The sequence below is a fragment of the Schistocerca serialis genome, chromosome 2 (assembly GCF_023864345.2).
Source record: "Schistocerca serialis cubense isolate TAMUIC-IGC-003099 chromosome 2, iqSchSeri2.2, whole genome shotgun sequence".
Classification (NCBI taxonomy): Eukaryota; Metazoa; Arthropoda; class Insecta; order Orthoptera; family Acrididae; genus Schistocerca; species Schistocerca serialis.
Genome location: NC_064639.1, coordinates 1143725388 through 1143797476, shown reverse-complemented (window position 1 = coordinate 1143797476; position 72089 = coordinate 1143725388).

Genomic DNA, 72089 nt, shown 5'->3' with positions numbered 1-72089 from the left:
CTATTGGATGACAACTCGTGTACATTATTCCACGCTGCTTCATCTCTGCACCAGAGTTCATCAGTCTTAGCGGCTGGTGCACCTCTCTGCAACCTATGATCAGATGTTTGCAGTGGATGAGGGATCTGTAGACTGTGCTGACTAAGACAACTTTGAATACCCTCTGTACCGAGGTAAGTCGCTGACTGTACGGGCAGCTTGCATTCCTGCGTTATCTTGTTGAAAGTTAACGTCATGGAGACCTCGAAGGAAAGACGCGGCGAGCGGTCTTAACATGTATGAATGTAACTGATGCTGTCCAGATGACCAGCTTTGCTGAGATGATTGTGTTGTATACACAGTGGCACCCTATGCCAATCCAGTTGCTAGACACGTACGACGATGACGAATGCAATCACACACGTATATTTCTATTATAAAGATGAAGAAACAACCGCGACCCGTCTGGAAATAAAGGCGTCGAGTATTGCAGAAGGGCGCACCACTGTTAGCTCGCCCCTCTCTGAGACTGCGTCAATAATAGTTGTGAGTATTACGAAACTGATCCACAGTTTCTCAATCTGGATTGACGTCAGCTATCTGTGGTAAATGAATGTTTTTCCGAACCGGGACTCGAATCTGGATTTCCTGGTTGTCACGTGCAGTCGCCTTAACCACTTTGGCTATCCAGGCACGCCTCCAGAACTGACCCAAACTTCCGAGAGTCCTGAAAATCCGGATTCGATTGCGACTCCAGCACAAATTTTCACCTGCTAAAAAGAAGTGACGTCAATCTGGACTAGCAATATGGGCATCAATTTCGTAATATTTGCCACAGATGTAATCATCAGAAAAATGTCTGTTTCCTCAGACATGAACGCATGCATGCAATGTAATGTGAAGATACGGACATTGTAATACAGTGTGCCTTTTGCTATGGAGCGGCACGGACATCTTGTTTACGTCCCTGCCGCGGTAGCGCGTGCGTGGTGTTACTTCCTTCGACACACCACATCAGTTACACAACGAAAATCGACACTGAACTTGAGTTCTACGCACGAACTTGCACAACCTAAAGCATTGGAAATTGAACAATTTTTACTTGATAACGTTCGCATCAGTTATAACGAACTAGTAGGGAATCACTTCTCCATCGTGAGTATCGTGGTCTATGTGAAACAGATGGATGGCATGACTTGTGAAAATCCTCAGTAAGACAAGCGACCTTCAGTTCAGACATTCTGGTGGACATATTGGGCCGGGGAAAGTGGAATATATTGTTCTCGGTCAAAGGACAGTCCATGTTTTCGAGTTGGCATTTGAGATGCCAGCAAAAATGGTGATCGCAGCATTGTGAACCTATGGCACTGTGATAGCCATACAGCGGAAAAATGGGCACACTTTACCACGTACTCGGCTCTGAATTAAGTGCACCAGGTGCGCGTAGATTTTACTAAACAACCCCGTCCTGCTTGTACATAGGCGGATGCTGTGCCATCGAAATTTACAACAGTCAGCCACAGAGCTGTTGAGATTAAGACAAGAGGGACACCTCAGATCAAGCTGTATGCAACATCATATCATGCAACTGCTGCTATAGGAGGAGAAGATGTCACCTGATCTGAAGGTGTTCCTGTTGACATATGAGCAGCTCCTTCAATCTGTATTGTATTACCATCAACTGTCGACAGAAGCTTCGTCTCCATTTGACCCTTTTCAGCCTCCAGGGGGGCAGGAGGCACTATGGATGAATGTCCACACTGCTCGAGCATCCACCCAGCACAGAGCAATCTTGCAATGCGAGAGAGGAACGGCTCCGCCACAGACTTGGTGGTGACGGCCGATGCTTTTGTCCCTGATGTGTAGAACCTACTTCAAAATGGTTCAAATGGCTCTGAGCACTATGGGACTTAACATCTGAGGTCATCAGTCCCCTAGACTTAGAACTACTTAAACCTAACTAACCTAAGGACATCGCATACATCCATGCCCGAGGCAGGATTCGAACCTGCGACTGTAGCAGCAGCGCGGTTCCGGACTGGAGCGCCTAGAACCACTCGGCCACAACGGCCGGCAGAACCTACTTCCGTTGTCGGATACCGACGCTGATCTCCAAAAACAACGGGCTCTGAAGCGATGGAAGAAACACCAACTGGCTCTGTCTATCACGACAGATTTTCTGCACTTTCAAACTTGTACTCCGTATCCAGCGAGCCCAACCTTTTCTTCTTTTGTTTCCATAATGCCAAATTATCCGTACCAGACGCTAAAAGCTACCGTAATTTTTCTAGTACGCATCTAACTCCGAAGTTAAGCCAAAACATCTTCTCAACGATAACACATGATTAAATATGAACAAACCAAAATGCTGGTCGCTATTTTACTCAAAGATATTGTCTTCTTGTAGATAACATGGTATCACTTTAGCAAACGTTACGAACTATTTTTCCCAAAGCCTGAAGTGAAACAGCTGAAGGGATTGTCTGTTCCTCATGAATGCAACCACTAACTACGGACCAAACTGTTCCACTCAATCTGTCATACAAGATCATAGCTTGTCTTACCTTTGTGTCCTTTCTCTTGATAACTGCTGTGACCATTTGGATAAATTTATTGTAAGTAGTATCTATTCGTAAATGATTCACATGTCACGATCGATTGTTCTCGAGCCCACTTCAAGAGACTCAGTTGTATCTCTAGTTGGAAGCCATGTTTTCTCCCATTTCTAAAGGATGAATATAATTAAAGTTGTACTTTCAAAACGCTGTAGAAATAACACCACTGGTCAGAATGACGTAAAATTGCAACGTAATATTATCAAAGAAGGAGGGGGGAAACGTACGGCAGAAGAAAAAAACAGTGTGAAAATTGATCAATAGATGGCGCTGTATGTGTCAGAATACATAAATGAAAACACCTGTCATTCGCATTGTAGGGAAGCAGCCTACTCACGCCGTAATAAATTCACATCAGTCTTTCCATTGTGTGCCAGCCAGTCCGCTGTAACTAGCTCTGACGTCATAAATGTTGCGCAATACTTTAAAAATTAAGCAAATTACCTAAAATGTTCCTAGCATGTCAGGAGTAATACTAAATCAACATGTGTTGAATATGAGTTTGATAACTTTAACCATTTTCGAAAATTGGACGTTTTCTGTAAAAATCATTGGCGCAACAGAAAAGAGCTAGAGAATTCAAAATTTATAATTAGATTCCTTTTTCATAATTATTTAATAAAAACAGTACTTTGGATTTCACAAATTAAAATTTTTGTTGAAATTCATGATTTTCTGGTTTTTGTCTTAAAAATTAAGGAAGCAAGATAGATTAAGTAGGCTAATAAATAAGGCTAGGATGTTTATATTTAAGTAGAATGGAGATCCGCTATAACCATAAAGATGTGAGAAGTTTCATTTGAATGACTATAAAACTATAGCGATAGCGTATCTCCAAAGGGCCAGTTCAGAGCTCGTCTACTGCGTGCAGTGTAATTAAATTAATTCTCTCGCCCAAAATATTTAACTTAGCCGCGTCAGACTTTTATTATGATTACTTACCTGTGTGTTGAATGCACATTTAAATTGAGCGCTTCATTGGCCATTAGCAAAGGAAGCAATTATTTATTCGATAACTTAAAGTGGTGCATTACTAGCCCAGCGGCTAGTTGGGAGAGCCGATTTGATCAGGCGTTCCCTTAGGCGTCCGCACCGCGGCTTTGTATATAAGAACGCTGCGCGAGGAAGAAAGTAGTGATGGGCTAAACTGCGATTTTCCGATATCAGTGATTTCTGTGAATGCTACTTTTCAGTATCTGTTATTCTTAACTGTGATTTGTCGCAGTTAAGAGTCGCAGTTAAGGAACCTAGGTCGTGTATCCCTCCGCCACTGCTATTTCTACGATTTCTGCTACTTCCGTGATTTCTGCGACTTCTGTTACTTCTGTGATTTCTGCTACTTCTGCGATTTCTGCTACTTCTGCGATTTCTGCGACTTCTGCTACTTCTGCGATTTCTGTGACTCCTGCGATTTCTACGACTTACCACCGTATGAAAAAGTTACAGCTGTCCACACAGAAAATTGCATCTCAACAAACCTGTCATTGGTAAGTATGTTTTACGTTTGTTCTTCCGTTGGCTTTAATTTTGTAGTGAACAAACAACTGTGAAAATATTAATAGTGTAATTAATATGTAAGTAGCCATACAGTAGCGTAATAGTTCGTCTTTATAAAATGAATTCTAACATATTGTTATGTTCACAGGTACACGAACTACATTTTAGTCACTCAGTGAAGTGATAACTCAAAATATCATTGTCAACAGATCTGGAGAAATTGCCACTGCGTCTTTAGACCGTTTTCGTCAGACGAGAGGTTAGTTTCTAAGTGTTTCGATGGACTTAATTACTTTAGTTAGATCGTTCTTGCAAATGTGAAATATACCCCATTGAGTGGCTTTCATTAGAGCAAATTTTAGCAATCTACTCTGTCAATTATATTACTTGTAATTAGTGACAGCAAGAATTGTTTAATAATCCTTGTGATTTTGCAGACACAGTTCTGACTCTGATTACTGGTTGCTGTACATATCTATCCACATCAAGGCTGTTGAGAGAGACTCATGAAGATTCAAGACAGCTCTTAGAAGATTTTGCAGTTTAAAAGTGACATAATTGTCAAATAAGTGTGCAGATGAGTGATTAAACTGTGTTTTAATGAAGTTGTGCGATTTTAAAGGAATAATAAATGTTAAATACAGTGAGTGAATAATGAAAATCTCATTTTCCACATGTTTAAGCCGTCCTATACCCGTAATTTTCCGCCACTTATTTACTGGTAAACACTAGTTGGAGAGTGACATGCCGCCCCTCCCCGTCTCCACAATCTTGGTGTGACACTGACCTGTAACATATTCCAAAGTCTACAACATGCATTTTGAGGCTGTTGATATGAAAGTGTGAAGTTTAGATCTTCCATTTAAATCAGGAATAGCTTAAGTGCATTACTTGAAAGTAACACAGGAAAAGCTTACTTATGTAGGTGGTAGTAGTGTCGGCAAAAAGTTCTTGTGTGTGAAGTTGCCATGTAGAACACCATGTGTAAAACTTTTATCTCGAGTCTAGAACTGTGTCGGAACAAACGTAAGGCATTCATATGACCCAATAATACTGTTTTCATTTCACTACACTTATACAGATGTCTGAGTTCCTCTGTGTTAACATTGTAAAGTCCTGTAGGCATGTGGAGTATTAAGCAAAACTGTCATATTGGAAGCAGAATCAAACACATTTGTTACGTTACTTGATATTTTCAGGAGAAAAGGCAATGTTGCTTCTCATTAATATAATACTTTCAGAGTCACAGCTGTGTTTGAGCAACCATAACTGATGCTGAATGTGCATGTCGTCATATAATGTGAAGGGCTTATTTCAATAGTGGTACAAGTCCATTACCTCTACTTTTCTGTCTATAATGCTTCTGAAGTTGATGATCCAAACAAACATAAATAAAGGTTCTAGCAAGAAGCCATATGCTTGAATATTTCTGGTATCTCAACTGCAGATTTTTCAGCGCTCATTTAACTTTACGACTCTGTATCTCAAAATGAACAAAAATGGACTTGTACCACTAATGAAATAAGTCCTTCATATGCACACACAGCACACCGATCTCGTAAGGCACAAGGCTCTCATAACGAAGTACGTACGTCGGTCAACAGATAGCACTAGGAAAAGAATGTTAACTGCGCTTTTTAGTTGCTACTTGCGACTCTTAGTTGCGATTTGTCACAGAAATCGCAGTTTCTCGGTAGCGAATAGCGTAGTATGAACTTTGCTCAACAGATGGCACTGCTAACTGCGCTTTTTAGTTGCTACTTGCGACTCTTAGTTGCCACTTGTCACGGAAATCGCAGTTAGACTCGATATCGTATCGCAGAGATGGATGTAGTACGAACTTTGGCCAACAGATGGCACTGTTAACTGCGCTTTTTAGTTGCTACTTGCGACTCTTAGTTGCGACTTGTCACTGAAATCGCAGAAAGCAGTGCTAAATTCGACCAATAGATGGCTCACGTCTTTGAATGTGAAATACTACATGAGATTGCTAACTGTGACTGAAATCGCAGTTTGATTCTGTAAAGTTGTTACTGTGATATCTGCGACTTCTCAGTCACTGTGATTTCTAACAGATACGCGATTTCCTGCCCACCACTAGAAGAAAGGCCCCAGTTCTCTCCAGACGCTGAATAGCTCGCCAACTGTGTCGGGAGTCGCGTCGCGTCGGTATCATTGCTACAAACAGCCTCGGATGCCGTATTAAGTTACTCGACTTACGCGTAACCATGAAATCATTTTCGAGAGAAGTGTTAATTCTGGGTTGACTTAAATTATCGATCTTCAGTTTGCGTATGGTCGTATTTTCACGTGCCGCCGCGGGACAAACATTCTACCATTAGTTAGTGTGGCGTTTGATGAACCTAATCATCAAATTATGGCGAGCATTCATTTAAATATTTAATTTGGACAGTTATAGTGGCATCAGCGCATTAGACTCTGAACTGCTCTGTCAGTTAGATTGTGTGGATTCTTTTGTTTTCATCTGTGACTTTCAGAATACAGGACGTTTTTTCACGACTGTTTTTGATTAGAAATCCCAGACAATCTCCTAATTCCTCAGAGCTATAAGCTGTAACTATAAGTGTACTCTCAGATGAAGTGGGCACTAGGAATTCTAATTAAAGGCTTCACGTTTTGCTAATCACTTTCTGGTTGCCAATACTGTAGTTAGAGAGCCAGTGTTGAGAACGGCAAAAGACAGCATAAATAATAGGAACATTTATATAACAATTTCCGCCACCTGCCGCCCCATATATGGTGCATCGGCCGGGAAATGAAGTGTTTCAACATTCAAACACTTATACAACAGTAAATATTCCATCCGCCGCGCCACAGCATAACCCATTGAAGTTGGGTATAAACACGCCGGGAGCACGGCTTTTCCCTCTTTCGCGTCTGCGACTTCGCCATAACTGTCTCAATGCAGGATCGCGCTCTGCTTGTAAAGCTGTATTACAAAAATGATGACTGTGCAAATGTCGCTCTGCGGAAGTTCCGGATACTGAAGGGTTTGAAAAAAAGGCGTTGGTGTGATGACTGACGTGGGTCTGGAGAAAATGATTCGTCGCTCTGCGGAAGTTCCGGACACTGAAGGGTTTGAAAAAAAGGCGTTGGTGTGATGACTGACGTGGGTCTGGAGAAAATGATTCGTCGCTCTGCGGAAGTTCCGGACACTGAAGGGTTTGAAAAAAAGGCGTTGGTGTGATGACTGACGTGGCTCTGGAGAAAATGATTCGGAAATTCGAAAGACAGGTTCTTTTGCTGTTGCAACCTGACAGAGGGAGGAAACGAAATGATTCGACTTCAGTGGAAGCAATGGCCACAGAAATGCAGGAGGAGGCGAGTGGTGGTGTGTAAACGTGTAGTGCACGGAAAATTGCCCGAGAATTGGACATACCCGTGTGAAAGGTGCATAAAATCATTAGAAACATCCTTCTTTGCTATCCATTCAAAATTATCCATGTGCACAAGTTGCTTCTTGTTCACCTGCCAGCAAGAGACCTTTGCTTTAGAGTTTCTTGCTCCCATGGAAGTGGACAATGATTGGCCGTCGAAGATTTTGTGGTCAGACGAAGCCCACTTCCATCTGAAAGGATATGTCAATACACAGAATTGTCGAATATGGGCAACGGAAAATCCACACGCAAATCAACCAGTACCACTTCATTCTGAAAAGGTGACTGTGTGGTGCGGGTTTACGGCATCATTTATCATACGACCATATTTTTTCGAAGAGACAGGTGCTTCCGGTCCTGTTACCCGTACCGTCACCGGTAAGCACTGAGTGTCTTTTGCCGTCATTCCAGCTCTCCAACAGCGTGGATGTGTGGATGGGATTCCTTTTTATGCAAGATGGCGCACCTCCACACATTTCAAATCCTGTTAAGCAGCTGCTGAAGAGTCATTTCGGAAATGCCAGAATGTCGGACACCATTTCCCTGTAGCCTGGCCGTCCCGATCACCTGATTTTAATCCGTGTGACTTCTAGCAGTGGACCTATCTGAAAGATGTTGTGTTCAGTGTCCCGATTGCAAACTTGGCTGCATTGAAGGCACGCATTGCGCAACACATTCTGAACATGTCCCCGGAAACACTTCGATCAGTTGTAGAACATGCTGTTTCTCGATTTCAACTTGTTGCAGAAATCGGCGGACAGCATATTGAACATGTTTTGCGCCACTCACACGGAAAATAATAATCCGATTTGATTTTGATTGATGCTTTTTATGCAGTTTTTGGCTTCAGGACAATAAAAAACCGATGTGAGTGATGCTTTTTATGCGGTTTTTGGCCTAAGGACAATTAAAAACCGATTTCTCCCATCCGATGTGATATGACTTTGCCGTGGTGGATCGACTTACGTAACTAACAGTATCACACCCGCACGCCAATGCACACAGTGTAGTACAGTTTGTTTAACGTCAAACGTACAACTTAGGCATTGTTGTATGATTCTTTTGTCATTTGTAGTCGACCACTATTCAATTATGATGCTTACAGTGCCATCTATTGGTACATTTTGTAACTATTTATTTCTCTTCTGCCATACGTTTTCCTCCTCCTCCGATAATATCCCGTTGCAATTTTACATCATTCTGACCAGTGGTGTTATTTCTACAGCTGTTTGAAAGTTTAATTATAATCACCTTGTATTTCAATTCTGTCTTATTTATGTAAAAGCAGACAACAGCTGCAGCTAAATTAACGAATCTCCTGAAAATCCGGCAGGCGTGGAAAGCTCGTGCAATTACAAAAAGAGTTTAGAAACTGGTGTGATTTCTGATCATCGAAAATCATTCTGTCGCTGGGTGTGATTTTTATATTTCTTGCGAACAGAAGCCAGACTGTAGCCGTGTTTTTTAATTGTCTGTCTACTATTTTACCTGTCTGCTTCCTGTGTATTTTATAAGCATCGCCAACCCTTTGTTTTATGTTTTAACTTTCCACAATTTTCCGCTGTTTTACAATTTAAGTCGCCTGCTTTTATTGTTTCTTATCTTCTTCTTATGTTTTAAAAATTCTGTAGGCTGAAGAGCAGCGAACTACGCTGCTGCCAGCACGCCCCCTTCGGGGGGAATCGAAATTCAATAAAGGATAAACAATGATCATCGAAATAGTCTGCCAATTGCAGTTATGGATGCAGTAAAGGCGGTATTCAAAGACTTTGCAAACACTGATCTACTTCGAAAGTGTTTGATGGCAGGACTCGTTTGTATTCTGCGTGGCAGTACACAATACAAACGAGTCTATGAACAGTCTCATTTTGTCACTTACCTAAAAATTTGTTTGTGAGTATACACACATTTCCATTGGGACTTTGAATCAAGGCAACATTGGTGAATGCGAAGTACTGCAATTCCTGGGATTAGTTGTGGGTTGTGACACTCTTGGGGCGATGAGAAATTTGGATAGCGAGAGATTGGGAAACGCTGAAAACAAGCTAAAGATGTAGAATAGGGATGCAAGGCAAACTAAAAAAGTGCCAATAGGAAATCACAACTGGAAGATGAAGAGGACCCTGGTAATCCAAACTATGCAGCAGGCATGTTTGATGTCAGCAGCGAACTCCGTTTTCGGTAAATTTATTTTTTCAATATAAAGGTGCATTTTCTCAGTTGCTACTCGGTACAGACAGCCTAAATTTTCAGGATATATTTTGCATTATCTGAAGTGTTTTTTAATATGAATAGTGGGGAAATTCCTGGAAAAAGTAATATCAAGTGTGTGTTCCGCCCATCTTCCGGCTTCATTACTATGTATGAAAGACGGTCCTCTGCCAATGTGGCAAAGCGTAAACCGACTAGACAGCGCGTAGAATTGTGTCGCGATTATGAACGCATTACAGAACACCGCCAACTCACAGAGTTCGCCGTCGTAAAGCGCTGCTTAAAGTAAAATATGAATGAAACACCCAGCCTGTGAAAAATTAAAAGCACTCCGATAAACGTTTCCTGTTTGCTGCTGTCCCTCATGAAGCGGTAGAATCCCGACTACGGCAGTAAACAAAGGCAGCAAATTCCGTCTGGCGCAGTGGCTCCCAACCTTGGGGTAATTACCCACTAAGTGATAACATGAAATTTTCTGAGGGGTAAAAACATAACGGAGCAATTACGTTTCGGTCGCGAAGCTAAATAATCTTTAAAGACCATTACTATTAGCACTATTACGTGAGACTGTAGTACCGATTACATAAGTTACCAAAAATTACAATTTATTTTAAAAAACCAGAGTTAACATGGGGGACAGTATGAAGGAGGTTGTAGGTTGTCAAACGAATTAATGGACAAGACTCTCCTCACACAGACCACCCACTGAACACAGACTTTGCTCTTTGTACTGTACATCACATATACAGAAATGCCTTATTAACAAGCGTTTTCAGAGTTGTTGGTAGTTCTCGGAAAAGACCAGAAATTGCTACATTATGCACTACGCGACCATAAAAAAAAAAATTGAGAAAATCCGACACGATATTAGGTGTCCCTTGACTTTAGTCACTTCAGTATATGTAATGGCTAGTACACAGCAGCACCGCCTACACATTGTTATTATTATTATTATTGTTATTAGTGGCAGTGGTGAGACGAAAAGCGTCCACAGCTTGAAGACTTCCAATTTATGCCAATTCGGAAGCGAGGAGTCCTACAGTCAAATGATTTACAAACAACAAATGTAGTGCATAAATTTTAATTTGGTTGCTTTTAAATGTGTATGGGGGGGTGGGGGGGGGGGGTGAAGCAGCTGTCAGTAACGACAGGAGTGGTGTCTATCCTCAATGTGGATAGTTAGCTTCCTGTTCCGAAAAGTTGTTGGCAGCATTCACGATGCACTGAGAATTGCTTCATCGTCGTATACAAAAGGGTTGTTGGAAATAATCAGTTCCAGTTGTTTCATTGATCAGTAGTTCACGGTTAAAAAAAAAGCTACAAAAACAAAATATCTTTTATTTTCAGCATTTAAAAACGGAATTGGTCAAAGAAGTTTATTTAAGCGTTATGCTTATTGGGGGGGGGGGGGGGGGGGGAGGAGGTGGGACCTGGGAAGCACATACCTGATTGAACTCAAGGGTAATGGTTCTTATATTTTTCCCTGGGACATTTAAGTCTCTTCTTTATTTGCGATAATAACTGAAGCAGAAGAAATGGATTAAAATTTGTGCTGCAGCAGAGACTCGAAGCCGGGTCTTCTTGCTTGCTAAGCACAAATGCTAAACATTACACAACCACAGCTCGATGGTTAAGATTGCTGCACGAACTACTCAAATTGAGTGCCCTCCCCAACATAAATCGCAGATAAAGAAGAGACTTAGATGTCTCATGGAAAAATATAATTATAAGATCTATAAGATAATCTATGGTACAGGACTTTCCCATTACGTCCAACGCTGGGGTGCTATTCCAATGCCGGAGAGCCCTTGCAGTAGTGACAATGTAAGGGAAAATAAGCAGAGGATATGAATTGAAGTTTGTGTTGGAGAGGGCACTCACCTTATGTAGTTTGTGCCTCAACGTTAACAATCGTGTTGTGGTAGTGTAATGGTTAGCATTTCTTCGTAGCATGCAAGAATACTCGGGTTCGAGTCCTGGCCGTAGCATCAGCTTTAATCCATTTCTTCTGCTTCAATCATTATCAACGGTTATGGTATCAGAAAGATCGGGAACCACTGTTCTGGGAGCATGTGTGTGGCACCTAAGGGTGCAGCGTGAGATTGATGTTGAATCTGGACATACAAGCTAGCGAATAACAAAGATCAACGGGAAACAACAAATGGTACAATAATAGGAAGATTAACATGGTTTTCAGAATCCGTTAAGAAGCACTAAATTGCCAGAAGAAAGAACAGCAGGCTAGGAGATTAGTAGGGGGAAACAAAACTCAGAAATATTTAAGAACAATTTTGTTAGATCTATTAGGTAGGTAGATATGAGAAAGAAAGAGTTATAGGAGGGTATCAAGTTACCCATCATACTGTTGAACTAGAAATAAGTAGATAACATACAGAAGCCACATTACGTTTGAGAGGGAAATTTCCCAATATCACAAACGTAGTAACATGATCTATAAATGTATGGAATACAACCTTTACAGTAATTCGCGTGTTACTGGTACATAGTCTCTCCCTAATAAAGATGAGAAAACATAAATGGGCACCAAATGTTGTTCCATGTTTATTAACTGAATAGAAAAGTCATTTTAGCGACACAGACATGACAGCAGTTGTGTGAAGGAAATCAAACGACACAGATTGGTTTTGGATTAAACTTATCCATTACGAATATTTTAGAACCCGTAACTGTTAATTGAATGCAAATACAAGAAACTGCAACAAGTCATTTTTTTTAATAGCTATTTATTATTCCATGAACTGGTTTTCGAACATTTCCATGTCCGTCTTCAGATGGTTTTCTGGAAGTTACGTATGCATTTCTAGCATAATGTTGGGTGTTGGCTTGCGACATTGTGGACGGCTTTTTCCTGTTAGTGTCCACCTGCCTGCTTCCATTTTGATGGCCATTTGGTACACCACTTCACACACTTTTATACTACTCCGTCGTATCGACAAGCGCCGGCACGAAGACGAAGATCGCAAGAACAAAGAAGGCAGTGAGACGACGCCAGCCAATAGCCCGCTCACAAGGACCGCACCAAGACAGGAGGGCCCTCTAGCCGAAGAGAACATAAGCGACGCTCCTGCCAGACTCGCCCGGCCAGTATTAGCACAGTACTAGCAGAACACTACGATAGCAGTGACGTGCGACCCGTATCAGTTGTTTACAAGGACCTCGAACACAGCGAAAGACGTTGACTGTTTGCATGTCGCCCATCGCTAGCGACACCGTTGTAAATTCAATGTTAAGTACTGTCAATCTGCTTATTTGTAATAAGAACTATTAACGTGATTTTCTTGAATTGTTGTATAGCATTCCGAGAACGCGGCATCATTTACGTACCCTGTAAGAGACGAGTGGGCAGGACCCAACATATACAACCTGTATGTATTGATACTGTGATAGCCAAACTTTGCAAGCATCCAGCATGTGCTATACAGCTGTTGCTTGGTTTTGGAGCTTTTGCTCAAAGCTGAAAAGCAGGCAGCAAATAAGAAGAGTCAGGAGTATTTCCTAAGTTTTCTTGACTATATGACATATAGCATTTAAATGTCAGTTTGTAACAACAACGACTCTGTACTATTGCACATATAAGTAATTCTTTTCATCTGATTTTACGATAAACTTGTGTAATTGATGTTCTGATTTCATGTCTTTTTGTTTCATGCCATTATGTTAAGAAAACTGTAAATACGTTTCAATGTGAATATTAATGTTAATGTCAAGTAATATTGTAATAGAATTGAAATGTAACAAATGTTGAAACTGTAGTAATATGTTTAAAATTGTAACCGTGCGTCTGGTCCAAACGTAGGCAAGGTGTTAGGATATGTAGAATGCAAAACCTCCGGTGAATACCCGGTCTGTCAGGGAGCGGTAAAAGGTGGATGGCAGGCGAGCGCGGGAAAATGCGTGCGGGCACTGCACGGCACAACGGGCTCAGTAGTAGTTGGAGTTAGGCACTGGTTTGAGCAACACCTTCTGGAGCGAGGAGGCTCTCCTGGAAGACATAGCTTCACTGAGCCTCGGGTATGCCGTTCCAACGCCCACACTGCATGGCAAAATTCCATAGGCACTAAATAGAAAAGTATTGCGACGCTAAGGAGAATTAAAGTGCCGATACGTCAAGAGCCGTAGCTGTGGTTGTATGTGTGCTCTGCCTGCCAACCGCCGCATCGATACTAGCAGGTGAAACTTTTAGTACTGTATTCGTATGGATCAGAGAGTGAACTGTGTTTGTTTGGTGCAATAATAACCTAAATTTTACCAGAACTTTTCCATCATTTAATTATCCTCACAACTAACCTGGACAGGGTCCTTTCCAAACGTTATGCAGTCCGAGGGTCCCGAAATGAAAATTAAAATTTGTGTTAATAATAACTATTTGCAGAACTAGCTATATTAGAATGGTGTTTAAAGAAATGTTTTGTTAATGAACCAGTAAATGAATAGCGAAGGTCTAACGAAGTCGAAAGATAACTTTGGTATTGATATAGTAACGAAGTTTATTATTTCGAGACAGATTTAAAGGCATTTAAATGAGCAGTAAACAAGATGAAAAGAGTAGTAACTTACATACAGAAAATCTTGAATGAATAACAAATTCAGTAATCATTTTTTTTAATACAGCGATCATAACTGTTTCAGGGAACCCCCTTCATTCATTTGAATTCTGAAGTGTTCTAAATTGGTTTGACCAGCAAAAGTTAAAGTCAATATAAAAGTCAAAATTTATCAGTGTTTTATCTTTATCAAAATTGATTTCGTGTGTGGCATGAAAGTACAATTTCTAGGCTAACCTATGCCCGATTTTAATCAGATTAATAGACAGTAGAAAGTTTTGTAGTAAACATTATAGTGTAGTGTTATGTATTCATGATTTTCCATATCAGTACACAACGTGAAACTATCAGTTCAATAGATTTTCTGGTTCTAAAATTCTACTATATTATGCAGTGTTACAACTTGTTGTTTTGCATGAATATATACCAACTTGTACAAGGAAGAAACTCAGTTAATGCCTAATTAGGCTGGCGACCGTATTATTGTCACATTTGTAACATCTTCTGGCTTGCTTTTGATCCACCCTGACGTGTGATTGCATTTCGAACTTACTTGACCTATCATTGTTATTAAATAGTGGATGTAAGTCTGATTTGCCATCATTCAGGTACACGCGGTCGATATCTATGCGAAAATCTTTTCTTATAAGGTGAATCCCGCTCACTTACCATGGCACAGGCTTTAACGAGTACTGTGTCAGCGATTACAAGTTTACCAAGAGATTTTAAAGTACCAATATGATCCTCTAGAGCGACTTTACAACAAACAGTAACTATTAACATAAGTAGCTCTTCTCTTAAAGTGCGGAATTCTACGTCCAGCGCAATAAAAAAAAGAAGCTCTAAACTTTACTCAGTCTGCAGAAGTGATACACAGAAGTTTTAAAAATCTGCAAGAGTAACTGTAAAAACAAATGCTACCACTGAGAACAAGTACGTGGGTGAGGATTTAAAATAGGCAGTGAAATACGTTGATAGACCCGGCAACACCGATACGCCAGCACCCTCATTCACGTTATCCGGACTGCCTTCATCCGACCAGATTTCCGTCCCATTTCACAAAATAAAGAACCACGCCACGACCGCTGCTGCAAACCTTCAAAGAAGATTGAGGCAGAATTCACTCTGGAAATCTCGCTTTTTTACTGCCCTGCCGCTATTTGGTCGCAGAAACAGCTCCCGGGCTAAGCACGTTTAAAGCATTCCAGTCCATTTATGCAGAAATGCTCGCTAGCCTTTTATCCGATTAAGGTTTAGATCTAAACACGGATGCAATTTACTCTCGTCAGGCCTGCGAGACTTCGGTCTCCTAAAAAACGCTACCGAAATGAAACACCCACCACCCTTCATCGGTATTGCCCCGCAGAGCTGGCCGCGTTGATTCAGGAGATTAAGCATAAAACTGAAGTATGCTAGCAAACATCAAAATATATTTTTTTTAAATTTCATAGCACCCAGAGCGGGAAATTGTGGCGAACCCCCATAATTTTCAGATGAGAGGGGAAGCGGTTTAAAGAGGGAGAACTATAGAAGAAACCGAGGAAAATAAACAGAAAATTGCGCTGTACATATTCTAGGGAATAAAAACCAAGTCTATAGATTATAGGTTCATATGAAATAACACTAACCACTTTCTTAAACAGAGCTGTCTGCTTATTATAAGACTGCAGTTTTTGTACCTCATTTGCATCGTACGTATTTAATTAAACGAAAACTGCTCCATATCATCAGCTCTGGTCTTCCTAACAAATGTTCGTGATGCACCTTTTTGAAAATGAGCTTCCAGAATTATTGGAAAATGTTGCATTGCTTACAAGGATTGGTATGTTCTTTCACCATGACGTCGCCCTTGCACATTCTACTCGTCAGGTTACAATTCATCTAAAAATTGCCCAGAAGCTGGAGCGGAAAAAATTGGTTGCCAAAGTCTCAGGACGTAACCGTTCTAAATTTCCGTTCTAAATTTTTGCGTATGGAGATGGTGCAATGGTCAAAATCCCTAAAACACCACTACCGCCACCACTACCTAAAAGCGAAGTCTGTAAGCCAAAAGCAAACATGACAGACGAACTGAACAGATTATAAATGCGTTGCCTCCGTGAAAGAACAGAAGACCATTTCAGGAGAGCTACACGTGGCGTTGTCGAGAGAATCAGGAAGTGAGCTGAGGCCAGAGGTGGAATTTATAAAAATAAACTTTGAATTTTATAATTTGCCTTTGTTTAACACTATCTTTCAATATCTATTTGAATTAAATGCAGATAGCTGTATTTTCTTCTTCTTCACTTCAAGTAATAGCCACATTTTCCTTCGTCTTTCTATATCTCTTTTTCCTTTAGGTCTGTAGTCCCTTACGTGTCTATTCTTTCTCCCCCATTGTTTGTTTGCTGTTTTCCGTTTTGTTATTCCGCTTTTTGTTCTTTCATTCATGCAAAATACACTCCTGGAAATTGAAATAAGAACACCGTGAATTCATTGTTCCAGGAAGGGGAAACTTTATTGACACATTCCTGGGGTCAGATACATCACATGATCACACTGACAGAACCACAGGCACATAGACACAGGCAACAGAGCATGCACAATGTCGGCACTAGTACAGTGTATATCCACCTTTCGCAGCAATGCAGGCTGCTATTTTCCCATGGAGACGATCGTAGAGATGCTGGATGTAGTCCTGTGGAACGGCTTGCCATGCCATTTCCACCTGGCGCCTCAGTTGGACCAGCGTTCGTGCTGGACGTGCAGACCGCGTGAGACGACGCTTCATCCAGTCCCAAACATGCTCAATGGGGGACAGATCCGGAGATCTTGCTGGCCAGGGTAGTTGACTTACACCTTCTAGAGCACGTTGGGTGGCACGGGATACATGCGGACGTGCATTGTCCTGTTGGAACAGCAAGTTCCCTTGCCGGTCTAGGAATGGTAGAACGATGGGTTCGATGACGGCTTGGATGTACCGTGCACTATTCAGTGTCCCCTCGACGATCACCAGTGGTGTACGGCCAGTGTAGGAGATCGCTCCCCACACCATGATGCCGGGTGTTGGCCCTGTGTGCCTCGGTCGTATGCAGTCCTGATTGTGGCGCTCACCTGCACGGCGCCAAACACGCATACGACCATCATTGGCACCAAGGCAGAAGCGACTCTCATCGCTGAAGACGACACGTCTCCATTCGTCCCTCCATTCACGCCTGTCGCGACACCACTGGAGGCGGGCTGCACGATGTTGGGGCGTGAGCGGAAGACGGCCTAACGGTGTGCGGGACCGCAGCCCAGCTTCATGGAGACGGTTGCGAATGGTCCTCGCCGATACCCCAGGAGCAACAGTGTCCCTAATTTGCTGGGAAGTGGCGGTGCGGTCCCCTACGGCACTGCGTAGGATCCTACGGTCTTGGCGTGCATCCGTGCGTCGCTGCGGTCCGGTCCCAGGTCGACGGGCACGTGCACCTTCCGCCGACCACTGGCGACAACATCGATGTACTGTGGAGACCTCACGCCCCACGTGTTGAGCAATTCGGCGGTACGTCCACCCGGCCTCCCGCATGCCCACTATACGCCCTCGCTCAAAATCCGTCAACTGCACATACGGTTCACGTCCACGCTGTCGCGGCATGCTACCAGTGTTAAAGACTGCGATGGAGCTTCGTATGCCACGGCAAACTGGCTGACACTGACGGCGGCGGTGCACAAATGCTGCGCAGCTAGCGCCACTCGACGGCCAACACCGCGGTTCCTGGTGTGTCCGCTGTGCCGTGCGTGTGATCATTGCTTGTACAGCCCTCTCGCAGTGTCCGGAGCAAGTATGGTGGGTCTGACACACCGGTGTCAATGTGTTCTTTTTTCCATTTCCAGGAGTGTATATTTAATTCTTACCTTGTTTCAGAATTCTTTATTTAATCTCTCGGACTACATCCTTCTACGCCCCTTAACAATTTTATTTTAGCTAATTGTAAGCCGCGTGACCCCGCCATATCCGGTCCCTAGTCCGGTTAAGAAAGGAGAAGGAGAAAGGTTAACGTGCCGTCAAACAACATTGGGTCACCTGGACTGGGTAATACATCCACATTGAGGGCTCTTGCCTGGGTAGTGTGAACACTTCATCCACGAAAGCGGAGATGGAGACCACTGGAAGTACGGAGCTGGCGAATGAAGCAAGTCCAACGGCGAAACGGAGGGAGGCGGAACCTTCTTTTTTTGGTTTTCAGCCGTGGTGGAGGAGTATGATGTCATACCAGAGGGACTGGCTGTGAAAGCGCAATTCAATGGCATTTCGAGTGTTCAGTAGTTTGCTGCAGTCAGATGACAGTCCCGAGATGTAGGGTGGTGGTCACTTCCTTGTAAGCTGAGACACACCTTCACCAAAACCCAGCTTGTGGCACTTTCTCCTGCTGTCAAACCTCAACTCAAATCCAACACCAATGTGATAAGCATGGTGGAGGCAGACTTTCGGGTCAAACTGGTAGCCTATACTTCGGACCTGCACCTTGGCAGCAAATGTGTGATAGTTATCTCTCTGAGACCTCGACACCTATGATAAATTGGGTCCTGCGCTTGGGCAGGACTATTTAGGATGACCGCTGTCCGCCCTGAATGGGGGAAGGCTCTAGAATGGGCTAAACATCGGTAGTCAAAGTCTCTGCCGGCTGGGAGTCCACGCACATTGGTTCACCCCCCCCCCCCCCCCCCCCCCTGCGGTTGAGAAACGAATTTTTGCGAAGACTCTAATGACAGGAACTTGAAATGTTCGAACCATATTTGATTTTGAAGACAGCAACAAGCCTATAGTAAGTACAGCGTTCGAATGAACATTGATATTGCTGCCGTAAGTGAAACCAGATTGTCCAGCGAAGGTAAAATTACAGAGTTCATTTCAGGTTATACAATTGCCTGAAAGGGAAAACGTAAGTGAGAACGCCGCATTCGTGGTATCGGATTCGCTGTGAAGACCACATTGGTGAATGATCATCAGCTTACTCCAGCTGCTGCCAGCGAAAAAATTACGTCTCCCTATTTGAAGGAAAATTTATGACTCTCTTCTCTGCATATGCTTCCAATTTGGATGCTGATGTAGACGTTAAGGGTCAGTTCTATAACATACTGGACACAGCCATCGCCAAAATACCACCTCGTTACACGCTCTTATTACTTGGCAATTTCAACACAGCAGTTGGTAAAGATAATGAATTACGGAGCAACGAGGTGGGGAAACAAGGATTTGGCAACTGAAATGCCAATGGTCTACTGCTCCTTGGTTTTTCCACTGAAAGTGAATTCCTTATTACCAGCACTCAGTTCCACCTGCCTAATCGCTACTACACCACATGGATGCGTCTTCACTCGAAGCACTGGTACATCCTTGACTTATCATCAACACACAATGTGATAAAAACGAGGTCCTCGTCACCAGGACTACAAGAAGCGCCGTTGACTGTTGGACAGATTATAAGCTCCTTTTTCACCCGTTGAGAATCTCAGTCTGTCGCAAACTAAAAGAAACATCCACATTCGTCCCAGACACAATTTCCACACTTCCACTGGTGTGGATTACAGAAACGCAGTCTCAAATAAACTGGCTAGTCATCCAGCCGGCACTGAAAAACTGCAAAGACTACCTGACATCCGTGATATGCAAAATTTCCATGCAGTTATAAAGGAGATATATGGCCCAGTTCGATTCTCATCAGGTACAATGTAGACTGCTGACAATTATATCACTTTCATTGCTAATGAAAGAAATCTTAGTGCATTGGAAGAAACATTCACCCGTGCTTCTAAATCTTGCGTAAAATGTTGCTCAGGAATTTCTTTGTAGTGTCCTTCAGCAACTCTAACAACTATAGGTGGCACCGACCCAGATACAGAGACTTAATCAGAGCAGCCAATCAGCTAAGACCAGGAAAGGCTCCTGGTAACATTCCTCTGGAATCGAAACAAAATAGAGGTGTACCCCTGAAGAACTGACTTTTTACACTGGTCGTCGTAATCTGGCAAACTCGAGAAGTATCTGATGACTAGAAGAATGCTACCGTCATCACTGTCTTCGAGAAAGGCGACCGTAGTGCATATGGTAACCATCGTGGCATATCACTGTTGTCAACTGCAGGTAAAATCCTCGAAAGAATGCTATTAAGCTGGCTCCAAATTATTGCAGAGAGGTTTTTTCTGAATCTCAAAGTGGTTCCCGAACCTCCAGTGGCACAACATATTAAATCATCTGCGCTAGACAGCTCCAGGAAAAATGCAGAGAGCAACAGAAACCTTTACTTTTTGTTCTTTATGGCTGGGAAAAACCCTTTGATTCTGCACTTAGATCTGCCGTCTGGAAGGCATTAAGACACTTTGGATGTCCTGAACGCTATGTCGAACTGTTTCAAGCGCTTCGTGATGGCATGTCTGGGCAGGTTCTTCATAGTAACTCTGCATCCAATTCGGTATTTTATCTCTCATGGAACATCCTTTTCCTTTTCTTCAAAATTTCATTTCAGATAACTGTATCATTCTTTGGACTTTCTTAGTAGTTGTACAGGTCTCACTTTGGTGTGCAGGCATAGGTTTTACCATTTGTGTCTTCCTTTGTTTTATTTGCTAAAGTTCTATGGATAGTGCCGCATATCATTTAAAACTTATTGAAGATGCGATTACCATACTCGTAACTTACATTACAACATAATAACGGAAAATTAAGATTCCTAGTCAACTGATTTGCCGTTTAGCATTATCTCAAACGTACAGGGTCTCTTCTATTGAGTCCAAGCGACGTATAGTAGATCATCCTCCATCTTTTGTAAAATAATTTGGTCAGAAGCAATGAGTGCAGTGTTCATACTTCTGTTTCTAGGAATTAATTTTACTCCTGAGTTAATTTCTTGTTTCCATTGTGTAACAATGTCGGCCGGCCGGAGTGGCCGAGCGGTTCCAGGCGCTGCAGTCTGGAACCGCGCGACCGCTACAGTCGCAGGTTCGAATCCTGCCTCGGGCATGGATGTGTGTGTTGTCCTTAGGTTAGTTAGGTTTAAGTAGTTCTAAGTTCTAGGGGACCGATGGTCTCAGTAGTTGAGTCCCGTAGTACTCAGAGCCATTTGAACCATTTTTTTTTTCTAACAGTGTCGTCAGTACATACAGGGTTACAAACAAATGTAGTGACGAACTTTGAGAGTTTGTAGAGGGCTTCTTGGGGAACAAATCTAGCATAGGAAACCATGTCCAGAAACCTTATACAACGAAACTACAAAGCGTCGAAATTATAGGCGCTGGCGCCTGCGAGCACGCCGCCCCTTCGACGGGAGACGTGATTCTACGCGGATGGAACGTAGGAGGAATGTCTCACAATGTTGTTTGTTACTCGGTGACCGGGACTTATTGCCACGATCGCCAGTGTATAAGACTGAGCCAGGTGCTGCTTAGACAGGCTCCTCTGGATGCGATCCTCAGTTGCCTCAGTGGATGACGGTTTAGGGCTTGCGCTATGATCTGCAGTTTATTTTTCTCCTGTAACCCTCTGAAACCTTCATGTCTTTCGGTACACAGCAGAAAAATAAACTTCGGATGGAAACCTGTGTCCTAAACTATCAGCCACCAAGGTAGCAGAGCATCGCATTCATAGGAGATGAGGCCTGTCTCTCGCAGCAGCTAGCTCCATCTTCTCCTCTGGCGATCGTGGCAGTCAGTCGCGACCGCTGAATAACAAACAGCATTGCGACACGTTACGCCTACGGACTGTCAGCGTATAAAGCCACGTATGCTGCCGGAGGGGTGGCCTACTGGCAGGCGCCGTCGTTTGTAACTTCGACGTTCTATAGCGTCGTTGGACGGCATTTGTGGACATGCATTCCTATCCTCTATTTGATCAAAAAAAAATGGTTCAAATGGCTCTGAGCACTATGGGACTTAACTTCTGAGGTCATCAGTACCCTAGAACTTAGAACTACTTAAACCTAACTAACCTAAGGACATCACACACATCCAAGCCCGAGGCAGGTTTCGAACCTGCGACCGTAGCGGTCGTGCGGTTCCAGACTGTAGCGCCTAGAACTGCTGGGCCACTCCGGCCGACCTCGATTTGATCCAAAGACACCCTGTACAACCACTCGAAGTTAAACACAGCAGTTATACGACACCCTGTGTACTAAGTAAAGTGGTACTCCTCTGTTAATTGCAATTTGTACTGTTCTCTCCGTACTCTGTATCCAACAAAAATTGTACATATATTATATGGAATGTTTTATTCACTGTAGTCTGTATTACCTTCTACTAAAATATTTGTGGTGTCACCGCCAGACACCACACTTGCTAGGTGGTGGCCTTTAAATTGGCCGCGGTCCGTTAATATACGTCGGACCCGCGTGTCGCCACTATCAGTGATTGCAGACCGAGCGCCGCCACACGGCAGGTCTAGAGAGACTTCCTAGCACTCGCCCCAGTTGTACAGCCGACTTTGCTAGCGATGGGCCGACTTTGCTAGCGATGGATCACTGCCTACTTACGCTCTCATTTGCCGAGACGATAGTTTAGCACAGCCTTCAGCTACGTCATTTGCTACGACCTAGCAAGGCGCCATATTCAGTTACTATTGATATTGTGAATCATGTACCGTCAAGAGCGACGTTCATCATTAATGGATTAAAGTTAAGTATTCCACCAGCTACGTCCGTTTTTTTCTAAATTCTAATTTCCTTGTCCTGTTCCAGACCTCAGCCTGCGTGAGCTAAAATGCATGCCTTTTGGCCTCCTCTAGCAACACGGTGTTGGCTCTTCTGCCAACCACAACATTGGCGACGAGGCAAAACCGTGTTCTTATCGATATTGCCCTGATTTACTTGTGTAATGGCTTCGCCACAATCTCCAGATGTACTGTCCAAATTTTATCGCTTACAGAATCAGCAGACGCAGGCCTTACTGGATACCCTTGGACAGCTCGTCCAGGGTCAACGTGCGATGCAAAACGATGCGGCAGCAGCCACTCCACCACTAACGCAGCCACAACACGCAGTTGCACCAACTTTTCGACCTTTTGATGCTGCACTGGAAAGCTGGACGGAGTGGTCACGCCAATTTGGATTCCATCTCGCCGCCTACAGACTTCAAGGTAATGAGTGGCAGCCTTATCTCTTATCATCAGTCGGCATACAAACGTACCATGTGATAGTCAAATTATTTCCCCGACGCGACGTAGCAACTCTGTCCTACGAAGAAATTTTGTCTGCATTAGATGAATATTTGAAAGAATCAGTCAATGTAGTTGCGAGAAGGTATACCTTCTTTCGTACAAAATGTACGGCAGGTCAGACTAATCAGGAGTGGGTTGCAACCTTGCAAGGCCTTACTAGGGATTGTGCTTTTGAATGTCAATGTGGACTCCCTTATTCAGATACCATGGTACGTGATGCAATTGCACAGAACGTTTCTGATGTTCGTATAAGGGAACAGATTTTGAAACTAGTCAATCTCTCCCTTCAACAAGTGAAGGACATATTGGACCGGCAGGACACACTTGACTTTGCTCAGGAATCATTTGAAACTTCGCCACCCATGTGTCAGGTTAATCGCCCCGGCGGGCGAGCTGCACGGAGCAGTAAACAGCCCTTGCGCCCAGCCCAGCCACTGCCACCAGGCTCTCAGCCACGTGTGGCGCGCCAGCAAGCAAATGCAGTGCTAAAATCATGCCCGCGGTGCACTACTAAACATGCGCGTGAGAACTGCCCGTTGTAACACTCCCGGTTTCATCTACTGACTTAACCCGCTCGATCGGGATCTGATAGCAGCCCAAATAGATAATAATTAATGTGACCGTGTACCTAATGGGGCTGGCAATCGGATTGGACTGCTACGGAGTTGTTACATTCCATTTTGTCCTTCTCGAATGCTGTAATAATGAATGACTGGTGCCAAGAAGAACAACAACACAGCTTCATTAATCAACGAACTATATTCACCACAAAAAAAACACAACGTAAGGAGACAGCCACTGCCTTCGTCGTACAGAATTAATAATGGCTAATCACAGCACAGGCCTCTTCGTTAATCATTATCGTCACACATAATTTCAATCACTGTAATCCAACACTGCAATCCAACACTGCAATCCAGATGATGCCGGTGCGGTAGACGCGTAATTACAAATATCGGCACAGAAATCTCACTGATCACGCTATTAATTATACTTTTACACTTTCCCGTATATTTCTAACACAAAAGGGGCTAAACCGCGGCGATGGCCACCCCCTTTGTCGGTACGGCCTTGCATTACGGCCACCGTCCGCCCCACGGCCCGGCCCACAGCCTGGGTCCCACTCTACTGTCTCAACACTCGCTCTCGCTCTCGCAACCCGACACACACTATCGATTGTTTGTCCTGTCGACCTGTGCTGTCGCAAAACTTATAGTAAGGGCCTACGGACCCCTTACACCCCTGCCCTCGAAAACTTCTTTGAAGCCACAGTCGTAAAAGAATCGGCTGGGGAATTAGACATCACTACATATGAACAAAACACACAGTGCAAATAAGTAATGAAATTACAATCACCAAGAAAAACCTTGACTCCGGCAGTGGGCTGCCTCTACAATAATATTCTACAAAGAGTTATTACATCTCAAAAATATGGCATTGTCCAAATAACACACAACATCAATCCTACTTACTTAACATAGCATGGTAAATATTTTTTTATATAAACTTATCTTACCAAAAATTTCCAAAAACTCTTCACTTTCAAAGGTTTGTACGAGTCATTAACTACATATCTGTTATAACTTGCTATAGCAAAGACAAGAAAAGAAACTAGTTGAATGCCAGCTACCCCTTTGGTATGCCGTCCTTTCAGCAGGGTTCGTGCCATCCATACTACTATCACTCTAATTTATAACTCACTTGGCCAACACTTATAAAAGTTAAGGAAAAAATTCACAACTTATTGCTACAGCAAAGACAAGAAAACAAACTAGGTGAATGCCAACTACCCCTTTGGTATGCCGTCCTTTCAGCGGGGTTCGTGCCGTCCATACTACTACCACACTAACTTATAACTCCCTTCACAACGCATATAAAAGTTAAGGAAGAAAAAAATCACAACTTATTTAAATCTTTAACACAAGCAAATTGAAATTGAGACAAAATATGACATTTATACATTGAATGCCAGCTACCCCTTTGGTATGCCGTCCTTTCAGCGGGGTTTGTGCCGTCCATACTACTATCACTCTAATTTATAACTCACTTGGCCAACACTTATAAAAGTTAAGAATGAAATTCACAACTGGTTCATTACAGATTCCATAAATTTAAATGCTACATTGTACCGCTAAGCATGTCTTACATAATTATTTGCAACACTACAACTAATGTGGTCACCCAATGAAAAATTTTAAACTACTGATCATTTCATTTTGCCAAACATTATTTCCATATGTGAATTGTTATCAAGAAAGCTTAGATGAGAGGTACAATATTTCCTGTTATATTCACTTTAATTCAAATCCACTATATGGATATTTGTTATTCATTACTCAGTGCCAGAATCCTGCTTCTATAGCTTGACCTACGTATAACCATAATTGACTCTGATAGCTAATTGGATACATGAATTACTAATTATTCATTAATTACACTTTGTTTTATCAGCATACTTCAGATAAACATGTATACCTACAAATAACTTGCAAACAGATGTTGCTCATGTGCTAAATGACATACTTCAATACTTCAAATATCTCATACTCCATACTCTTCATTACACATAACTTAACAGCAACTTCACTGCAAATAAATATTTATCTTCAACCTACATCAATTCTCCATATAATTCAATACTTCAAACATCTCATATTCAATACACATCATTACACATAATTCCCTCAACTTAATAGCAACTTCAACTGCATATATATCTTCAACCTACATCAACTCTCCATATTCGCTGCAATAACCACATAAAAATACTACTTCAGGCTCCTTAGCCTCTCCGCTCATCATTTTTCACATCATTTGTTCGAACAACTATCTCCTTGTGTATTTGTTTCTTTATATGTTCATCTACTTACAAGCTGATACATTACTTCAATTTTCTTACAACAGTTTGACCTTTTCATGCCTCATAAAACAACTCTATAAGATTACCCAAATTCTTGTTTAACCAATTAGCTTACCATGACATTATGTAAACATTCGCTTTCTGATATGGTTCTCATTTTATTCCTTCTGGCATTATTAATTTTGGTTATTTACTCACAGTAAACTGAGCTTTTTTTTTTTTTTAAGTTATTGATTCTCTGACATCTCACACTCTACATCAACAGCAACTACTACAAATTTACTACATGGTTCCTGACTGAATTACTTGGATGACCACTACCAATCCTAACTACTACACTAATTTTCTTAACCTAAGGATAGAGAAAGATGGTAGAGGAGTGACACTTGAAATTAGAAATAAAGTCTCACCCAGCTGGGAGCGTACCAGTCGCCACTTGGTATACCAGCAAAAGAGTTGCTAGCTCCCTACACCTTAACTACTTCTCCATATATGAGTGAACTATAAATTTGCTACAAGATTCCTAACTATCATTTGTACAACCACTACCTATTCTAACTACTACACACTAACTTTCTTAACCTAAGAATAGAGAAAGATGGTAGAGGAGTGAAACTTGAAACTAGAAGTAAAGTCTCACCCAGCTGGGAGTGTACCAGTCGCCACTTGGTATACCAGCAAAAGAGTTGCTAGCTCCCTACACCTTAACTACTTCTCCATATATGAGTGAACTATAAATTTGCTACAAGATTCCTAACTATCATTTGTACAACCACTACCTATTCTAACTACTACACACTAACTTTCTTAACCTAAGGATAGAGAAAGATGGTAGAGGAGTGACACTTGAAATTGGAAATAAAGTCTCACCCAGCTGGGAGTGTACCAGTCGCCACTTGGTATACCAGCAAAAGAGTTGCTAGCTCCCTACACCTTAACTACTTCTCCATACATGAGTGAACTATAAATTTGCTACAAGATTCCTAACTATCATTCGTACAACCACTACCTATTCTAACTACTACACACTAACTTTCTTAACCTAAGGATAGAGAAAGATGGTAGAGCAGTGACACTTGAAATTAGAAATAAAGTCTCACCCAGATGGGAGTGTACCAGTCGCCACTTGGTATACCAGCAAAAGAGTTGCTAGCTCCCTACACCTTAACTACTTAATCACTTCACATATTAATTTTCACCTACACAGTTTATGTAAAATGTTTTAAATAAGATAAATCATACCACTCATAAAATCTATAAATGTAAAATCCCTCAAAACAATAAGCATATTCGTATAATTACCATTTAGACAGCGCAGTATGCATAAATAAGTATGTTATATTTCAGAGTATGTTTCGCAAACTTTTCGGAAATTATTGCAGTTAGGCACTTTTCTTAACGCGCAATTCAGTTTACAAACGTTTATTTACCGCGAAACTGCACACTGCAGTTTAATGTTATGTCAACCAGTCGTCTCCACTCACCAACCGACGTTACCACGAGTCGCGATGTTTTGACGTTTGAAGTGGGCGTGGCGCTGTACTGCCGCCGGAACCGCATGAAGTCGCGCTGATCGCTGTGGTTGGACGTCGTAGTTCTCCGTCGGCCGCTCCGTGGCGCTGCAGGCGGGCGTAGTTTGTAGTTCGGCTGCTAGATGTTGGGACGGCGCTTGGTGTAGCGCGTCTGTGCTTGAACTACTCTTTGCACAGGTAGTTGGGATGACGTGTGAAATCACCTCGCAGATTGAAGCTCTTTGGCGCAACTGCTACACGTGTCTGTGTGACGTCACTCAACAATTGCGTCGCTACACGAATTGTCGTCCACATAACAGTTTATGGGTCCACAAGAAGCTGTCCGATTTTCACTATTCAAAAAACAATTTCAGTCACAATATTACTATTAAACACTTGTGTAAAGCTTTCGTGACGAATTCTTGGCTCGTTTTGCTATTTTAATGTTCACACGTGTCTTTCTTTGGTGTTCACTTTTCACAGTTTTTCGCGCGGATTTACGCATTTGCACATTATAACACAGTTTGTTGACACTATTATTTTCATCTAATATGGCAAGAAAAAAAAGTTTAGTCACAATCGAAAGATTTCGTATTGTTCAAAAAATGCACTGTTTCTTGTCGCGATTTTAAAGTTTATGTTCTGTCCCGATCCAACATTGAAAAATATTTTCTTCGCGTTAAATAAGATAAAATTACCTATTGTTCTTTGCGATTCGTCCGAAAATTGCACTTGTCCTTTCACGGTAAGCCAAGGGTGTAACACTCCGGTTTATTATTACTTTACTTATCCCGCTCGATCGGGATCCGATAGCAGCCCAAATAGATAATAATTAATGTGACCGTGTACCTAATGGGGCTGGCAATCGGATTGGACTGCTACGGAGTTGTTACATTAAATTTTGTCCTTCTCGAATGCTGTAATAATGAATGACTGGTGCCAAGAAGAACAACAACACAGCTTCATTAATCAACGAACTATATTCACCACAAAAAAAACACCACGTAAGGAGACAGCCACTGCCTTCGTCGTACAGAATTAATAACGGCTAATCACAGCACAGGCCTCTTCGTTAATCATTATCGTCACACGTAATTTCAATCACTGTAATCCAACACTGCAATCCAACACTGCAATCCAGATGATGCCGGCGTGGTAGACTCGTAATTACAAATATCGGCACAGAAATCTCACTGATCACGCTATTAATTATACTTTTACACTTTCCCGAATATTTCTAACACAAAAGGGGTTAAACCGCGGCGATGGCCACCCCCTTTGTCGGTACGGCCTTGCATTACGGCCACCGGCCGCCCCACGGCCCGGCCCGCAGCCTGGGTCCCACTCTACTGTCTCAACACTCGCTCTCGCAACCCGACACACACTATCGATTGTTTGTCCTGTCGACCTGTGCTGTCGCAAAACTTATAGTAAGGGCCTACGGACCCCTTACACCGTCACGCCAAGCTATTTGCTTTTTCTGTAATAAAAAAGGACATGTTCAGAGTGTTTGCCAGAAAAAGCTCAGATCGGAAACTCACAACCAATCCAGACCCTTTTTTCGCGCCGGATTCGAACCAAGGATACTCAGGCTCGTGAAACTTCGCCAATGGAAATTCATGTAGTTCATTCCACTCCGCTCAGTGCCACTCTCTCTAACAGTGAATGTGTTCGTCACACAAATAGTGTGCGTCGACATCGCCAGAAATCCCGTCAAGTCGCAAGTGATTCTGTACCAGTGTCAGTTTATGTTGCACGAGACAGTCGGTCTTGTCGTCAGTCGTAGACTTGGACATTAACGGGAAAGTGATACCATTCCAGCTCGATACCGGAGCTGCAGTTTCACTGATCAATCAAGACATGTACAAACAGGTGGGCACACCTCCGTTGTGTGCCGCAAATGTTAAGTTAACTAGTTATTCAGGTCAAGATATCCCTGTGTTAGGACAGTGCAGCCTTCTTGCAACATACAAAGGACAAACAAAACTTGTGTCATTTTACTTCCTTCGTTCTTCTTCTGCAGTGAACTTGTTTGGTTTCGATTTATTTCAGTTGTTTAACTTGTCTATACTAAATCAGGTCTTATCAGTGAACCAGACTGTGCCTTCAGACAGTGTTTCTCGTCTGTGTGAAGAATTTGCAGACATTTTTGCACCGGGCCTCGGTTGCGCTAAGAACTATAAAGAACATGTGGAACTGAAAGCAAACGCGCAACCGAAATTTTTCAGAGCGCGCAATGTTCCCCATGCATTGCGTGATGAGGTCGCAAAAACATTACACGATTTCAAATCACAAGGTGTACTTGAACGTGTGCAGGCTTCTCTCTGGGCATCACCCTTAGTAATTTTGCCAAAACCTTCCGGAAAATTGAGACTTTGTGTGGACTTCAAGGCAACAGTGAATCCACAACTATTGATTGCAACTTTTCCTTTACCCTGCCCGGAAGATCTTTTTGACAAACTGTGCCCGGGTAAATATTTTTCGAAGTTGGACCTAGCAGATGCGTACTTGCAAATACCGATGGACGAAGGATCCCAGCGTCTTTTGGTGATTAACACGCATCTTGGGTTGTATCAATTCCAACGACTGCCATTCGTGTGCGCATCCGCCCATGCATTGTTTCAGCAATATCTACAAACTGTTTGTGCGTCGGTCCGTACTGCAGCAAATTATCTGGACGATATTGTGATCTCTGGAAAAACGGAAGAAGAACATTTGGCCAATCTCAGAACATTATTTCAGGTCTTGCGACAAAATGGTCTTCGCTTGCGGAAGGACAAATGTGTGTTTTTTGCTCGTGATTTGCCATGCCTGGGACATTACTCAATGCCCAAGGCATACATCCGAGTCCCACGCACCTTCGTGCCATACAAGACTTGCCTTCACCGCAGAATTTGAAGCAGCTACAGAGTGTGCTGATAAAAATAAATTACTATAACAGATATGTTCCACACGCCTCTTCCATTTCAGCTCCGCTTCATCGCTTACGCCGTAAAGGTGTTCTGTTCGTCTGGACGACGGAATGCGAACGCGCCTTTCGCCAGTTGAAATCGGCGTTGCTTTCCAATTCTTGCCTTACGCCATTCGATCCCCAGAAGCCCCTTTTGTTGATGGTCGATGCATAGGATTTCGGGATCGGTGCTGTGCTTGCGCACAAAGATGGATCGCACGATCGCCCTATTGCCTTTGCGTCCAAATTGCTCTCGTCTGCGCAAAGAAATTATTCACAGATCGAGAAAGAAGCATTGGCTCTCGTATTTGATGTTACAAAGTTTCATAGTTTCTTGTATGGTCGTCACTTTCTTCAATATATGTGATATATAACAACCCACCATCTTATATAATTAGTGGGTCCTAGTTGATACAATTTGGTATTACTACTACAGCTTACTCTATGTTAGTTTTCCTTTGTTCTCACTATGGGCACTACGATTATGTCTTTCTATATTATTTTATTCTTCTTATGCTAATGTACATCTACCTGCAGCGTTACAGGTGTGCCAGCGTTGTATAAACCTACTTAGTGGCCCTGTTCACCGAGCTAATCCCGGTGAACGTGCCCCTGGCACCGGGCTGGCCGGAATTGTTGATCGCTGCAGTACTATACTATTTTGTTATCCTAGCTTATCCTGCATCTAACCTAACTTAGCCTAGAGTCAAAATAGATGAGTGTCTAGATCGGTGGTTGGGCGCACCCTCCCCCTAATCCCAGACGTGGCGGATTTCAGCCGTGTGGCGGCTGGCCAATCCACGCTCCGGCGGAACAGGACAGGTGCGCGGAGTCAGATTTGGTGTATGATATCTTAGTCGTTGTTCCTTAGATATTCCTTTATTACTTTAAGTGATATCTCATTCGCCAATTTATTTAGAGTTGAAAAATGGTCCTCGTGCCTGAGCAGGTGATACGTGTCAAAATTGGGTAGCTGGTGACGTATTTGCGCTGCTACGTCGTCAAAGAGGTGGCACTCATACACCACATGTTCTGGGGTGCCTGGTGTGGCCCCACAGTCACACGCTGGTGTAGCCCGTTTCCCGAACCGGCATAGGTATGCCGGGTAGGGTCCATGACCTGTGAGGAAGTGCAGCAGTCCTCGTGACGGTGTGAAGTGTTTTAATTGCAATCTTTCCCTGATGTTGGACAGCAGTTCATATGTTCTGCGACCGGTTTCTTCGTTATCCCATTGTTGTTGCCAAAGCTCTTCCCCCCTGCGTTTAATTTCCAATTTATTTCCCACATGTGTCCCCATTAGGTCGACTATTTTCTCCCTGTTTCCCTTCTTAACCCAGTACCATGCCGCCCGGTGTTGTTCTATATGCCCCTACTGATCTGAGAAGCATGTTCCGCTGCACTCTTCTCACAGCCATGGCAGGCATAACCCTCGTGAGTCTGTGGGCCCAGACTCCTGACCCATATCCCACAATAGATATCAGTATACTATTGCGATATAATTTGATCAATTCTGGTGGCAGGTGGAATCGCTTGTGACCAATTGATATTAATTTGTTTAGTGTTTCTAATGATCTATGTGTGACGGTGTCAATATGTGACGCATAAGTCCACCTCTCATCGACGATTACTCCCAAGTATCGCACTTCATGGCGTTGAAGAACTGGTGAGCCATCTATTCTTACTGTTGGATTCCTAACTAGTTGCCCTTTCAAGAGTAGGTACGTGGACTATGTTGGTGAGATTTTCATTTTGGTCGTATGGCACCATGTACTCAAGATGGAAATAGCCCTCTCAATTTTCGGCTCTAAGTCTTCGCGGCTACGGCCGCCAACCAGCAGGAGGAGGTCGTCCGCGTAGGCTATGCCCTCCAGCACATCGTCACTGTTCTGTAGATTGTCCAAGAGGGGTTCCATATTAATATCCCAAAAGAGTGGCCCCAGGACAGATCCCTGTGGACACCCCTTGGTGATCTTCTTACTTATTCTCCCGCTAGGGGACGATAGCCAGACCTCCCTATTCTCACAATAGCTCCTCAGACAGCCATATAGCGACCTTGGGCACTCCTTCTCACGCAGGCGAGAGAAGAGGGAGGGCCACCACAGGTTGTCAAAGGCACCACTGATGTCTACCATGATGCCGACCACGTATTTGTGCGGGGTAGCGGCACAGACCTCCGCAGCCAGGGCGATGGCGTCAGACGCCGATCTCCCAGCCCTGAAGCAGAACTGTCTGTCACTCATCCCGCACAAAACTCTGTGTGCTGCCAGTCTGTCTGCCAGCAACCTCTCAAAAAGTTTCCCCAGTGTGTCTAATAAACAGATAGACTTTGCTTCTTGTGGATCTTTATCCGGGCTTTTCTTGATTATCACTACTGTGGCTCTTTTCCAGATTTGGGGGTATTTCCCGCGCCTCAAGCACTCATTATATAACTTTGTGAGAGGAGCTACCAGCCGGGGGGCCAGGAATTGCACCACCTCCGCGGTGATGCCGTCCGGGCCAGGAGCCTTGCCTCTTTTGAGGGCATTTATCTGAGCGGCTACTTCTTCTTCAGAGAAGGGATATACCACATTGTTGTTCTGATATTCTTCTAGGTCTTGTCTCCGAATTTGTTGCTGTGCCTCGGAGTCATCGTTCTCGTCATCGTCAGGCAGCAGGACACGGAGTAGGAACTCAGCAGTTTCCTGCCAGGTTTCCGTCATCCTGCCCTGATCCCTGACGGTGGACAGCACCATGGGTGACCTGATCTTTTCCCGTACTAACTTGTACGGTACACCCCATGGGTCCGTGGCTAGCTGTGTTCGTACATATTTCTCCCAGCTCTGTAGCCTAACTGCCTTAAGCTCCTGTTGGAAGTGTTCCTTTTCTTCTCTTTATCTTTGCAACCAGCGTTGCTTCTCCTCCCAGACGACACTCCGCTGGTAGTACCTCCTCGCCCTTCGTACAGACTGGCGCATCTGTCCAAGTTCAGTAGACCATGGCGACGGGGGGGCCGCTACGGCTCTCCTCCTGGTTGGTACGGCAGCTTTTACCGCCCTGACAACCGCTTGCACCAGTTCTTCAGCATATCCTTCGACATTTTCGTCACCATCTGGCAATATCGGTATTTCACACTCCCGTGACAGGCGGTCCCAGTCAGCTCTGTTGTAATTCAGCTGTGTCTCCCACCCCATGTCCCAGCGGCACTCCTCGTTCCCTAATGAAATCATAATAAGGTTGTGGTCACTGGTTGTCACCTGATCCCAGACCATCCAATTGGTTACTCTGGTGGCGAGATTGGGCGTGACCAATGTGACGTCAATGTTTGTGCCCTCGCCCCCACCTCCTACGTAGGTGGGTGGATTTCCTTGCTTGTTGGCGACAATCAGTTGTAACGCCATGATGGTCTCCTCAGCCTTTTCTCCTCTATCGTCTCGTGTGCCGCTGAACCACAGGGGGGATTTGGCATTTATGTCTGCAGTAATGACACATCGACGTCCCCGCAACGCTATGGCTATTTGCGTAAGTTTGTCTAGGAATTCGTCTATTCCCCAGCCGTACTGGAAGTACATATTAATGATGTATAGTACTCCGGCTGGTGTTTGTAGTTCCACGACGTTGCAGTGATCGTCGCAGAACTGAGAGAGGAGTGTGGCTCTTATCGCTCTGTTTATTATCATTATGGCTGCTTTGGGTTCCGCTTCGCTGTGAACGACTTGCCAGTTAGCAGGGATTCGCCCAGCCAGGGAGTATGGTTCCTGCAGACAGAGCACATCCAGACTCCTCTCCTCCACGACCCTGCGGAGTTCCTGCATGACTAATTTGCTATTGTGTGAGTTAATCTGTACTACGTTTAAATGGGTCACGTGCGTAATATGTTCTGATGTGCGAATCCGGCCAGTTCTTGCTCCAATCGTGAGCTAGTCTTCCATTTGTGATGACAGATTGACTGTAAATTTCATTAAGATCGAATTTCTCGTTTCTTCTTTCGAAGACTTTTTTGACTAGGTCACACAGGGCTCCGAAGTCAGTGGAGAGGTTCATTGTCTTCAGCTGTATTCTGTCAACAGCCTCCATTACCGAGAAGGTGACGTCTCTGCCATATTCATGCCTGACACGTACCACATGCCTCAATGCTGTGGTGAGGACCGCCGGCTCCTCCAGTCGCGCAAGTTGTAATGCGTGTTCTAGGTTGGGGTATACCCTATTGGGATCTATGCCCAAACCTTTTTGTGTGAGAAGGTTTGTATCGGATGATGTACTGTTTATTGCGTTATCTTGTACTTTTTGTTTCTCTGATGTTACCATTTGTTTTGCCACAGGTAGCCCTTTCGGTCGTTCTAGTTCTTCAAGCGACCTTAGTCCCCGGTTTCAGGGAAAGGGAGCACTAATCTGACCGGAGGGGTCCGTTTGTACACCAGCATCTTTTGTTTCTACCTTTCTGGTCTGGGTTTTAGTGGCTCCTTGTAGGAACTCCCTAAATCTGCTGGCCCTAAGTGCATCCCTTACCCTTTTACTCGGAGACTTTCTTTTAGGCTTCCTGTTGCCTGATATGGACTCAGCCATAATCAGTCCTCGAGATAAGCCTTTGTTCTAGAGCCCTGTATGTGGGGCAGTTTCTTCCTGTGGCATTACAATTTCTTTTCCCTCTTCTTGCACAAGGGATACATATCCCTGTTTTGCCACAAGTTTTCCTAGTGTGATCTTCAGCGCCGCACCTGGAGCAAGCCGGCTTCCGCTCACAGTGTTTGTGTATATGGTCAAGGTCTCCACAGTTGTGACAACGGGGGACTACGAGGTAGTCCCTTACGTTTATCGAGTGGAACCCCATGTATATTCTGCCCATAGTGGTGAGCTTACGCCACATACTTCCCGAGACTTCAGCTACATGATGTACTACATCGCGCTCTCTGGGTCCAGTTCTGAACCGCAGTTTGAATTCTTTTTTGAAATTATCCAGACTCATTTCCTCAAAATTTTGTTGACTTATTGTTTCATAGATATCATTCTCATTTATTGTGCTGGGCACGTCATACAGGATCACCAAGGGATTCCGCTTTTTGGGCGGTTCACACTTAACGACCTTTTTAAGTTTGTCATGGTTAAGTATCTTATCCCGGTCTTCTTCAGTCGCAACATCTACTATTACGACATTTTTTGTTGCCTTTACCTTCTTTATTTTTATTTTGTCTGCTCCCGGGTTTACAGTGGTTGTGAAGAGTTCTTGTACTTTTTTAATGTCCTGGCCTGGCAGGGGTCTTAGGAAGACTGCCGTGTCAGGCATTTTGGACACCTTTTCAATGGTCTCTTTTGTTGTTTGTGTTTTAGTGGCCGCTTGTGCGACCACTCCTGCCCACGTTTTGGTGGGCTGTTTTTGCAGTCGTTCATTTTCTATCTCTAATTCCTCTAGTCGCCCCTCGAGCTTCGCACTGGCGAGAGCCCAGGCGGCGGGTTCCTTTTTGATAGAGAGTACTGCTGTATTGCTTATTTTGCCATTCTTAATACTAGAATCTAGCAGTTGGTTAATTCTAGTGTGCCATTCAGTAACGTTTTCTGCATTCTGCCCCAGGCCTTCTTCAGGGGTGGGAACAGTAAGTGTCGAACACCTCGAGAGAACACTCGAATCACTCGTCTCTTGGTCAGCCATGATTGATTTGACGAGTGAAAAAGGTTGGGATCCCGTCTCTTGCCCCGGACCAGCTCCTCTGGCATGGGGAGGGGGGGGGGATTAATGCAGCTCGCCCACCGGCCTCGCCCCAAGGCCAAGGGCATCCTCGAACTGTTGGGTTCAGCGCGCCGTTGCCAGCGCACTGGTCCCCGTCGGTGGCTTCGTCATCGACGATTTCACGCGACGCTCCCCGGCAAGAGCACCCCGCACTCCGAAGAGGCGGATGCACCTCTCGTCCTTCGCCGCCTACTAGCCCGAGCTTCCACCTCTCGGCCGAGGACCCACTCCTACTCAGGTGGTGGGTCGGTCACCCAGTCGTTCGGCGGTCTGGACCCATCTAACCTGGCCCAGGCGATGTCACCACCTCCTGGGTTTTTTTTTTTTTTAAAAAAAAAATTTCTTTATTCAAATTATTTCATACATTGTAACCCACCACCTAATACATTAGTGGGTCTTAGATCTACATTACATTTAATTGATGTTAGCAGCATTGTTAACTTCTATTACTAGTGTTAGTGAACTTACTTGCTACAGGAAATGAGGAGTTAGTTTCTTATTGGGTAAGATCTAGTTCTACTCTTAGCTAACTAATCTAAGGGCTACTTCCTGCAGCGTTACAGGCGTGCCAGTTGTTTAATATAAACCTACTGTGTGGCCGTGCCCACTGAGCTAACCCCAGTGAGCATGCCCCTGGCACTGGGCTGGCCTTAAGAAAGTCGCTGCAGGTTCTTTTAGGGGTCTTCTATCTCCTATCTACTAAGTGGTTAATTAGTTCTAAGTCACAGTCGGTGCGCAGTTGTCAATTTCGGGTATTGGCGCTCCCTCCCCCTTGTTCCAGGGCATGGCGGATTCCTACCGTCACGGCGATTGGCCAGTCCACGCCCTGGCGGAATGGGATGGGTCGCCTTCAGTTATGTCATGTCTGGTGGCTTATATGTTTTCCCTGAGGTATTCTTGCAGGACTTTTGCTGACACCTCGCTGGCAAGGCGGTTTAATATGGTGAATGTAGTAGGGTCTCTAATTAACTGGTACGTGTTATTGTGAGGCAGCTGGTTTCTTAATTCCCCGGCTACGTCATCAAAGACCGGGCACTCATAGATCACGTGATCCGGAGTGCCCCACTCAGCTCCACAATCACACGAGGGGGTAGCCCTTTTCCCGAATCGGCAAAGATATGGCGGATACGGTCCATGCCCTGTGAGGAAGTGCACCAGTCCCTTGCTTGGTTGAAAATGCGAGAGTTGGAGGCGTTCTTTGATGTTGCGGAGCAGCTGGTAAGTCCTTCGGCCTGTTGTTTCTGCGTCCCAAAGTTCTTGCCATAGCTCTTCTCCTCTCCTCTTAATTGCAAACTTGTCCCCCACCCGCACTCCCATGATGCTCTCGGTCTTTTCTATATCTCCCCTTTTCACCCAGTACCAAGCTGCCTGTTTCCGGATTTTGATGTCCAGGGGACATACCCCCATGAGTGTTAGTAGTGCCCCTCCTGGAGATGTTCTGTACGCTCCGATGGAGCGCAGAAGCATGTTACGTTGCACCCTCCTCACAGACATAGTGGGCACGACCCTCGTGAGCCTGTGTGCCCACACTCCGGATCCGTAACCCACGATGGAAACGAGAATGGTGTTGTGGTACAGTTTTATGAGTTCTGGTGGAAGGTGAAACCTACTGTGTCCTATCATGATAAGATTATTTAGAGCTTCAAGTGATCTTTGTGTAACTGTTTCGATGTGTTTGGCAAAGTTCCACCTTTCATCAATTGTTACTCCAAGGTACCGGGCCTCTCGACGCCGAATCACCGGTGAGCCCTCAATTCTTACCGTTGGATTCCTGGCCAATTGGCCTTTCAATAACAAGTATGTTGACTTGCTAGGCGCAATAGTCATTTTTGTGTTTTGGCACCACTGTGTAAGAATTGCTAGTGTCCTATTAATTTTAGGTTCGAGGTCCTCGCGACTTCGGCCGCCAATCAGCAGAAGGAGGTCGTCAGCGTAAGCTATCGCCTCTAGCACATCCACACTATTTTCCAAGCTCTCCAGGAGAGGCTCCATATTGATATCCCAAAAGAGTGGCCCCAGGACAGAGCCCTGTGGACACCCCTTCGTGATTTTCTTACCAATTCGCTCGCTAGGGGACGATAGCCAGACCTCTCTTTCCATACAATAGCTCCTAAGACAGCCGTATAGCGGCCCTGGACACTCCTTCTCCCGCAAGCAGGAGAAGAGCGAAGGCCACCACAGGTTATCAAAGGCGCCACTGATGTCCACCATGATGCCAACTATGTACTTGTGCGGAGACGACCCACAGACCTCGGATGCGAGGGCAATTGCGTCACACGCAGATCGCCCCCGCCGAAAACCGAATTGTCTGTCGCTCATCCCGCACAACATCCGGTGTGCTGTCAGTCTATCAGCTAGTAACCTCTCCAGCAATTTGCCTAACAGGTCCAACAGACAGATAGGTCTGTAAGATTTTGCTTCTTTAGGGTCTTTGTCCCGCCCTTTTTTGATAATTACAACATTGGCCTGTTTCCAGATTTTGGGGAATGTTCTGAGGCGCAGGGCCTCGTTGTAAATTCTTGCTAAAGGTGTCACCAGTTGAGGAGCGAGGTATTGCACCACCTCTGCGATGATGCCGTCTGGTCCTGGGGCCTTTCCTTTCTTTAGTAATTTTATGTGGGCTGCCACTTCCTCTTCTGAAAAAGGGTACACCATGGTGTTATTCTCGTAGTCAGCCTGCATAGCCTGCCTAATTAGGCATTGTTCTTCTGTGTCCTCTTCCTCTTTATCATCAGGGAGGAGGGAGTGGAGGAGGACCTCAGCAGTTTCCTGCCAAGATCCAGTCATCTGGTTCCCGTCCCTGATAGTGGAGAGCACCATTGGCGACCTGATTTTCTCTCTTACTATTTTGTAAGGAGTGCCCCAGGGATCCATAGCCAATTGGCTGTGGACATATTTCTTCCAGCTTTCCAGTCTGACAGTTCGCAGTTCCTTCTGGAACTGCTCTTTAGCTTCCCTGTATGTTCGTAGCCATGTTTGTTTTTCTTCCCAGACGACACTTCGCTGGTAATACCTCCTCGCCCTCCTGACAGACTGACGCATCTGCCCCAGTTCCGCTGACCATGGTGATGGAGAAGCCGCAACGGCTCTCCTCCTGGTTGGTACGGCAGCCTTGACTGCCCTGGTAAGAGCGCCCACCAGATCTTCGGCGTGTTTGTCGATATCTTCGTCATCATCTGGCCATGTCGGAGTGTCAAACTCTCTTGCAAGGCGCTCCCAATTGGTCTTGTTATAGTTTAGTTGTACTTCCCACCCTATGTCCCAGTGGCACTCCCGATCTGAAATTGTAAATGTGATCAAGTTGTGATCGCTGGTTGTTTCTCCATCAGTGACAATCCAGTTTTGTATATTGGCAGCGATGTTGGTGGTCATCAACGTCATGTCGATATTAGTTCCATCTCCTCCCCCTCCTGTGTAGGTGGGGGGGTTTCCTGGTCTATTGGCAATGAGGAGTTGTAGGGACATGATAGTCTCTTCCAGCTTGCCTCCTCTTTCATCTCGGGTGCCACTGTGCCACAGGGGGGATTTGGCGTTCGCGTCCGCCACCACAACTGCCTTTCTGCCCCTCAGCACCGTTGCCACCTGCGTGAGTTTGTCAAGGTATACGTCAATGTCTGTACCGTATTGAAAATACATGTTTATTAAGTATATCACGCCAATTGGTGACTGAAGTTCGATGACATTGCAGTGATCGTCCGAAAGATGTGAGAGCACCGTTACTCGCAGTGCCTTGTTGGTTATTATGATGGTGGCTTTCGGGTCATCTCCGAAACTAACCACTTGCCAGCTCATGGCAGCAAAGGCTATATTCCCCGCAAGAGAGTATGGCTCCTGCAAACAGAGCACATCAAGGCTCCTCTCCTCCACCACTCTTCGAAGCTCCTGCATGACCAGCCTACTATTATGTGCATTTAGCTGCCCTATCTGTATTTCTGTAATTATGGGAAATATGTGTGTACATATGATGCTGGGAAGGTTTTCGTCCAGTCGTAGGCTATTCTCCCATTGGATAGGACAGACTGACTGTATATTTCATCTAAGTTGAAGGTCTCATTCCTTCTCTCAAACACCTTCTTTACTAGGTCACGCAGGGCGCCAAAGTCGGTGGGGAGATTCATAGTCTTTAGTTGTACCCTGTCAACAGCCTCCATGACCGAGAAGGTGACCTTACGCCCGTACCTATGTCCTACCCGCACTAGATGTCGCAGTGCAGTGGTCAGGACAGCTGGCTCCTCCAGGCGGGATAATTGTAAAGAATGTTCAAGATTAGGGTATATTCTGATCGGATCAACCACTGTTCTCACAGCTGTTGGTTGTCTCGAGTCAGTACTAGCGTTGGTGTTATTGGTTATTTATGTATTTGAACTTGTAATTGTGTTGACCTGCACCGGCAATTCCAGTACAGGACTCCCTTGAACGAATGCTGGTCGGCCCACCGCTACAGGACACCTGTCTTGAGTTGCCTGATTTCCTGGCGTTCGTGATCCCCAGCAGTAGGGAGAGGGAGCTGCCGCTTGTTCTTGTGGATCCGTTTGGACACACGCATCCTTCATTCTCTTCCTACCATCTCTTCCTTCTGCAAGTGTTGCAAGGAACTGTTTGAACTGGGCTGCTCTTGCCGCGTCCCTTCTCCTCTTGCATGGGGATTTTCTTTTAGGCATCCTGGGTGCCGTAGTTGACTCAGCCATAGTCGGTTCTTGATATTAGCCTCTGCTCCAGCATCCTGTACGTTGGGCAGTTGCGACCAGAGGCATTACAGGTCTTTTTACCTCTTCTCATGCAGGAGATGCATATTGCAGATTTTGTGCAGTTTTTTCTAATGTGATTTTCTTCTCCACACCTGGAGCAAGCCGACTTCCTTTCACAATATTTATGCACATGGTCAAGATCGCCGCAATTATGGCAGCGAGGTACCACCAAAAAGTCCCGCACGTTGATGGCGTGAAAGCCAATGTAGATTCTACCCATTGAGGTTAATCTCTTCCACATTTGGCCAGAGACTTCTGCTACATGATGTACAACGTCTTTGTCTCTTGGCCCCGTTTTAAATTTAAGTTTGAATTCGTTTTTAAATTCATCAGTACTCATATCATCAAAATTCTGATTTCGTATTGTTTCCTGGAGTTCATTATTATCAAATGTTACTGGTATGTCATACATAATAACAAGAGGATTTCTCTTTCTTGGTGGCTCACATTTTACTGCTTTACATAATTTCTGGTTGTTTAGTATTTTATTCCGGTCATCCTCCGTTGCCACATCGACTATTACTACATTCTTTGTAGCTTTTACTTTATTTATTTTGGTTTTATCTTTAGCAGGATTGATCGTTGTTGCAAAAATTTCCTGTACTTTCTTAGTGTCTTGACCGGGCAGTGGTCTCAAAAAGACAGCAGTATCCGGTCTTTGTGACACTTTTACAATGGTATCTCTTGTGGACTGGCTCTTAGGTGCCGTTTGAGCGACTACATTAGCCCATGATTTTGTTGGCTGCTTGCGCAGCCTTTCGTTTTCCTTCTGTAATTCTTCAACTCGCCCCTCGAGCTTCGCATGGGCGATAGCCCAGGAGGCGAGTTCATTTTTTAGGGTCATGATCGCAGCCTGGCTTATCTTTCCATTTTTTACATTGGCTTCCAGGTATTGTGTAATCCTGGCATGCCTCTCACTAATGCTTTCCTCGATCTGCCCCGTGCCCCCTGATGGGGAGGGAACAGTAAGCAAAGAAGCCCTCGAAGGCGCGCATGAATCGCTTGTCTCTGTCTCAGCCATGTTGTTGACAAGCGAAAAAAAGGGGTTGGGAGCCCGTCTCTTGCCCCGGACCGGCTCCTCTGGCATGGGGGGGGACTCTTGCAGCTCGCCCACCGACCTCGCCCCTAGGTCAAGGGCACTCCAGAGCTGCAGGGTTCAGCGCGCCGTTGCCAGCGCACTGGTCCCCGTCGAAGGCCTCGTCGTCGACGATTTCACTCGACGCTCCTCGGCAAGTGCACCCCGCACTCCGGAGAGGCGGATGCACCCCTCGCCCTTCACCGCCTACTAGCCCGAGTTTCCACCTGAAGGCCAAGGACCCACTCCTACACAGGTGGTGGGTCGGTCCCCCAGTCGTTCGGCGGTCTGGGCCCATCTAACCTGGCCCAGGCGATGTCACCACCTCCTGGGTTTGGCAGAACACGCCCCAGTTACCCAGGGGCGCGGCGAAGCACCCTTGCCGACTCGCACCGCGATCCCACGCCAACAAACGAGGTCGCCGGCATGCAGAGCACCTGCTGGTCTGTACCCTGCGAACAGAGAGGGACAGATGTACGGTCCCTTGACACAGCTCCCCCTGTGCCACGCACCCTTCGCTTTCGCATTGGATTGGGTCGCAGCTCTCCCTTTTGTCGCAAGGCAGAATGCCGAGCTTAACGTCTGGCACCACGGGAAGGCGGAAAGAGCCACTTGGGAAGGAGAGGTTATAAGAGACGCTTCACTTCCCCAGTGAGGACTGCCGCGGCACACCCGGCTGGAAAGCGATACGCCCCAGTGCGAGCTTCCGTGCCTTACGGCGCGCCGGCAACGGGCGGGCCCGCGCCGAAGCGCGCCGTCAAGCGACTGACCTCACGCCAGACATGGTCGTCACTTCGTCAGGCTTGGTCGGATGAAAAAGCGATGTCAAAGGTTTGTGGTCTGTGATTATGGTCGTCACTTTACCATAATCACAGACCACAAACCTTTGACATCGCTTTTTCATCCGACCAAGCCTGTATTTCCACGTACAGCGCAGAAATTCATTCGCTGGTCTATTTTCCTCTCGCAGTACCGCTACGATATCTTGTATCGGTCCACTGCTAAGCACGGAAACGCCGATGCGTTGTCCCGTTTGCCTGTTGCTGAGGATAGACCATTCGATTCCTCCAAACTTGCTTGCATGTTCATTGATTCGGAAACCGATGACGTGGTCGAATCGTTTCCGATTGATTTTCGTCGTGTAGCTAAAGCCACAGCTGCCGATCCTGTCCTTGCTACCGTTCTGCGTTTTGTTGCTACGCAATGGCCCTTGTCAAAGTCACGGATTGGGGATCCGTTGGTTCGCCGATTTTTTGCTCACCAGGAGAGACTTTTTGTACGACGTGGTGTTTTGCTGTTGCGTTCTGATAATGATCAGTCCAGGATCGTGGTACCACGTTCGTTACAGTCCTCTGTCTTACAGCTTCCCCACCAAGGACATTGGGTTATAGTGAGAACGAAACAGCTTGCTCGTCAGCACCGTGCTTGGTTCGGAATAGATGCCAGGATTACGAATTTGTGCTTTTCTTGCGTGGTGTGTGCCGAACAACAATCAGCACCACCTCGGAAATTCTTTGCATGGCCAAAAGCCACTTCCCCTTGGCAACGCTTACACATCGATTTTGCTGGTCCATTCTGGAATGCTCGATGGTTGGTTGTGGTAGATTCATTCAGTACTTTTCCTTTTGTTGTCCGGATGTCTTCCACGTCGTCACATGCCACCATCCAAGCGTCATCTGCTATCTTTTGCATTGAAGGTCTTCCACAGACTATTGTTTCCGACAATGGCCCACAATTCATGTCCGCAGAATTTCAGTCATTCTGCAAGGCCAGTGGTATTCAACATCTGACGTCCGCGCCGTTTTCGCCACAGTCAAACGGTGCCGCTGAACGACTGGTCAGGACTTCCAAGTTCTCGGAAGGACGCGTTATTGCTCTTTTTGTCCTCGTATCGCTCTCAGCCCCACGATGGTCGCTCCTCGGCTGAGTTGCTCCACGGTCGCCCTCATCGAACCTTGATGTCTTTGCTAAATCCGCCGCATCAGGTTCCTGTGCAGCGGCAGACGCCTGCTTTTGCTCCAGGCGACGTTGTCTACTATCGCAACTGTCGAGGTTCACGGCGTTGGCTCGAAGGGCGCATTCTTCGCTGCCTCGGACGCGCTATGTATCTGGTTTTGGGGGCCTCTGGTGAGGTGCGCCGGCATCTCAACCAGCTGCGCCTCTGTCGTCACACGGGATCTGCCGCTAGCCGTCTGCTTTCAGCGACGGTGCCGTCCGGTCAGCGCCCTGGGGACCCATCTACTGGCTCGCCTCAGCCCCAGGTGTTACCGACGCTGCCTTCCATTTTGCCCCATGCCGACGCGCCGCCGCCACCGCCTCCGCTGCCTGTTCTCCCGCCGGCGAAGCCCGCAGTGGACGCGTCGCTGCAACCGCCGGGCGCCTCCCTGGGTCACGCGCTGCCGATCGCTTCCCGTGACCAGTTGTCTTCCGACATGGAACTCTTGCCCGCTCCGGACCATGTGTCGTCTTCGCCCGTCGGGTGCCCCGGCCCGATGGAGGTCGACCCTTCGGCCCCTCCTGTCTCTCTGCGGGCGCATACACCGCATGTTGGCTTGCACCCTGGAGCAGGTTTTCAGGCGTTTCCTAGCTCCCCGCGGTCCGAATGGCAGGGTGCGGGTGGCACAGCCTCGCCTGTTGTTAGGCTCCCCACCTCGTCGCATACGTCAACATGGGGTCCTCCCCACGGCGGGCGGAAGCCTTATGCCACAACCGTACGCCGATTTGCGGAAGAGGAATGTGGTGTCACCGCCAGACACCGCATTTGCTAGGTGGTAGCCTTTAAATCGGCCGCGGTCCGTTAGTATACGTCGGACCCGCGTGTCGCCACTATCAGTGATTGCAGACCAAGCGCCGCCACACGGCAGGTCTAGAGAGACTTCCTAGCACTCGCCCCAGTTGTACAGCCGACTTTGCTAGCGATGGGCCGACTTTGCTATCGGTGGTTCACTGCCTACTTACGCTCTCATTTGCCGAGACGATAGTTTAGCATAGCCTTCAGCTACGTCATTTGCTACGACCTAGCAAGGCGCCATATTCAGTTAATATTGATATTGTGCATCATGTACCGTCAAGAGCGATGTTCACCATTAATGGATTAAAGTTAAGTATTCCACCAGCTACGTCCGTTTTTTCTAAAATCTAATTTCCTTGTCCTGTTCCAGACCTCACGCCAGCCTGCGTGAGCTAAAACGCGTGCCTTTCAGCCTCCTCTAGTATCACGGTGTTGGCTCTCCTGCCAACCACAACAATATTAACCATTCCTCTTGAAACTCCATATGCAGGGTGAGTCATAAATGAGGAAAAATATGTCGGGGACCGCATGCTGCTATGCGCAACAAGTGACGCATCGTTGTTAATTTCGTTCTCCTCGGTGTACTGTGTACGTAAAACAAAAACACCTGTTAACCATTGATCGAGATAACGACGATCCACACGATCACGACATGTCATTCACCCACAGATACAACACGTGACACATCAGTGAGCTGATGTGTATCTGCCAGCGTTTGAAAGATACGAGAGAGAACAAATCCCATCGCAATGTATGTGAAATTGTATCAGAACTTGAAAATCACACGCTGCTGGCGGTAACGGAGTGTACAGTCCCATGTTAGGGAATGAGTGTCCTGTAAACGGAAAGAGTGGTCAACGGTGGAAGTAAAACCGCGGCGTGCATGACGTGTTTACAACACCTCTGCGCTGCTCACTCTGTCCGATACTCGCGTGTCTACAGCTGCTAACGGCCGAATCGAAGTGTTACTACAGTACCATGGAAAGCTTCACAAACGAGGAATACGCTGACATCCACCTCACCTACGGGCTTGCAGATGGAAGAGCTGACGTTCAAGGCAACTGTATCACGAGAGGTTTCCTAGCGGCGCCTTCCGTCCGCAAAAACGTTTTACTCTGTGGACAGGCGCTTGAGGGAGTATGGTGCTCGTACAGCACCTCCAGGGTTAAGTGGTCGTGGGTGACCGTCGACGTACAGCGCGGATGACGAAGAAAAAGTGCAACAACCGTTGCAAAGGACCGAACGATAAGCACCAGGTCTCTCGCCACTGCGGTCGGAATGTCACAGTCTACTGTTACGCGAGTACTCCATAGAAACCATTACCATCCCTTTCGCACGCAGAAGGTACAGGCATTATTGCCAGAAGACTACCAGAGGAGGCTGGACTTCTGCAACTTTATCCTACGGCGTCAGACCCACGACCAGCATTTTTCAAGAACAATATTGTTCATCGAAGAAGCCTATTTCACGAAGGATGGTATAGTGAATCCGCATGACTGGCACGAGTGGGCGGAAGAAAACCCCCACAGCGCAGTGATACGAGGGTACCAACAACGATGCGGTGTCAATATCTGTTGTGGCATTATTGATCACCATCTCATAGGGCCACATGTGCTACCAAAAGGCTTACAGGAGAGCGGTAGCTGCGTTTCCTGGATGCTACATTACCGGAATTGTTGGAAGACGTTAGTCTGGCCTCTCGTATGAACCTGTGGTACATGCATGTTGGTGCACCTGCTCACTTCAGCGGCACAGTGCGACGCCACCTGGACAATGCCTTCCCTTTGAAATGGATCGGTGGTGGAGGCCCTGTAACATGGCCAGCAAGATCGCCAGACCTGAATCCACTAGATTTCCTTTTGTGGGGCCATCTGAAATCTGTGATTTATGAAGGACAGGTTGTTGATGTTCAAATGGTTCAAATGGCTCTGAGCACTATGGGACTCAACACCTTAGGTCATAAGTCCCCTAGAACTTAGAACTACTTAAACCTAACTAGCCTAAGGACGTCACACACACCCATGCCCGAGGCAGGTTTCGAACCTGCGACCGTAGCAGTCCCGCGGTTCCGGACTGCAGCGCCAGAACCGCATGGCCACCGCGGCCGGCGGTTGTTGATGTCAACACCCTTCAAGGCAGAGTGCAACATGCCTGTGATATCACGCAAAGAGATACAGACATGTTGGATCGTGTTCAGCAATCCTTCCCGTGAATAGATCAACTTCGCCACACACATCATGGCCGTCATTTCGAACAGTACTTATAAATCGCCACTGTGGCTTCTGGTCATGTGTTTCTGTGTTAGTTTCGATTTGTACAGCTGTGTTGTATTCGTTTGTATTAACTGCCACATACCTGTGTAGTTGTATTTTGTATCCTGCGTCTATGTACTCGTTTCTTAAAACTAAGCCTGAGACACAAAAACCAAATCATATAACATGCATGTACAGTAGTGCAGCCCCTCCTCGCGTTCCTTTCCCTACGCCAACTATCCACGATACATAATACCGGCCAGCGTAACCGATACGAGATAGATGTCGGCGCTGTCATTGCTCGCCTCGCAGTATCGCGCAGGACGTCGCTTGGCGCCGCATGCCTCGCCTTCTCGTGAGCGGCTAGACTACCTACAACACTCGCATGTTGTGCCGTGTTGCCGATCTGTCCCCTTGGCGAATGCCGGCGCACAGTAACACCGAAAAGTCCATATTTCCAGATTTTTTCCATTCAATTGCATTATCATTTATTGACAAAGGAACATGCGGAAAACGAATTTACGTTTGTGGCTCAGTGTGTGACGATTTGCACGACATATTTTTCCTCATTTATGACTCACCTTGTATATTTACTTACAATGTTATTTGCTAACTTAGTGCTCGAAACCATAAGCAGTAACACGCTTCTACATAGTTACCCTTCCGTGCACTGTTAACACTGACTGATTCATACTTCGAGTAAAAGAATCCCATTGAAAAAATATTACGCTTTCGAAATTATTGTGTATCTCAATGCCCATCTTTACAATTTTTTAACCGGTCCGGTGGCCGAGCGGTTCTAGGCGCTTCAGTCCGGAACCACGCGGCTGCTACGGTCGCAGGTTCGAATCCTGCCTCGGGCATGGATGTGTGTGTTGTCCTTAGCTTAGCTAGGTTTACGTAGTTCTAAGTCTAGGGGACTGATGACCTCAGATGTTAAGTCCCATAGTGCTTAGAGCCATTTGAACCATTTTGTAACACTGTTCGGTCCAAGACAGATTTACTGAGCTATAAGCTCTATAGCAAAGATTACATGAGACATTTTCGATGACAGATGGGTTGTATGTACAATGCATTCTGGAATTCAGCTAATATCGAGGGATGTACAGGGGTGTGCTGAAAAGAAATGCCTCTGAATTTTTTATGCGGAAACTCTTAAAGCTTTTTAAATAAAACAAATTCTGTTAACGTTCTACTTCTTCATTCTTCATGTCTAGATATTTATTTCTCAACAAAGGCGCCCTGGCAATGAAGACGTTTCTCACAGTGAGAGACCCGTTTGCTGATACCGTCACTGTAAAATGTTTGACTCTGCTGTCGGAGCCAGAACCTCACTTCTGCTTGCAGCGCTTCATCACTATCAAAGTGAAGACCTCTAACGTGTTCTATAGGTTTTAAAAACAGATGACTCTGTGGAGGATGAGCGATGACAGTTAACCCATGGCGTCAGGCAGTTGCACATGTCGCAACGCTCGTATGTGGTCCGGCATTTACAGGGCTATTACAAATGATTGAAGCGATTTCATAAATTCACTGTAGCTCCATTCATTGACATATGGTCACGACACACTACAGATACGTAGAAAAACTCATAAAGTTTTGTTCGGCTGAAGCCGCACTTCAGGTTTCTGCCGCCAGAGCGCTCGAGAGCGCAGTGAGACAAAATGGCGACAGGAGCCGAGAAAGCGTATGTCGTACTTGAAATGCACTCACATCAGTCAGTCATAACAGTGGAACGACATTTCAGGACGAAGTTCACCAAAGATCCACCAACTGCTAACTCCATTCGGCGATGGTATGCGCAGTTTAAAGCTTCTGGATGCCTCTGTAAGGGGAAATCAACGGGTCGGCCTGCAGTGAGCGAAGAAACGGTGAACGCGTGCGGGCAAGTTTCACGCGTAGCCCGCGGAAGTCGACGAATAAAGCAAGCAGGGAGCTAAACGTACCACTGCCGACGGTTTAGTAAATCTTACGGAAAAGGCTAAAGCAGAAGCCTTACCGTTTACAATTGCTACAAGCCCTGACACCCGATGACAAAGTCAAACGCTTTGAATTTTCGGTGCGGTTGCAACAGCTCATGGAAGAGGATGCGTTCAGTGCGAAACTTGTTTTCAGTGATGAAGCAACATTTTTTCTTAATGGTGAAGTGAACAGACACAATGTGCGAGTCTGGGCGGTAGAGAAACCTCACGCATTCGTGCAGCAAATTCGCAATTCACCAAAAGTTAACGTGTTTTGTGCAATCTCACGGTTTAAAGTTTACGGCCCCTTTTTCTTCTGCGAAAAAAACGTTACAGGACACGTGTATCTGGACATGCTGGAAAATTGGCTCATGCCACAACTGGAGACCGACAGCGCCGACTTTATCTTTCAACAGGATGGTGCTCCACCGCACTTCCATCATGATGTTCGGCATTTCTTAAACAGGAGATTGGAAAACCGATGGATCGGTCGTGGTGGAGATCACGATCAGCAATTCATGTCATGGCCTCCATGCTCTCCCGACTTAACCCCATGCGATTTCTTTCTGTGGGGTTATGTGAAAGGTTCAGTGTTTAAACCTCCTCTACCAAGAAACGTGCCAGAACTGCGAGCTCGCATCAACGATGCTTTCGAACTCATTGATGGGGACATGCTGCGCCGAGTGTGGGAGGAACTTGATTATCGGCTTGATGTCTGCCGAATCACTAAAGGGGCACATATCGAACATTTGTGAATGCCTAAAAAAACTTTTTGAGTTTTTGTATGTGTGTGCAAAGCATTGTGAAAATATCTCAAATAATAAAGTTATTGTAGAGCTGTGAAATCGCTTCAATTATTTGCAATAACCCTGTACATAATGCAGAAGAGGTGCTCCATGTGTGAACGGACTCTTCGAATCCGAAACTCGCTTACAGCACGTTGTTTCTCACGCACCGAAATATGGTGGTTGCGTTATACACTGCCACGTTACACGCTGAAATTCTGAGCTCTCTAGTGGCAGAGGGCTGAAAATATGTAGACATCAAGAATAAAGGAACAGAATGTTAATAACCTTTACTTTATTTAAAATGCTTTAAAAGGTTTCGCCTAAAGAATTTGGTGGCATCATTAATTTTCAGCTTTCCTCTTGCAAGATTGTTCATAAGCATCTCCACGATTTCAGAAGGCGGCTGTGCGAAAACAGCAAGACACACCGAAGATACACATAAGTCGATGGAGTATCTCTCTAACAAGGGAACCTCCCCATCGCACCCCCCTCAGATTTAGTTATAAGTTGGCACAGTGGATAGGCCTTGATAAAATGAACACAGATCAATTGAGAAAACAGGAAGAAGTTGTGTGGAACTGTGAAAAAATAAGCAAAATATACAAACTGAGTAGTCCAAGGGTCACATAGGCTACATAATGGAGAGAGTGAGCTGAGGAGAGCCGTGGTCCCGTGGTAGCGTCAGCAGCTGCGGAGCGGGAGGTCCTTGGTTCAAGTCTTCCCCCGAGTGAAAAGTCTACTTTCTTTATTTTTGCATAGTTATTATCTGTCCGTTTCGTTCATTGACGTCTCTGTTCACTGTAATAAGTTTAGTGTCTGTGTTTTGCGCCCACATCGCAAAACCGTGCGATTAGCTGACGAAAGGACGTGCCTCTCCAATGGGAACCGAAAACATTTGATCGCAAGGTCATATGTCAACCGATTCCTCCACAGGAAAACACATCTGAGATAGTCTATACGACACTGGTAACGGCATGTGCGTCACATGACAGAAATATGTTGTCGACCAACCTAACTTGTACACTTGGCGAATGGGTAAAAAGATTCTTCTACCTTGCCCGATTTAGGTTTTCTTCTGGATGTGATAATCACTCCAAAAAAGTGATGAAAACATAAGAGTTTGTTACATAAACTGAAAATAAAAAATTTTACCTCTCACTCGATGGAAGATTTGAACCAAGGACCTTTCGTTCCGTAGCTGCTCACGTTACCACGAGACCACGGCGCTTCTGCGTTCCGCGGGTCCTTGATGTTGCCTATCTTCCCATGAACTACTCAGTTTGTATATTTTGCTTATTTTTTCACAGTTCCACACAACTTCTTCCTGTTTTCTCAACTGATCTGTGTTCAGTTTTTCAAGGCCTATCCACAGTGCCAACTTATAACTAAATCTGAGGGGGTGCGATGGGGAGGTTGCCTTGTAAGCATTACACCTGCTCAATATGGCCACCGTTTGTGAGGTGGCAAAAGTTAATACCTACGTGCCACGTAGCACATGGACGATAGCTGTTAGTTTTGAAACTCTGTTCGTGGGTTGTCTGTCTGCAAGCCCGAAATAATTTCATTTGACAGTACAGAACGGATGATTTGACTGCATGTTCTGACATGCCTGGCTAATAGTGCATTACGCCCCGGCACGTACTACGAATCTGGGGAGAAGCTCCGTTCACTGCTGAGTGTCATGTTCCCGTATGTCTTGTAGTTTTCCCGGTGTAAAGTACTGAAACACAAGAGCTGCTTATGAGCTGTGAAATCTCTGTTCATAAAAACCATTTTCCATATCCCATTTCAGTCACTCTAATTTAGACTCTTGCGTGACTTTCCTAAATCAGTTCGATCTATCAGGATGGCCCAAAAATAGATTAACATTTAAAAATGCACTAACTCACGGAATAGTCTATCTAGAGAGGTAAAAAATCACACACGTCCATGAATTGACATAGCGTTTTATTGAAACCAAAAGGAGTGCAAAAACTGTCGACATGTGGCGCTGGACAGTAGCACGTCAGCGCCGCCACTTGAGAATGGTGTAGAAAATGAGCTGGTGTGAGATAGGGAGTCGGATGCACCAGCAGTCACTGCATGTTGACCTGGTCAGAAAAGATAGTGTTAGTCAAGCTGTACTATCAGAATGGTGTATCGGCTACCCCAGCTTTACAATCCAATCGCCGTAAGAAAGGTATTCGAAAAGGTCAAGGTCCTGTGACCGATGTCTCTGTGAAGAAAATCATCACAAAGTTCGAAACCATGGGTTGTTTAGACAGTTGACCCCATAGTGGGCGACCAGACAAGTACTGCTGATACTTGGGCAGTTCACGAAGAAATGGAGACTTTAATGGGTTCACCTTGAAATGTCCCTTTAGAACAATTTAAAAATGACCGTGCTGGAAAACGTTTTACGTTATTTGATTTTCAAACAGCTGAGCAAAACTGATTGTACTCAGACATTTCTCTCTTTAGTTATTCTGGTCATCACTAAACTGACACACAATGTTTTTAGCGCAACGCAATCAGACTTTCAATAATCCCTACAAAAGAATTGCATTGTTAGCAAATGAAAGATTTTGATACTGAACAAACAATTTATTTACCACAATAATGTTCAAAAGTCATCACATATGTATCTATTAATTCATGATATCCATCTTTACAAATTTCCTTTTTCTGGCGGACACACGTCCAGGTTGTCCGCTTATAGCAACCTCTCAAAACCCTGCCAACTCTCTCTCCACATCCACCACTGCTGGCGGCTCACCTCCAACTGCACAACGCTACTCGCTGTTCACATCCAACTGCCCAACACTACAATAGCGAATATTCCAACAATGCCAACCAGCCACAGACTGCACACAGTCAGTAATTTTCATACAGAGCGCTACGCTGCGTTACCAACATAAAAACCTAAACAGCCTACTTACAACCTCCCCATGATGACCTCAGCGCTCGTGAAGTTGCACGTCGCATCGGCGTTCCACACGTTACTGTTTGTACCCTTCTATGCAATCTGTACAAAATCCAGTGTCATGATGAATTGTTAATCACCAATTTTGTGATGCTGAGAGAGGTCACTTCAAAAAATGAGACGAATCTGTTGTCATCCACAGCTGAAAAATTTGGGCTACCGAAAATCATAAAACTGTCGCCCACTGCATGACGAGAAAGTCACGGTATGGTGTGAGTTTACCACATCAATTGTGGTGCGACCCTTTCTCTTCGACAAAACCTGGAGTGCTGCTTTTCAGACCGTAAGCGTGACGGGGGTGAGATATGCCTTTATGTGTATAGAATCGCATCATTCCTAGCCTGGCTGAAAAACACCTGCTGGAAGATATGACTTTTATGCGAGATGGCGCTCCCATAGTGCTACACATGAAAAAGATCTCTTGCACAGATCGTTTGGTGAGGATCGCGTACAGAGCCGCCATTTCCGTCATAGTCTTCCAGGTCCTCAATCAGTGTGATTAATGTTCGTGAGTTTACCGGGAATCGCAAGTCTACTGCGATCTTCCGACCTCATTAGGGATGCTAAAAGACAACACGCGACGGCAATTCCTCACAATACGTACTCATGTGCTGTACAGTGCTGTTCCCAACATTGTCCAACTACTACAGATACTGTTTACGAATGAGGGCCGACGTGAAGAACCATTTCTTATAAACAACATCGTCTATGCTAAAAGTCAATTGTTATACTGATTATTGCTTTTGTATCGTATGAAGCGCCATATGTTGGTCATTTTGTGCATTTTTTAGGTTTCAATAAAACACCGTGTCATTTTCAGCTGTAAGTAGGCTGTTTAGATTTCTATGTTGGTAACGCCATGTAGCGCTTTGTATGAAAATCACTGTGCTGTATGCAGTCTGTGGCTGGTTGCATTGTTGGAATATTTGCTATTGTAGTGTTGGGCAGTTGGATGTGAACAGCGCGTAGCGTTGCGCAGTTGGAGGTGAGCCGCCAGCAGTGGTGGATGTGGGGATAGAGATGGCAGAATTTTGAGAGCGGACGATCTGGACGTGTGTCCATCAGAGAGAGTAAATTTATAATACTGGATATCATAAACTGATATATATATGATGACTTTTGAACATTATTAAGGTAAATACATTGTTTGTTCTCTATCAAAATCTTTCATTTGCTAACTGTACCTATCAGTAGTTAGTCCCTTCAGTAGTTTGAATGTTTTATTTAGCTGGCAGTAGTGGCGCTCGCTGGATTGCAGTAGTCCGAGTAACGAAGATTTTTGTGAGGTAAGTGATTCATGAAAGGTATAGGTTATTGCTAGTCAGGGCCATTCTTTTGTAGGGATTATTGAAAGTCAGACTGCGTTGCGCTAAAAGTATTGTGTGTCAGTTTAGTGTTGATCAGAATAAGTAAAGAGAGAAATGTCTGAGCACGTTCAGTTTTACAACTTCCTGGCAGATTAAAACTGTGTGCCGGACCGAGACTCGAACTCGGGACCTTTGCCTTTCGCGGGCAAGTGCTCTACCAACTGAGCTACCCAAGCACGACTCACGCCCCGTCCTCACAGCTTTACTTCTGCCAGTACCTCGTCTCCTTCCTTCCAACTTTACAGAAACTCTCCTGCGAACCCTGCAGAACTAGCACTCCTGAAAGAAAGGATATTGCGGATACATGGCTTAGCCACAGCCTGGGGGATGTTTCCAGAATGAGATTTTCACTCTGCAGCGGAGTGTGCGCTGATATGAAACTACCTGGCAGATTAAAACTGTGTGCCGGACCGAGACTCGAACTCGGGACCTTTGCCTTTCGCGGAGAAATGCTCTACCAACCACACAGCTTTAATCTGCCAGGAAGTTTCATATCAGCGCAGACTCCGCTGCAGAGTGAAAATCTCATTCACGTTCAGTTTTGCTCAGCTGATTGAAAATCAAATAACGTAAGAGATTTACCAGCACAGTAATTCATTAATTTTTCTAAGGAGATGTTTCAAAGCATGTTTGCCAAATTTTACCTCTGTGCCTACATTATTCAGTGAGGTCTCGAATTTTCAAATGTTAACGAACTTTCGGGTCACCTTGAATTACTGTTTTTGTTTCTTAACGAAGGTACCAACAATTTCATTTATGGAATCTTTTCAGACTAAGCGATCACGGTTAACGAAGTTGTGGTCGAGCCAGGCCCCGTAAACGCATCATATTATTCGACACAATGAAACATATTTAAATCTCTCTCTTCCCGTGCTCACAACGAAGTTAGGGCCCGAACGCACAGGCGAGGCCAGCACGCCGCAGACAATTTGTTGCGCCGGCCGAGCGTCACGCTGCAAGAATTACCGGTTAATCAAGCGGCGGCAGCGTTTGTGGCCGAATTCGATTTGCGCAGAACTGCGGCGTGCGGCTAATTCTGTTTCCGAACAATTAACTAATCGACGAGTCGATTTGCGCGCGGGCGGGCAGCGTCGGACGCCGCCGCCGCCGCCGCCGCCGCCGCCGCCGTCGCCTCCACCAGGGCTCTCTGGTGTCCCCCGGCGCGGGCTGCGCCCAGCTAGCGTGGATTACGCTGATTGATATCAGTATCCGCGGCCCTGCTAAAAGCCCGATATTATCGGAAATTGATTAAGGGCGTGTGCGGGCCATCAGCGGCCGTAATAGCCGATAGTTGTAGAATGCGCGTGCGCAGATAGCCGGCCGCGCCGCCACTGAGCCGAGTCCAATCGGCGCGGGACAATGGTAGTCGTTGCGCTGGTGGACACACATAGGAGGTCGCAGTGGCCCTTGGGAAATCACTGATGTCACTTCTTGAAGAGCAGCGTGTGCCGCCATTTGAGCTACTTATTTTTACACTTTTCGTATCACCAACTCTTTGTATTAGGGCTCTCTTAGAAGCAAATTTTTATCGCCGTATCACCTCATATTGAGTTGTAGCCAACACAATAGCCGTTGAGGACAACTATACGATCAGTCGGTTACTCACGATGCTCAGCGTTAAATTCTCCCCTCCCCTTCCCCTCCCCCATCCTTGAGTCCCGCGTGCAGTATTGCTCTTTAACTACGTACGTACTGCAGTCGTTGTACGTTATTCTTATTAAATATGATTTTTAGTTTTGAGGTGATCAGCGATTCACCATTCGCAAAAAATGGACTAAATACCAAAAAGTAACTATTTCGCTCTGTGAAAAATTCTATAACTCTGCGTTTGGAGAAAGCAATGATTGAAAAATTATTCTTATTTTCGTTTTACTGTACTTGGTGACAACTATTAGTTATTTTCACAATGACTGGTTTTAGATGTGAGCTACTGCCTCCCCAAATATAAAAGTAAGAAATCAAAAACAATCAAACTAAAAATGAACAATACCACATTAAAACACAAAAAATTAAAAGTATACCAGCGTTTCAGCGTAAGAAGCTCCGTAACACAGAGGCGCAAGACCTGGCATACACAACGCAATTGTTCGTTACATGCAGATATCTCTGTGTTCTGTAACTGTTCATTTGCACTTCCTCAGTTTAACCAAAAAGTGAAATTTGCAACTTTGCGAGTTTTCCGTTGTACTGCTCAAAGTCTTGGTCTTGGTATTTTGTCACGCTGCAGTCGAAGAAGAGCCGATGGCGGACCCAGAAAAACGGCCTACCTCAAGGTAGCGTCCTCGCCCCATTGCTGTATAATATTTATACCAATGACCAACCGATCAGCATGGACGCTCGCTCCTTCATCTATGCAGACGATACAGCCGTTGCCACCCAGGGAAAAACCTTTGAAGAGGTAGAAAGTAAATTAACTTTAGCGACTGTAAAAGCTGGGTGACTGTTATGATAATAACCACCTCAAGCCAAACCCAGCAAAAATCCAGGTCTGTGCTTTTCACCTACGTAATAAGGAAGCAAGGAGGAAACTCAACATAAGCTGGAAGGGACAACATCTATCTCACTGCGACACACCAAAATATCTTGGGATTAAACTTGACCGTGCTCTCACCTACAAGGAACACTGTTTGGCCACAAAGATGAAAGTGAGTGCCAGGAACAACATCACCCGCAAACTAACAAATAGCAGATGGGGAGCGCAACCTACAGTTCTCCGCACGTCAGCTTTAGCTTTATGTTTCTCCACTGCGGAGTACTCGGCACCCGTTTGGCAAAATTCCACCCACGCTGAACAAGTAAATATAGCATTGAATGAGACTGGACGCATCGTGACAGGATGCCTCCGCCCAACTCCCACAAAGCAGCTGTACCACCTCATGGGCATAGCCCCGCCAGACATCAGAAGAAGGACTCCCGCAGAAATCGAGAAACATAAACAGGAGACAGATCCCAGACATCCAATTTTCGGTTACAATCTTCAACCTCGCCGACTTATATCAAGGAAGAGTTTCCTACGAACAACTGAAGCAACTCTTTTATCGCCTAGAGCACGACGAGAAGAGCTGTGGTACAATGTGGACCCAGGAAGACCAGGGAATAGCCCCAGGAAAGAACCCACAGCTGGCTCTGAACTCCCATATACGACCTGGATAGCCCTGAATAGACTACGAACAGGCGTATCAAGATGCAGAGCAAACTTGGAAAAATGAGGCTACATCAGTGCAGACGAGCCCTGCGAGTGTGGAGAACAGCAAGACCCACAACAGCTACTGGTCTGCAGGAAACTAAACAACCCGTGTTCGACTCAAGACCTATTTGAAGCAAATGACAAGGCTATTCAAGCTGCAGTGTATTGGGCTTCACGTGGGATATGAAAATCGCTCTGTTTCGCATCCTTAGCGCTTATCATTATATGTTACATACTTTTCTATATTATTGTAGTTAATTTGCCTTATAACCATGTATTATTGTATTATAACTGCTTCTCTTGCATTGTAATATTTTTTTTTTTTTTTTTTTTTGTAAAATGGTGATGTCTTGGATACGATAAATAAATAAATAAATACTGCTCAAAGTTATTATTTCTTCGCCTTGAACGTTAATTCCTACCCAAAATTTTTTCTTTGGTCTCGTTTACTGCTGCTCAGCGTACAGATTTAATAGGCTACAAGCCCGTCTCACTCCCTTTTCACCCCTCTCTTAACTGCGGTCTGGTTTCTGTACAAGTTGTAAATATCCTTTCGCTCCCTGTATTTTATCCCTGCTATCTTCAAAATTTCAAAGAGTGTATTTCAGTGTCATTGTCAAAAGCTTGCTGCATATCTTCAGCCGGCCAGAGTGGCCGAGCGTTTCTAGGCGGTACAGTCTGGAACCGAGCGACCGAATCCTACCTCGGGCATGGATGTGTGTGATGTCCTTAGGTTAGTTAGGTTTAAGTAGTTCTAAGTTCTAGGGGACTGATGACCTCAGCAGTTAAGTCCCGTAGTACTCAGAGCCATTTGAACCAAATCTTCAAAAGCTATAAATTTAGGTTCGCCTACCCGTAACCTATCTCCTGAGATAGGACGCAGGATCAATATTGACTCGCTTGTTCCATAGTTTCTTCCGAACCCAAACCGATCTTCTCCGACGTCAGATTCCATAACTTTCTCCATTCCTCTATAAATAAATCGTGTTAGTATTTTACACTAATGACTTATCATCCTGATTGTTCAATAATACGCCTACCAGCACCTGCTTGCTTCGTAAATTGAATTATCACATTCCCCTTGAAGTCTGATGTATTTCTCCTGTCTCATATATTTTGCACTGCTACTTTCTTATTTATAATTAGACCTAAACCTGCACTGCACCTATAACCCTGTACTTACCTGACCAGAAGTCCTGCTCATCCTGCCACGCACTTCCTTTATTCGCATTATATCTAACCTCAATCTACTCATTTCCCATTTTTAATTTCTTAACCTACCTGCCCGATTAAGGGAGCTAACATTCCACGCTCCGACCCGTGGAGTGCCAGTTTTGTTTTCCCTGATAACGACATCCTCTAGCGTAGTCCCCACCCTGAGATCCGAATGAGGGACTGTTTCACCTCTGGAAATTTTTACCCAACAGCGCCATATAGTAGAGCTGTCCTCAGGAAGTTTCCCCTTGGTTTCAGCCTCCCCACGAACCATGGATCTTGCCTTTGGTGCGGCGGTGTGCGTACTTCATTGATACAGATAGCCATACTGTAGGTGCAACCACAACAGATGGGTCTCTCTTAAGAGGCTAGACAAACATGTAGTTCCTGAAGAGGGGCAGCAGTCTTTTCAGTAGTTTCAGGGGCAACAGTCTGGATGGTTGACTTATCTGGCTTTGCTGCCCGGTGCTACGAACGGTTGAAACCAAAGCAAAACAAGAATACACAGTGAATAATTACAAAGAAAAGCAGACATGCTGACGTACCTTTCAAATGCCCCAAGTGAAATGGTTCTCACGGATGCAGAATAAGTCAGAATAGTATAAAACATATATTCGTTGTAAAGGTAATAAATACCTTGTCGCAAGAAAAAGGTTCAAACGGAGATTAAGAGAAACCAAGAATCGCTTATCTACTTTCTGTCGGCCCAGTACCAAGAAAGGTTGATAGACCCCTTCGGGAACTTGGAATCCAGTGTACCTTGCTCCCATCAATAAGGATTAAAAGTGTTGTTTGTAATGTAAAAGACGACATAGTTCTACGAAAGCCAGGTGTGTGCTGCTTTCTATTAGAATGTGGTGCGTCTTACGTGGGGCAGGCTTAGTCCAGGAGAGGTGCAAGAAATATCAGCGATAAACCTGACGAAAACGATCAAACAAATCAGCTGTCTCCAAGCACTGCTTCGAATACAAAGATAAATTAAATACGCTGTCCCCGAAACTAGAAGTTAGCTCCATGATAATGGTATCTGATGACAACGTAATTAAGAATCGTAAGATAAGTGAAAACCTAGTAAGCCGGGACGGAGGTTTCAGTTTTAATTAAGGCTTGGATCCAACACTCAATTTATTAAAATTTCGAGGACTCGAACACAGACCTGGGAATTTGAATTTCACGCCGTTGAAGTGCGGACTCTGGAAATCAAAAGAGCATCAAAAGGCGTAGTGGGCATCAGGAGTCGACTTCTGCTATAAATAGCGTTGCAAGGCCAACAATTACTCAGAGTGTTTTGAGACAACAGCGTCTGTACATAAAAGCAAAGATCGCAACGCTTGAGACCTTTTAGTCGGTCGTCGAAATGTTGCTCGTAAAATGGAAACAATAACTTGACTGAGCACCCAGAATAACATCGTTATTCAATAAACCAGATAAAACCTGAGAGTCATAGTTCTCACTGAAATTAAAGGGAGAGGCGTCAACATTAAAATGTATGAATTTCACTGTTGAACACGGAAGAGAGATGGACAGATGGAAAGAGTACTTTGAATTCTTCTGCGAAGGGAAGGAACTGTCTTGACCTTTGATAGAAAAAGATATCTATCAGAGACATAGGAGATTCGCTATCAGAATGTAACCAAGTTTTGGAAGACTTTAAATAAGGTGAAAGGCGTAGATAACGTTCCACCGAAATTTCTAAAATGATTATGGGAAGGGGCAACCAAAAAGCTATTCGAGTGGGTTTGTAGAATTGAAACGTCCCCTTAGAAATATTATACATGACTGTGCTTAAACTGACACACAATATTTTTTAGCGCAACGCAATCTGACTTTCAATAACCCCTACAAAAGAATGGCCCTGCCTAACATTAACCTATACCTTTCACAAATCACTTACCTCACAAAAATCTACGTTACTCGAACTACTGCAGTACAGCGAGCGCCACTACTGCCAGCTAAATAAAAGATTCAAACTACGGAAGGCACTAACTACTGACAGGCATAGTTAGCAAATGAAAGATTTTAATAGAGAACAAACAATGTATTTACCTTAATAGTCATAATATATATAGCAGTTCATGACATCCAGTCTTACAAATTTCAAAACTCCGCCATCTCTCTCCCCACATCCACCACTGCTGGCGGCTCACCTCCAACTGAGCAACGCTACGCGCTGTTCACATCCAGCTGCCCAACACTACAATGGCAGACAACAATGTAAACTAACCACAGACTGCACACAGCACAGCCAGTGATTTTCATACAGAGCGCTACGTAACGTTGCCAATAATAAAACATAAACAGCCTACTTACATAGCCCCCATGCTCCCCACAAAAAATTTTACAAATTGTTTTGGGCACTGGCCAATACAGATTTGAAAAAATTTTTCTTAATTACAGTAAGAAAGATATCAAATGCACACACTTATTAATACAATGTTGGTCAAAAGCTAAAATTTTCTCACAGTCCATAAAGACAATCCTGATCATTCATCACAGTAAAACTGCCGTTTCTTTTCTCGAAGTCTGAGCAGTAAAAGACAATGCGCACGGAAGTGGTGGATTTCCATGCAGTCTTGAAGAAGTAGTGTTGTCCTTCCAACGGAAAGACAGTGCTGACTCTTGACATGCAGACAGGTAATGGGCCACAACAGAGCAAACCCACAGCAGAGTCATTCGACGTTTTGAAGAATATGGGTAGGTAGGTCATCACAGAGCAGACCCACTCTAGTCCTGGTAGAGATTACGGTATTGGTGGGCCACCAGAGGTGCAGACCCACTGCAGTCCTTGTAGAAATAATGGTACTGGTGGGTCATCAAAGATGCAGACCCACTGTAGTCCTTGTAGAGATAGCCAGCAGCCATCTGTTGTGACTGTGCCGGTGCACAATCACCATTGAAGAGTCTTGCGGATAATATAGCAAGTCCATAACGACCACTTGTGCACTCACAAAGTTTTTGGAATTGTCCTTAGAACCAGCAATGCTGTTATCCAGTCCCTTGCTGAATTATTAACACACGTGCAAACACTAACAGCCCCTACTTCTCACATATTGTCCATATACTATGACCAACAGAAACGTGTGCAGTGAAATGTAACTTACAAGTTACTTAATTTGATGAACTGGTGTCAATTACAATTTTATAACATAAGAATACGATAACAAAGGTACAAAATACATCATTAAAGAACATAACAATACAGATAACTTTGTGGTAATGCAGGCTTTACAGAAGAATCGAAATAACATATACATCAGTGTTACAGGAATTATGACATAAGTAAATACATAAACTAATGGGAATATTTTCTGAAACATTAATTTCAAGTATGAGCATTGAAACAGAAACGAATTAATAATGTCTAAGCATCTAACATATTATTAATGCAAATTATATTTGAGGATAACAGTATTCCTCATCATAGTAAATGTAGCTGAGTATTAGACAAATTCTACAACATAAGTCTTATCAGATAAACACATAAAGACAGTAAGAACACAAATACACAAGGGTTTGTTTTCAGTGTGACATATGGTACTGCAGTCCAACCCAAAACTTCATTCCATAGATCTTTCCTCTTATTTCAACATTCGTTTCCACCAAAAAAAATCTTATCCAAGCATGCTTTCTGTATTTATATGTTCACATATTTCTTACCTCATTATTTATTTTCCATTATCTTACCTCATCATTTATTTCCAAGAAAATCCTACCTATACCTGCTCTCTGTACTTTTTTCATATAACTTCTCAATGCATTTCTTCCAGTTCATCGCAACTCATTCTCTTATATAGTTTACCCCCTCTTAAGCTAACTTAAATCTACTGAGCTCAGATGCATAAACATAGGGATGAGGCAATGCAGCAGCACAAAACAATTAATACAAGCAGCAATGACAAAAAAAATGCAAATTGGCAAAGCAAGCAGCAATATTACAATTAATATAAGGCAACGAGCAGCAAACAAGAAAAATAAATCAGTAGTAAAACTGGCTTAACAGAGTAATGTAAAGTGAAATTTAGTAGCACTATGCCTGGCAAACAGCAGCAGCAAATGCAATAACTTATACCTAAACGTGACAAAGCTCAAGCAGAAAAAATAGTACACTAAAGACAACAATGCAGATAAGGCAAATGTCTATTCATATCTTAATGTCTATGTAATTAAAGTGGTGCACCACAACTATTTCTACAAAAGAAATTAACAAGTACTTGAAAAGAAAATTATATATGCAGTTACTGTTATTAGGCCCTTCTTATTGTTCTTTCCATTCCAAGAGCTCCTTTTTCGAAGAATGTGGATCATAAAATAATTATTTAATAGATCTGTTGACAGAAAGTGTTCACATTAGCAAATGCAATTAATTTTATTTTATAAAACCAATGCTGCAACACAGCTGGAAACCAGATATCAAATGAAATAAGCAATTACACAAACCAAAGCATAAAAATATCATTCAATAGTCATGTGACATTTCATAAGTTAGTAGAAATTCTCTCAACTCTCGTAGAAAGACGCTTGTCATAATCAGGTGTGCAGATGTAAGTATACTTCCAAGTAATGAGCGTGTCGTATTTATGATGCTTTCTACAAAGGAATGTCAATAGCGAGGATAATGGCCTCCTTTTTTTTTTCACCTAATGGCTTTCTTTTGTCAGACGACTATCTCTCAGCTGGGCGCCGAAAAGGCATTACTTCAAGGTCACTTACCTTTCTTAACGAAATATTTACGGCAGCAGTTTCCGCTACAGTGACAGTCACATATAAAAATTTCACAGGTCGAGAATTTGCGTTACAAATGTTTAGAAACAAAATCCTATAAATATAACAGTGTCCAAAAAATTTTCACCGGCATTGTGATTCATTCACGCATTTACACACATTTCATAACTCTTAAAGTACGATTCTTGGTTTCCAACATCCCTTTTTCACAAACCAGAGTCCCTAACTTCTATTCATTATTTATATACATATAAACACGTAATCACATTCCTCATAAATGGTAGCATCATCTTATTGATCATAAACGTACCTCAACAGCATAATACACATCGTCGTCGTAATAATCACATCATAACACCTCAGTGAAATCTCAAAATCGTCGTAGCTTCCTCCAATAATTTCAAAACCTAAAAAAAATTCTCTGCTCATGTAAACAGTGTCATCTACCTCAAACGTACTTTAAAAATCATGATCCCATACCATATATATCATTCAAAGCTCTCATAGTATCACAATGGTTCTGAAAAAATATGAACAGTTCACAAATTACATACAAAATACAGTTTCATAAGTGTAAAGTTTTCCAACTGTGTAATTGCGTAAACATCTGTCACTAACGTAGTAAAAAAAAATGTTTGTTTTTCTGTTAAATAATCAGGTAGCTGTGTAATTCTGTGTTGGAGAAATATGGTACCGATGTGTAAAGTTGTATAAGCAAATACCATATTAGCTAGGGCTCCTTGTGCTTGCCAAACACATGGTACACAAAGTAAGCGTGTACCCCCCTGAGGATTAATGTAATTATACCCTCAGGTGTACAGATTATTGCAATGGAATTAAATGTATCACGGAAAAACTTTGTATCATTGTACTTCAAATATCTTTAAAAATAAATGTTTTAAGTACAAAATTAATCACTTAAATACGTGTACTGTAGCACTAAACCGTGCGTCTTGTTGTCAGATAAACTCAGTGTAAGTGTCGTAGTTATTGTCCTCCAAAAGCTAAGTTCTGCAGAAGTCAATGTACTTACCTCATGATAAACAAAAGTGAAATGCTTTGCGTATAGATATCTTAGATATTACGCTTATTTCTGTGATGAAGAAAGTACTGTGCTGTGACGTATTGTTGCTGTTGTTGTTGTGGTCTTCAGTCCTGAGACTGGTTTGATGCAGCTCTCCATGCTACTCTATCCTGTGCAAGCTTCTTCATCTCCCAGTACCTACTGCAACCTACATCCTTCTGAATCTGCTTAGTGTATTCATCTCTTGGTCTCCCCCTATGATTTTTACCCTCCACGCTGCCCTCCAATACTAAATTGGTGATCCCTTGATGCCTCAGAACATGTCCTACCAACCGATCCCTTCTTCTGGTCAAGTTGTGCCACAAACTTCTCTTCTCCCCAATCCTATTCAATACTTCATCATTAGTTATGTGATCTACCCATCTAATCTTCAGCATTCTTCTGTAGCACCACATTTCAAAAGCTTCTATTCTCTTCTTGTCCAAAGTATTTACCGTCCATGTTTCACTTCCATACATGGCTACACTCCATACAAATACTTTCAGAAATAACTTCCTGACACTTAAATCTATACTCGATGTTAACAAATTTCTCTTCTTCAGAAACGCTTTCCTTGCCATTGCCAGTCTACATTTTATATCCTCTCTACTTCGTCCATCATCAGTTATTTTGCTCCCCAAATAGCAAAACTCCTTTACTACTTTAAGTGTCTCATTTCCTAATCTAATACCCTCAGCATCACCCGACTTAACTCGACTACATTCCATTATCCTCGTTTTGCTTTTGTTAATGTTCATCTTATATCCTCCTTTCAAGACACCATCCATTCCGTTCAACTGCTCTTCCAAGTCCTTTGCTGTCTCTGACAGAATTACAATGTCATCGGCGAACCTCAAAGTTTTTATTTCTTCCCCATGGATTTTAATACCTACTCCAAATTTTTCTTTTGTTTCCTTTACTGCTTGCTCAATATAGAGATTGAATAACATCGGGGAGGGGCTACAACCCTGTCTTACTCCCTTCCCAACCACTGCTTCCCTTTCATGTCCCTCAACTCTTATACTGCCATCTGGTTTCTGTACAAGTTGTAAATAGCCTTTCGCTCCCTGTATTTTACCCCTGCCACCTTTAGAATTTGAAAGAGAGTATTCCAGTCAACATTGTTGTGCTATGGAAAAGGCAGTCTCATTGTAGCTATACCACAAACGTTACTACTAAAACATGTTTTACTTTCCAGAATAATACAGAAAAACTGTGCAGATATAAAACAGAAACACCGCAAAAGCAACATTGTAAATTGTCACTCATTAGTAGCGTCGTGATAAAATCGTGTAGCTGTCACATAAACTAACCACTGTCTCATCTGATATCTCACAGAAAGTACTTTAAATCCAGAATGTATTTTCAAGTAAACCAAAATGTTGCATTAAAATCTCATTAGCAGTACTGGTAAATGTTCTAAGTATGTAAGCCTTATAGTCATTACGTAATTGTGCAACTAACGAGCAAGAACGTACACACAAAATAACACTGTGTCGTCTGTTCACAATAAAAATGCATTCGTAATTTCTGTTTAAATACGTTCTCTTGGTTCTTGACTGGATATTTAACTTCAAACATTGTTGCATATTAACAGATTCTAAGTCTGACAAAGCATACTAGTAATGTAAAGTGAAGAGTTATATGGCAAAGACATAGTTAAAAAGCAGATTATCTTTCAATAAACGGTTTTACATGTGAAATGTGGTGTAAACCTTTACTCTTCCTAGTACGCAGAGTTTCAACTTCAACGCAATTATCATGTGGTATACGTCGGATTCTGTAAGGTCCATTGTAAACTAGAAAGAATTTGTGACTCAAGTGTTACTTCTTATGTGACAATGAATGAGCTTTAATGAGAACTTTCTGACCAATATATAATTTCTTTGCATTTGCTTTACCGTGTAGTTTTCTCCTTTTGTCTGCTGCAGATTTTATATTTATAATAGCCAAATCAATTATGTCTTTGTGTCGAAGTTTATGTGTATTCGGGAAAGGTACAAGCTCTCTGATTCTGTTCGGTGGTTCTTCATTCTTCAGTACAAGGGTAGGTGGTAAAGCAGTGGAGTCATGAGGCATTTCATTCAGCACGTTTTGAAATAATTGTAAATATCTGTCCCAATGCTGATGCTTTCTGTGGCAATAAAGCCAGCAAAGCTTATTGATTTCTTTCATAATCCGTTCGGAGGGGTTACAATGTGGTGAGTACAATGAAATAAAAACAGGTTTGATTTTATGATTCCGAAGTATGCGTGACCAAACAGCTAATCTGAATTGCGGTCCATTATCTGAAATGACTTTACTAACGTGTCCAACTTCACGTAAAATTTTTTTAACAAAGGCGTTGGATACAGACCGTCCAGTGGCTTTACGTAACGGTGTGAAAGAAACAAATTTTGAAGTAAGTTCAACAGCGACTAGAACGTACGAAAATCCATTAGATGTTCTGACAAGCGGTCCCAAGAGATCAACAGCAGCAAATTCTTTTAATTTAGAAGGAATGATAGGAAATAGCGGAGCACGATGGGAGATAGTAGATGGTTTCGCCTTTTGACAAAGTTTACAAATAGACAAGACTCTTCGAATTCTCTTTTCCATATTGTTAAAATAAGAAGTCGTTCGAAGAATATGATAACATTTTCGTGGGCCAAAATGTGCATAGCTGAAATGAATGTACCAAATGAGCTTATTAACAAAATCGTCATGAATGCAAAGTACCCATAGCTTGTCATCAACAGTGCAGAGTTTGAACAGTATGTTGTTTCTAACCAGATAATAATGCCGAATCTGTGTGAGTGTCTTTTCATGCTTTTGATGTCTTTCCAAATCGGATCTTTATCTTGTTCATGAGCAATATCCTTTAAAGATGTGGTGATGAAGTTTTCAAAGGCGAGTTTCTGAATGTAAAGAATAATGAAATTTCTTTCGAGGTTGCCTTCTCTGTTACTTTTCTCAAGCCCATCCGGTGCGCGTGACAGTGCGTCCGCTACAATGTTCTCCTTGCCGTGAATGTAGACTATTGTGAAGTGGAATTCTTGCAGAAACAATGCCCAACGTTTTAACCTGTCATGATTTAATTTTGAAGACATAAGAAATTGTAATGCACGATGATCACTGTATACTTTTACGTGCTTACCAGAAAGAAAGAAACGGAATTTGTTAAATGCCCAAACGATAGGTAAAGCTTCTAATTCAGTAACGGAATAATTTTTTTCAGATTTTGTTAGCACTCGGCTAGCAAATGCAATGGTTTTCTGAACGGTAGTGTCATTTTCTATGGCTTCTTGAAATAAATGGGCACCAAGACCGACTTTACAAGAATCGGTGCTAAGGCAGAAATCTTGTGACAGATCTGAATGAGCTAGTATTGGCGCGTTAAGTAGCGATTCTTTCAAAGAATTGAATTCCAACAGTGCTTGTTCGTCCCAGTTTCAAATAGTATTTTTTCCAGTGAGAGAGCAAAGTTTTGGTGTGAAAAGAATTTGCATATTCAGAAAACGACGGTAAAAATTTACGAGACCTAGAAAACTCCGGACTTGTTTTTTTTTTGTGGATGTAACTGGAATGGCTCTGATTGCTTCTAACTTTTCAGGATCCGGCTGAATGCCTTCAGAAGAAATAATATGTCCCAAAAACCTCACCTTTGACCTACCGAATTCAGATTTTTCCAAGTTAACTGTAATTCCAGATTCTGCAAAAATACGTAACAAACTGTTGAGGATGCGATTATGTTGTTCCCATGAAGCTTCTGCTATTAGAATATCGTCCACATATAAGGTGATGTGACGTTTTAAGAACTCAGGTAATATGGAATTTAGCCCGCGAATGAATGCTGCCAAAGAAATGTTCAAACCAAAAGGAAGTTTCCGAAACTGATAACAAACGCCGAAACAAGCGAAAGCTGTGTATTTTCTACGTTCTGGATGAAGTTCGATGTGATAAAAGCTGGATCTGAGATCAATGGAAGACAACACTTTTACACCATTAAAATTTTGAAGAAGTTCTTCCAACGTTTGTGGACTATCTGTTTCAGGAATAATGATAGTATTGATTTGTCTCGAATCTAAGACAAGCCTGATCGATCCATTTTTCTTCTCAACAACATGTAATGGATTGTTGTATGAGCTTACTGCAGGCTCAATAATGCCCTCGTCAAGCATAGATTGTATTTCTGTTCTAACACGGTCCCTATAATGTGCTGGAATTACGTATGGTCTAACACAAAATTTAGTATGCTCGCGAACACGAAATTGGTATTGAAATCCCTTGATTGTTCCTGTTTTGTGAGTAAAAACTGTGGAATGTGCTTGTAAAATCTCAAAAAGGTCCTGCCTATCACTGTCATTACAATTGTCAATTGTTTGAATTTTATTCTGAATTAACTCATTAGTTTCAAATATGCCGTCGATTCCATCCCTGTCAGTACTTGCAGAGTGATTGTTAGTGTCTAGTTCCGTAGAAAATTCCGAACTGTTGTCTAACAGAAGGTAAAGCCGATTAATTTCCTCGTCATGGTTTGAGAACCAATCTTCAAATTTCAAAGCCATTGACTTACCTTCTTTCTCTAAACTTATTTCAGCATCGTGGAAGTTTAAGATTGCTTTGTATTCATTCAAAAAGTCTACTCCCAGTATAATTTCCGTCGACAATAATGGAACAATAAGAAAGTTCATAGAGAAGCTATGGCTTTGACAAAAGAATTCTAAGTTGGTTTGTTGGCGTACATCTACACTTTTTCCAAAGATTGCACCTTGTAATTTAATCTTACGTAACGGAAGTGTGGGGCAATCGTTCGATTTGTTGCATTTGCTAAAGGCTGTTTCACTAATTACTGAAATGGGATTGCCAGAGTCAAGTACTGCCGTAAATTTTACGTCATTTACTGTAATGTGAATCTCAGGATATGCAATGTTGTTATGTTTTACGTCGTGTTCCTGGAGTAAGATGTCCCTAATTTCTTCCATTTTTACGTAATTACTAGCTACGGCAGCTGCGTCGTCAGTTTTATAAGTACGTTTTGTGGCTGCCAGCGGTATGAGTCATTGCCTATTGTGTCTTTGTTGGCGCGCGTCATTATTGGGATTTGGAGACCTAACTTCTACAAATTCACCTTGTCGAGAGGGCCCTGCTCTGTTTGAAACCCGCCAGTTCTGATGCAATTCAGGTCTGTCGTTACGATCGTATCGTCTGTCATCATGTCGGTAGATTCCATAGTTTCTTTCTTGTCGGTCACGTGGTGGAGAATTTCTCCCTGAATCGTAACTGCGCGCTGGACCATTGCATCTAAAGTTATTCTGTCTCCCTTGATAATAATTATTTTGGTTCCCATATTGTCTGCTTCTCTGATTGTCTTTGTGATAGTCATTACCGCGGAGAGGTGATCTTTCCCTGTAATTATTACTACTGTGCCAACGGTTGTCATACGGGTGGTGTCTGTTTTGGTCACGATTTACATTGTAAGAATAGCCTTGTCGTGTATTATTTCTGTCATCGCGGAATTGTGACAGATGTGACCTGTAATTGTTGTGCTCCTGTTTTCGCGTTCCGCGACTGTCAGTGTCAATTTCCAGTTCTTGTAACAGTCCCTGAAAGGCTTCAATATCGTCTTTGCAACGTCCTGCTAAAATAATATGTCGTAAATGTTCAGGCAATTTGATTAAGCAAATGCGGATGAGTTCTGAGGGGATGTATGGGTTTGAAAGATACTGCTTCTTATGCAACATGTCTTCAAAATATTTCATAAGACTGGAAAATTCAGATTGTTCAAACGTTTCATCATTATGATGCTATGTTTTACTCGGACTTGTGTAGCGTGAGACCAATACGCTGAGAGGAAGGCATGATAAAATTCTCCTTCACTGTGACAATCGTGAATGACCGATCGCATTCTTACAGCTGGTTCATTCTCCAAGTAGCCACACATAAATTCTAACCTGTGCTCCAATGGCCAGTTGGGAGGAAAACAATGAGACAATTGATGAAGCCATGCTTGTGGATGAATGTCGTTGTCAGAATTCTTAAATGTTTTGAATTTACGTGTAGTAATGAACAGCTTATAGTCAAAATCATTGTGTCGGCGAGTCGCACATAGCTCATTGTTACTTCGTTTCGGTGGTTCCATCTCAAAATCCAATGCGCCTTGCCAATTTCTTTCCTAATTTCCGAAATGCGCTGTGTTATTATATTGTGGTTGTTCCGTATTTCTATGTCCCTCTTCCCGTATTGGAGCACGAGTGTCCTCTGAAATATGTAATTCTTGTATTACTTGTGCCAACCGATCTTGTACTTCCCGGATTTCTCTTTTTGTACTGTGTATTGACTTGATTTTGTTTGAATTTTCTAATTTGTTCATACTCTTCAGTGTCCGTGAAGGCTACAGGTCTTGTGTCATTCAGATCATCATCTACCTTTGTAGATAAGTTAGTGAACTGATCTGAAAGTTCGGCTACTTTATCCGTTAGTGAAATTATTTCCTCTGTGTGTTTTTCAGAACCAAGTTTCAGAGTGTCCATTTGTGTTGAAATCGTATCTACTGTGTCCTTTAAGATTTCCTGAGTTTTTGCAAGTTGCGTAACCAAATCGGTAGATGCAGCTGAGTCAATTTTAGCTTGCAAGGTCTCATGATTTTCAAGAACAATAGTTTGCAGTTCTTTTATGGCTGCTTCGTGATTCTGTAATGCATTTTCATTAAGCGAAAAAATAGGTTGAAAATGCTCACAAATTTGTGTTTTTACGTCATTACAGACTTTTTGACATTTCGATTCAATGTTATGTAACTCAGTAGTTAAATCTTCACATGTTTCTTCAAGTGTGGTGTCTAATTTCCGAAGATTTTGTTCCATTTGTTTCTGATTTTGCTCAAGCGTTGTGTCTAACTTTTGTAGCCTTTGTCCCATTTGTTGCATTAATTGTAATAACAGTGCACTGGTGTCTGAAACATGTTCCTCAGTGCTATTCAGCAGTACATTTGAACCGGCAATATTCACATTTTGAAAAACAGAAAATGTGTCTTGATTTATTTGAGAAAACGGTGAGGACGAAAAACCTGAATCTACAGTATTTGCAAGATTGTGTGCTGTCATTTCGGAATCCTGAGGCGAGCTGTTGCCGACCGATCGATCGATAATGCTTCCCTGTTCACTAATTGTTTCACTGCCTACACCATTATTTGCAGCTCGCTCCATTTCCCTATGCACAATTACCAAATTACTACTTTGAACATTAGTTAATTCATTACATGGTGGCGCTTTCGTCTTCACTGTCATTTCTCAGTTTACTTTGGAGCCTAGTATTACGTTTTTCACACGCCATTATTGTCACAATATTTCATATGACAACACATAAAAACACAATTTGAAGAGCAAAAATAAGAGAACACATTAACATAGCACTGAAAATAATATCTAGTTAACTGCAAGCGCAGCTGCGAAATACTTGTTGCAAATTTACATGCGTGCCACACCTGTTTTAATGTACAACAATGAAAGACTGCAACTGCAAAG